The sequence below is a fragment of the Pistacia vera genome, unplaced genomic scaffold (assembly GCF_008641045.1).
Source record: "Pistacia vera cultivar Batoury unplaced genomic scaffold, PisVer_v2 Contig782, whole genome shotgun sequence".
In the NCBI taxonomy this organism is placed as follows: domain Eukaryota; kingdom Viridiplantae; phylum Streptophyta; class Magnoliopsida; order Sapindales; family Anacardiaceae; genus Pistacia; species Pistacia vera.
The window spans coordinates 171,620-243,708 of NW_022196648.1; the positions used below are offsets into that span (position 1 = coordinate 171,620).

Below are 72,089 nucleotides of genomic sequence, written 5' to 3' on the forward strand. Positions count from 1 at the left end.
TTTTACCAAGAGCCTAGTGTTGACATCACCCGGGGATAACAAGATGGATGAGAGTGCCGAAGTTGGCCCTCATGTACTTAAGTGTAGTGGGAGGGTTGAGACTTTGAATTCTTATTTGGATAGTGACTTAGTCTTGAAGTCCTTACGTGATTCTTATTCTCTGTTCATATACAATATGAACATGAATGAGAAGACTCTCCCTAAGCTTCTATCTGAGACTACAGAGCAGGACATTAAAGGGTCGAAACTAGTGTTTCTAGTCGATGTTAGCACTGGTGAAAGGAAGGGTAAAGGCAAGGATAAGGTTGAAGCTAAATCGAAGCCCAAACCCAAGTCCCCACTGAGAAGTGTTAGCAAGGAAATGAAGGTAGTCTACTTCTATTATGGTGAGCCTGGCCATTGGAAGAGACATTGCAAGACCTTCCTAGTAAAAGAGAAAAAGAATGATGTTGCATCTTCTTCTAAAGTTAAGTTCATGATTGAGATAAAGTTATCTCTTAGCACAACTTAGGTCATTGACACTGGATGTGCATCTTTACTAATGTGCAGGGACTACAGTAGGGTAGATCACTTAGTTGAGGGGAGGTAGACCTACACATTTGGAACGGGCCAAAGTTGCTACTCTAGTTGTAGGTGTTTATCAGTTATCTTTGCCTTCAGGCCTTATCTTAGAACTTATGGATTGTTATTATGTTCCTTCCATTTCTAAGAATATTATTTCGGTGTCCACCTGGGATTGTTTTGGATATCATTTTGATATATCTAATGGATTGTTGTCTTTTAGTTTGAATGATATTTATTATGGAAATGCTAGCTTACTGTTAGTGTATGCCCTAGGAACCAATCGTGTTGTCGGTTTAAGGACATTATATCTTGTAAATGTATTATGAATAAAAGAAAGTGTTCTTATTTCACATGTTGATTTACTGCTTCATTTATATGATAATTAATATTGCATGTGAAATGTCCAGATGACACAGATCTTTAGAAGATCAGATCATCGAAGAATTATCTACGCAAGTAATGTTAATTGGGCAATAACATTGCATAGTAGGCATACTGAATGTCTCCATTGAATATCATGTGATGGTATTAGTGTGGGTGATTATAAGAGGTATGTCACTAAGACATTAGCATGGATAAACGGTTAGTGAACTATTTATCGAAAACGACCGATTACGATGAATCACATGGACGTGGTCAATGATGCATCATAGGATCATGCTAGTGTACTACTGATCCTTAGACTTTAGACATCACGGTTGAATTCAACATAGGATGCATATGGTTCATATGGTGTATAAGCACGAGACTAGTCATGTCTTATGTAATAAGCTAGTTTTGTCATATGTTATTCATGTGCGAGGACAAGTGATGGTCAAGATAGGATCCGTTAACTCAAAATAGTCCAATCTCGAGTTTCCAGACAAATGTCAATAAACATTGGAAAAAGGAAATCTTTGGCCAGTGTATAATGAATGTCAGATTAAAAGTAGTTTCATGTTGACGAGTTCCATTGTATCGATTGACAATTCGATTAAAGATTAAGTTAAGGGTTTTGACATACCATGAACCATTCTTAATTGGGATTAGATGACGGAGGGATTTTACTACACGATACGTACGATCAGAAAAAGGTTCATTGGAGTTTACACTTCATTGTGGTTTAGGGGTTATGGAACATTGCTAGACGTCTACCATAATCGGTGGGAGTTTCGATTATAAAGAGTTATAATGAAACATATATTGGGCCCATGGCTAGATCACAGTGAACCAAAATGGTCACACATAATACCAAGCTCAAGAAGAGAGAGTAATACATATCATTGATCGGATTAATGATGTTCGGACGTAAACAGTTGCATCCGAAATAGTGTATTGGTGAGAAATGATTATCCATGGATAGCTACCACTAACCAAGGGTAATAAGGATTTATTAAATATTATTATTGAATTGGATTCAATGATGGGGACAAAAGTGGATTGGTTTTATTCTAAAAAGTTAGAATAATTAATAGGATTAAAATTAGGCTAATTATGAATTAACCATAAAACCAAGGACTTGACATAAATGCTCTTTTCCAAGATTAATTTTAAATTGTTTGAGGACTTCCCAAGACAATTTAAAATTACATTTTGTGCCCATGGTATATAAACCAAGTGTTATACCATTTTCAAAGAATTGAATCAACTGAAACAAAATCACTCTCTCATTTTCTCTCTCACTCTTTCAGCTCTCTCTTCCTTGACTTGTGTGGATCACATTTTGAGGTTCTTCAAGTTCACTTGAAGAACTAAGATTCCAAGAAAGAAGATTCAAGTGTTGAATAGTAAAGGAGTAGGTAATATTCCATCCTTACCTTAAAATTTTTGGGGCTTATGTGTTGTGTTTGTGTTCTACCTTGCATCCATCATCTTGTTCATCCGTTTTACACCATTTACATGTCCAAAATGCATGAATCCCAACAGTTACATGATGGTTTATATGTTCTAGATATGGATAAAGGGATATTCAATCTTGAAACTCAGAAAGCCAAGAATGGTGATCTTAACCAAACATTCCTTTGACATTGTAGGTTAGGTCATGTTAATCAAACTCACATAGCAAAACTCCATAAGGGTGGAGTCTTGGACCCATTTAATTTTCGATCATATGAGGTATGCGATTGGAAAGCCTATTCAAAAAGCTACAATGTTTATGTTGCTGACTTCACCAAATTCTGAAGATGTTAGACTCGTTGGACAGGAAGAACGATCTCCGCAGCGACCGTTTCTGTCGCTGCAGTGATGGAAAGCAGGCATGTATAGGTTGTGTAAAGCCTAGTCCAAATTTGGCTTGTTTTAGTCATTAATTAGTTTTAAAGGGAGATTGGAAGGATAGAGAAACTAGAGAAAGAAGAGAAGCCACAATTAGGAAGATCAAAGCATCCATTCTTGGAGATAAAAATAAAAGAACAAACTAAACCTAATATTAAAACTAAACTAATTAAAATAACAAGGAAAAACAAAAACAAAAATCAAATTAGAAACAAAATAGCTCGTATTGATATTGGTAAAACAAATTAGTAATTCCCCGGCAACGGCGCCAAAAAATTGATAGGGGTTCCACAAGCATACGGAATCATGCAAGTAATATAGTTTGAGTAAACCAATGTCGAACCCTAGAGAATTACTAGTTATCAAGTATTAAAATAAACTATCTTGTTACTATTTGATTAACCAAAATTCTATAGGATGAAATAATTAAAACAAACAATTCTAAAACTAAAAACTAACAAAAACAAATCACAAATCAAACAGAAAAGTTGGTTGTAAAACAATATGACTAAATCTAGGGCATCGATTTCATACCAATTTACTCTTATTTATTAACAATTAATGCTAACAATGTTAAGCTTTTTCTACAGGCCAAACTCCCTAGAATTCCAATAACTTTCTCTTGAACATTTACTGGATTAACCCTTTATTACTAACCCAAGATATCTTTAAATTGGATTTAAGTCTTAAGAGATCATTAAGCTCTATGGAGTTTACCAAAGCCTCACAGATCACGGCAAACTATCTCTAGCGTTTGCTCAATCTATGATTTTATTACATTATTAGACTAACTAGATTTCATCTCTCAATCTCAACCTAGTCCATTAAATCAATCAACTCTCAGGCCTAAAAGCATTGAAGCATTAAGAACCATAGTAATACTTAGAAAAGATATGCTTAACAAATATTAACAAAAATCCATCAATACATATTCATAAATTGGGCTACATCTTAGCCTAAAAACTTTATTTAGTTCATAATTGAATGAAAAGAAACAACTATTGTAAAAATAATAAACATGAGATAAAGAAAAGAGTAAAAGAAAACTCCTCTAATTGATGATCCAAAACTCCAAAAATGGATGCTTTGATCTTCCCAATTGCAACTCCTCTTCTTTCTTTAGTTTTTCTCTCTTTAAAAACTAACTAAAGACATTTATTTATAGTGCTAGGGTTTGTGGATCGAATAGGGAAAAGTCTAATTCAACTAGAATGTGAAATTCGGACCAGGCTTTACACAGCCCATGCAGGCTTGATCTCTATCGCTGCAGTGACAGAATTGGTCGCTGCAGCAATCATTTTTCCCATCCAATTAGTCTGATATCTTTAGAATGTGATGAAATAATAAACACAAAATTTGTATTTCTATGAATAAGCTTTCCAACGCCACAAGAATCGTCTAATTCTGAGGTCTACAGCTCAAGTTATTATCAAAACATTGAAGCATGTTCATCCTTGAAGAAATTTCAGGATCCAATTCCCATCTTCACACCATAACTTTCGCGTTTCAACTCCAATTCTTGCACCGTTCATTCCTACTCGTCACAAATTCCATCAACATCATTCTTCATCATTCAAATATCCTTTTTAACCATTTTCAACCTGAAAACATTCAAAACAGCCCCATGATCCCATAAAAGATATATATTTATGAAATAATTAACTCAAATTCCATAATTTAAACTAATTTTCCCACAAAAAATCTTAATAAATCACTAAATAATCATGTATTTTCAAGATCCTATCACGATTCATGTCTTGTAGGCAAGATGACCAAGTCACCTTTCACTGGGAACAATGAAAGATCTACATAACTGTTAGAGGTCATTCATGGTGATGTATGTGGTCTTATGATAGTTCAGCCAAGAGGAGGGTATTCTTACTTCATCACATTTACTTATGATATCAGTAAATATGATTATATATATTTGATGACATATAAATCTGAATCATTTGACAAGTTCAAAAAGTTTAGGAATGAGGTACAAAACAGGCTCGGAAAGAGTATTAAAGGCCTTCGGTCAGACCAATGAGTTGAATACTTAAGCTTGGAATTTGGTGGATACCTTAAGGAATGTGGGATAGTATCACAACTCACACCTCCTTATACGCCACAACACAATGGTGTATTGGAAAGGAGGAATCGAACTTTAGTTGATATGGTTTGTTCAATGATGAGTTTGGCTGATCTACCTGTAGCATTCTGGGGCTATGCCCTAGAGACTACGATTCACACACTGAACCGTGTTCCATCAAAATCAATGGATAAGACTCCATATAAACTATGGAATGGGGTGAAAGCCTAATTTGTCTTATTTAAGAGTTTGGGGTTGTACGGCTTATGTCAAGAAATTAATGTCAAAAAAGCTTGCCCCAAAATCTGACAAATGTATCTTTGTGGGATATCCTAAGGAAACCATAGGATACTATTTCTACCGGCCAGAAGAGCAAAAGGTTTTTGTAGCTTGATCTAGGGTATTTTTGGAAAAGGAATTTCTCCAAAATAGTACAGGAGGTAGAAAGGTCAAACTTGGTGAAGTTCCAACTCCACAAGATATGGCTGATGAGGAACAGGCAGATGTACCACCAAAAATAGAGGAACATCAGGAGGAGGTCACTTTATAGATTGTGGAAGAAAGTGAGCCAACTTAGACACGAGAGCTATGTAGGTCTAGTAGAGTACGTCGTCAGCCCGAGGGGTATGTTTTTCTTATGACTTAGCACGACGACGTACTGGTTTATCAGGATGATGAACCTCAAACCTACGGTGATGCTGCATCGGATCCAGACTCCACTAAATGGTTTGAGGCCATGAAATTTGAAATGGACTCCATGTACTAGAACTGAGTATGGACACTGGAAGGGGTGCATAAGAGTTGAGCCAAGCCGAGTAATGGTTGGCTCAAGCTTGGCTTGTTAAGGTTGGGAGCCTACTCGAGCTCGAGCTCAACTCGTATAATAAATTGCCTGGCTCGAGCTTGGCTCGAAAATTGATGAGCTGAGTTAAGCCAAATTCAAGCCAAGCTCGGTTAAAACACAGTTGCTTCACAAAACAGGTTGTTGTCTTTTGTTAACTCAGCCAAAATATCAAACACTTGGACTACAATTCTACAAATCAACAAAATAAAAGAAATAAAACTTCAATTTAATCATTTTCACCAAAATCATAGAATTCAAACTGGGAAAATTAGTTAACCACTTGATCCCAAGGAAACCTTCATCCCAAAAACAACATTCAAAGCATTAATGAAGCTTTAAATTCAACAAACCTTTATATAAAAAAACAGCATCCAAAGCAAAACACAAGGTGTAAATTTAACAATCCTTTATCCAAAAACAACATCCAAAGCAAAACACAAAATACAAGCAAAGATTAAGCATATGGAATTAAGTCCATGGGAAACAAAAAGCATCATATACGAGTACTATGTTCTTCTGCCGAATCATATCAACAAGCAACAAGACCAGCAACCTCTCTTCTCTTGCATCCACCTAACCCACGAACTTTCTCTTCTCTTGCATCAACAACAAGACCAGTAGCTAAAGATATTGCAGTTCGATTTGGCTACCAAATAGAAAAAAAAAAAATGAGAACCATTTGGCAGAAGCAAACCAAACAATTTATAGCCATTAACTTTCTTTCCCAAACACACCCACACACCCCGTCGGCAATCCGTCTCTTCACTCACCAGACTCCAACTCATTTCTGAGAAACAACAAACAAAAATTAATTATGCAGCTCGTGAAAGAAAAAGGTGGCAAAAATTGGCATTTCTATGGGTTGTTAATAGTCACGGGTATGCATTGGGTTGGTTTTCTAATGAGAATTAATTAGTCAAATGAGGTAACAGCTTCTACAATTGTTGTTTATGAAGGCAGCATGTGAACTCTTATACATAAACGATATATATGACAAAGGGTGCTCAACTTGCTCTATATACTTTAATGGTTTAACTCATTTCTCACAAAAAAGTATAACATTTACTATCACTAACCAGTCAAGATTCCACCAAACTTCATAGGATCGGAAGCTGAAACTGCTCATTAAACAACAAAAAGGAAAACAAATTGTTTTAGTTTGAATAATGTTAATAAATGACCAAATTAATACATAATTTTAATAAATTGGACTATAGATGTATGAAACTTACTTTGTAACTTTTCTTGACTTCATAGAGATTACGACACCAATCACCACCACAGAGTAGCACTTGAATGGTATCGGGAGACAACGATGATTGATAAGTGTCAATAACTAAACTCCCAGCACTGAAAATTACCTCTGAAGCAATCGTGATGAGTAGAATGGCAAGTATTTCACGAGCCATTGTAGATAGAATACGATAGTTCATTTGATTTACCTTCCACCACTTAACGCATCAAATGAGGTATCATCCTCGTCCTATAACAAACACCTCTCTTCTAGATAACGATCTAACTCAGATTTCTCATGTTACACCATTTGAGTTGTCCTAACAAACTAAGTGAACCGTGAACTAGTACGTTAAGGGTGTTATACATTCTCCCGTTGAACTTTACTGATTTCCACAAGTGGTTCACTGTTGGAAGATTGACTTTTCGCTGCATATTCCTCATAATCTGATACAAGGTAGCTCGCACTTCATCAATTTTGTCTTGTGCTTCTTCATTAGGAAACAATTATGGGTAAGCAAATTGCACCAGCCTCATTTTCATGCTCGAATCCAATACAATTGCAATTACCATTAAGAAATTGCATTCCCCCCAATATACTTGTCGAACTTTTCTTTCATCTTTCCCACTATTGACCGAATGAAATCATCATCATCAGAGCACTTTTCATCTAGCAACTCTTTTATGTCACAAATTTCTTGCAAAAATAAGTTAGAAGTGGGATACTCACTCCCCAATATGACATTAGTTGCCAAGTTGAAGGTTTCCAAAATGTCACACACTTTCTCTAGTTTTTCCCAATCTTTATTTATTGGGGCACAAGTAAAGTTATTATCCAATTGAACTAACATTGGAAACATCTCTCTATACTAAATTGCAAGTGCTAACATCTTATAAGTAGAATTCCACCTCGTTTTGCAATCAAGTATAAGTTTACACTTGGCAACTGCAATATCTAAACAATCTCTGAAAACATAAATATTCTGGTCTCTGATTGCTTGACATACAAAATATAGCCACGTATGTCTTGAATGATGGGCTTAATTTGGGAAAGCCCATCCTGAACCATGAGATTCAATATGTGTGTCGTGCACCGCACATGAAACAACCTCTCACCACAAATTAGATTCTTGTTTCTTCCTAAATTCTCCCTCAAAATCTTGATTGTCGTGTCATTACTTGAAGCATTGTTTACCGAGATCCTGAACACCTTATTCTCAATTCCCCATTCTATGAGACACTTATGAATAGCAGCAACAACTCAACACCAAGTCGAGGAGGAGGTATACAAACAAAATTGAGCACAAACTTCTGCAACTTCCAATCATTTTCAATAAAATATCTGGTAAGAACCATGTACTCAAGCTTCTAATTAGAAGAATTCCATAGATCAGTTGTCAAACTAATCTTGTTAATACTTTTAAGCAAATTAACCAACTTCTTCTTTTGTATCTGATACATAGTCACACAATGTTGTTTCAAAGTAGTACGCATTATCTTCTCCCATTGTGGCAAAGCACATCTTTGCATCATGTTTAAACCCTCCTCTTCTACAATTGTAAATGGATGCTTATGCATGTGCACCCAATTAGCAGCTAGTTCCCGCATCTTGCTCATATCAAACTTGGCATCTGAAAATTCAAGTGCAGATTGCATTGAAACTTCATCTGTTGAACCGGTTGGCCAAAAAACAACTATGTTTGCCTCTAACTAGCTATTCACTTCAAACATGATTTCAAATGTCTTGCAAATTGAGTTGTGCTCTTGGTCTCCGCTATTGCGAGCTTTGCCTTATAATGAATACACTCTCCCTTTGTAGAACCATCTGGTAGAACTACCTCTTTAAATTTATTCCAAACCGCTGATGTCTTTGGTCTCTTTTTCCTCTAAAAATGATTAACTTGCTCCTCGTCAGTATGAGGGTAAAAGCATCAAGTGTTGAGTCTAGGTTAGGTTTGGTTTGGATGTCTGTGGGTATCATTGGTAGAAACCCTCACGAGACTACAACTCGTCCAGCTATGACTCCCTAGGGATTTAAAGCTTGTTGCATACGCTAAATGCAACCGTGACAATCTACGAAAGTGATTTAGGATAGTTTAGATATAGGTTTTAGTTTGTTTAATTTTGTTTTTATTTTCAAGCAAAAAGACTTTCTTTTATCACTTAGCTTGCTAGGGGATAACAAGAAGCTGGTTGGGGGTTGTGATAAGAGCTTGAAATAAATGTTTAGTTAGTGATTTATTAAGATTATTCGTGGGAAGATTAGTTTAAATTGCAAAATTTGAGTTAATTATTTCATAAATATCTGCCCTTCCTCCTCACGTCTTCATCTCTCTCTCCTCCTCCTTTCTTCATCTTCTTCATCGTCGATTTGGCCTCTAGTCGAATCGCATCTGGCTAGTGCGATTATGGTTGAATTGCATCTAGTTGGTGTGATTTTGGCCAAATCGCATATGGCTAGTGTGATTCCGACCGAATCTAATTCCGATTGCACTGCTTTGGGCCTAGGAAGCGAAAGGACTGGGCTCAACTGCCTCTCCTCTACATTGATTTTTCTCCTTGCCTGTTTCGTATGTGCTTTGCGTTGCCATAATCACATATGGCCGAGTGTGATTCGACTAGAATCACATCAAGAATTTTTTATTTTTTATTCTTTATGATTTGTATTTTGTGTTGTGTGATTAAATTGTTTAATCGATTATTGATTTTGGGTTTAAGTATTTGAAATTTGTGGTGGTTTGTCATGGTTGTGATGGCTCTATGTGGTGGTTCTAGTGGTGGGTTTGGAGTTGATGGAGGTCTATTGCGATTTTGGCATAGCCGAACCCAGCTGGATGTGATTTCGGCCAAATCGCACCTAGCAAGATGTGATTCCGACCAAATGAGATATGGGATCTAGATTCAAAGAGTAAAGTGTATTTTTGTCTTTATAATGACTATCAATGTTAATTAATAGATTTCACTAATAGATATTAATGGTGGATGGGAAACTATCTAACAAATCTTAACAATCAGTGGGTAATTGTCATTTTGAAACTTTTCAGGTGGGAATATGTCATGAGAACTTAGTTTGGGTGGACACATGACGTTCACCCATATAAATATCAATAAAGATTGGCTTATAACCTAATCTTCTAAACTCTCTCTCACAACCTTTATGTGGTAGTTCCAGTTTTTGCAATGAATTTTAAATTTTAGGAAATTCATCAACAAAAATTGGGAGCTCTACCTAAGAGTTATGAAATAAAGTTTATCAGATTAGGTTGTAAGTGTAGTATTGTGCGGCCATGACCTCCCATCATTTAGGCATACAATGATGCTGAGTCACTAACATTAAACTTTAACAAAATATTTTAATTAAAAGATCCCAAAATATTAAATTGAATATAATCCATCAAAAGTGATTGATCCAACGATCCAAAATTGGTTTCACAACTTATTGTAAGGCAAAGTAGCTCTCCAAATATTAATGACATGAACATTAAAGCCAAAAAGATCCCAAAAATACACAGCTCTATTGACAAGCAAAAATTCAAAAACAAAGAGAGAGTGAGTTGAACTGAGTCAAGCTGAACTCGGTCATGTATCCATCCAAGCAGCAGGTGAGTCTCAACTCATTCCACGCTTTTTAATTTCAACACTCTGTTTGCTTGCCGAATTCCCAATTCCATTTTCCATACTCGCCCTTTCATTGCTCTTTTCTTTTTCTTTTTTTATCTCCCATTTTCCCGCATTTTCTCGGCATCCAAACATTTAGGGTTTCTCTTGCATGTTGGGTTTGTTCGTCCTGTATAGTCACCTACAGGTTTATGTGCTGTAAATTAAGGTTTGCGTAGAATCTAATTGTGCTATCTAGTGAAAATTTCTGTTGGGTCCTAGTTTTAAAGCGAAGTTCTTTTAGCGAATTCTGGAGAGTGGAGACTTCTGGTTTATGAAAAAATAGATTAATTGTGTTTGTGTGAAATAGATTTGATATACTGCATGTATTAAGAAGAAAATAGAGATTCAGTGTTGGAGTTTTTTTAACTGCACAGAACAAGCTAGAGTATTGTTTAATCTGGGCATTTGCTTTTTCTGAAACCCACAACATTTAAAATAAATAAATAAAGAAGAGTACTGGATATGTAAAATGCTTGGAATTTTTTTTTTTTTTTTTTTTTTTTTAAATTACAAATACAAATAAAGCCCCGGAACCCTGTTGTGGGCGAGATTTGATTCCAAGGTCTCTTTACAACCCATGGAGTTTAACCTGCTAACTAACTTAATTGTTGGCTAGAATTGCTGTTGGAAGTTGTTTTATGATGTCCAAGAAACTGGGAAGTTACAAGTTTTTATAATAATTGTCAGATGTTGATAATCACTCTGCTTGGACGTTAATGCTTAAATGCAAATGTTCTTGCTATTTGCGGCGATCCTTTTTTTGTTCTTGCTCATGAATGTTGCATGGTCAAGTTCCTGAATTATTATGTCAAGCGTGTTAGTCCTTTCAGTGAGAAATTGAGGTTTTGGTGATGTAAAGTTACTTTAATGAGTTTTCTTTTAAATTTTCTTTTGTGATGCTTCTATGTAAGTCTAGCTAGTGAAGGATGTAAAAAGCTTTTTTGATGTGAAATACATTTTTGCGAATATTGTAAATCTTGGAAGTTTTTACCTTTCTATACCAATGCTAGTAGCAAATAATTTTAAGCTAAAAAAATACAAATATAATTTTGACAATCCCAATTTTTATTATAATTTATGATGTTGAAAATATCACTTTTATTTTTTTTCATCCTTGAAGTCTTGGTAGTACTGAGAAGTGGTAGCATCTTTTTGTTTGGATGTAGACAAGCTATTCCCTGATTGCAAAGCGAAGATTTGTTTTTTAAAGTTGATATAGTTCTCTTTTGGAAGAGGGCATCTTTGAATGCTTCATGCATTATTGCAAACTAATGTTGAAATATAATAAAACAGGAACTACCAAGCCTGTTATATTTTCCTGTTTTCTGGTTTTCTTCTTGTTGCTTTGTTTTGGAAGGAAAACATGTGGCAGAGTCTAGGAGAAAGTCAAATCCTGTGCATGTACCAGTAATTTCCATCTGTAATGTTTTTGCTGTAAATTGATGTTTGCAAAGCCATGATTGTCCCTCTCATTTGCAGCTGTCAATTCAAACAAATGCTTTGTCTATTCAAGATTCATCAGCATTAGTGCAAGTGGATCAAAAGGAAACTTCTGTAGTTGGAATGCAAAATGGAGGAAATCCAGAAGCAGAAGCTATCTTTTACAATTCACAGGTTGTTTGGAAAAAAAAATTTCTTGGAAGTAGTTTAAAATTTTATCTTACTTTCTTTCTAAAAGAAAAAGCATATTTTGTTTTATACTTTTGACTAAGGATATAGCTAGATGCATTATATTTTAGTATGTTCAAAGTTTATGTTGTGTATGTTTTCTTAATAATATGTCCAATTTTGAAACAGAATGATCAAATGACATATGCTTTGCTCTATCCTAATCTTTGTAGAGACTTCAAGATGATCTACGAACGCTGGGCCTGAAAATCAAGCTGCATGAGGACCACATAAAACTTTTGAAGTCCCAAAGCAACAAGTTAGATGACTCTATACTTGAATCACAAGGTATATATATTCTTTTAATCCAGTACATGAATCAATGTATATCAACTCCATCTTGAAATTTGCAGAAGAAAATGTCAAGGCAAATAGTTCGTACGATAAACCCTGCAATCTAGCAGCTTAATCAAATGGATGGTGCCCAGATTCACAAGAATAGATATGACAATTTGGATAGGGTTTTGGTTGACGTACTATAACCATTGTATTGTATAACATTTAGCTTTCTATTGTAACTTGCACTTTAGCCACTAGATCAAGCACTTGCCACCAGGGAATGGTTGTTAGTGATCAAAAAAAATTCTTGCAATGGCACCCTTAAATGTAACAAATATATCATGTAGTGTTTTATTGAAAATCTAGATGGTAAACTTAGTCACACAGTTTATGCATCAAAAAAGGGAAGGCAAAAGGGATTCTGGATTTCAGGTGAAAGCTGTTTTACTTGGAGAAAATCTCATTGACTTCAAATTTTGAAGTATTTTGAGGTTTTGACTCGTTTTAGTTTTGTATGGCACACTTTGATCTTCGTTTTTGTATTTGTTTTTTTCTGATAAGCTTTCTGTCAGTTATTCTTGGCAAGTATCATTCTTCAAGTGGACCTAAGACTGAGAATGAGGACCATTTCAACCTTCAAAGTGAGGAGGAAACAACAGGGCAGATTCTCCAGCATGAAAAATCTGCTGCAGGCGTTTTTTGTAAGCTGAAAACACGTCATGGCTCTCAGGCATCACATCTTCAATCAACCAAGGATGTTCTTGGTATTGTTGCTTCACTTGGCAAAGTTGAGGATGAAAATCTTAGCAGGTTGATTGATCATGTATTCTATCTTTTTCTTCATCTTTCTCTGGTGATGTTGTGCTTTTTGTATTGGCTTGTTTCTGGTTGCTTTTTCTTGTTTATAATTAACTGATTTTATTTTTTTCCATCAATAAGGACCTTTTTAAAATTTTGCGATGGCCAAGCATTTGTTGTATTACATGATTTTCTACAGACAAATATATAATCCATTGAATTTGTTGCCAGTAGATTCATCCTTAAAGCTTGCATGCTGTTGTAGTGTTGTCTGCTCCTGAGTGGTGAGTGAGGTTATGTTGTACATTGTTGCAAAGACGGTTAATGGTTAGAATTAATGTTTAATTTCTAGCTTTTGTATTGCCGGAAAGTGTGACAAAGCTAAATGTTTTCACTGATACCCCATGCTTGACATTTTTTTCATCTTCTTTGGAGTGCAGGCTTTTCTCTGAGTACTTAGGAATGGACACTATGTTGGCAATTGTTTGCAAGACTTATGAAGGTGTTAAGGCTCTAGAAACATACGATAAAGAAGGCTGCATTATTAAAAGTTCTGGTCTTCATGGGCTTGGTGCTTCAATTGGGAGGACTATACATGATCGGTTTCTTGTCATATGTCTTGAAAACTTGAGGCATCAATTCGACTTCTGCTTTCCTTTATTATATAGACTTGTATTGCAGACATTCTAAATTTTTTTCTTTCTCCAGACCTTTTGCTGGTGAGTTTGTAGCTGATGATCCACAAAGGAGGCTTGATATTCTAAAGCCAAGATTGCCTAATGGGGAGTCTCCGCCTGGCTTTCTTGGCTTCGCAGTGAATATGATTGATGTGGAAAGCAAAAACTTATTTTGTGTAACTGCTAGTGGGTATGGCCTTAGAGAGACTCTATTTTATAATCTTTTTTCACGTCTGCAAGTATATAGAACAAGGGCCGAAATGTTACTTGCTCTTCCCTTAATAAGTGATGGAGCTCTTTCTTTGGATGGTGGAATCATCAGAAGCACTGGTGTCTTCTACCTTGGCAATCGGTAAGAAAGTCTGCCCCCATAACTGGGTTGGCAGATTTTTTTTTTTTTTATTCGGTGTTCTTCAGAATCCATTTTTTTTATCTTCTTTAGTACTTCCTATTAAGTTCTCTTAGATGCTGATTTTTATTTTGCGATGCTATTGCCTTTGGAGATGACAATCCTGCTCAATTTTGATGGACTATCAATTAAGCTTAACAATTGTCGTGGCATCAGCTATTGGACTGATGGACACACTTCCATTCCTCTTAAAAGTCTATATGTTAACTTGTGATTGTGACACATCTACATCCTTTGCTAGTATATTAATTATGAATCCCAGGATTTTTCAGTGATATCATTTTTTTTTTACCATGAAACAGAATTGGCCTGTATAACAGAAACGTTGTATTGTTAAAAGGACCAGCTTCCAATTGATTTTGATTAAAAAAAAAAAAAAATAGTTTCTGTTTGTTCATGAAAATAGCATTTGCAGTGTTATATACTTAATTTTCTATTAGCTTACTATAATAAGCTGATGAATCATGATTACCAGTTTTGTGATTTTTCCCTTTTGCCTTAATATGCTGTCATACTCTACTGAAAAGATTCAAACCTTTGTGCATGTTAATGCATTGACATAGCATCCAAAAAATTTGGTACTACTGTGGTTAATTTTGTTGACTAATAACAAGTGGGATTTTATTTGCCGTCATATTCTTGTTTCTGAAATTTGGACATATCTGATCTTAGGCAAGATATAGATGTGAGATTTGCAAAATCCTGTGGGATGTTAAACAAACCTGATTACTATGCTGCAACTGAGAAGCAGATCCAGGAGATGAAATGGAAAAAAGAAAATTTGATGGATGATTTGAAGAGAGAAACTTCACTATGGAAGGCTGCAAAAGATAGTTTTGAAAGAAAGAAGGAACAGTTGCTCAAGTTTTTGGCGGATAGCGCAGCCTATGCAAGCCAGGTAATATGCTTATTTTATTTATTTATATATTTTAATAAAGGAAACAAGAAGAATTGCATTAAAACTAAAAGAAGATAAAAAAAATGGACAAGCTAAACACAAAAAGGTGTAGCCTTCCGCATAGACCTTAGAGGGGTCATTCACTATGCTTATTTAATTTATAGTCTAACAAAGACTTATTTTGTAACTTAAATGGCCAATATCCAGGTTGGAAACAATTTGCTGATATATCTATCTTATTCCTGTTAAACTTTGTGAGCTAATTCATGATTGCAAGTAGCTCTCTCAATCACTTTATTGTTAGGCATTATTTTTCTAACAATCATCGTTTTTCTTTTTATATATTGTTCATAATCCCTCTCTTCAATTTTGTCTGCCATTTTTTCTTTTATTGTTTCCTAATCTGCTTTTCAAGAGAGTTTAATCCCATGGGTAAAGATTTAATGTAAAAGTGTTTAATCCCATGGGTAAAGATTTAATGTAAAAGTGTTTTTCTTCTGAAGCTTTTTGGCTCTACCAGTTCAGAAGCTCTTTATTTGTCCTCTGAAATTCAGATTCAAATGATCTGTTTTAAAATTTATGTTAGTTGGTCAACTCCTGTGACATTGAGGTTACTTTGTCAGTGGTGCTGCGACAAACTGCAAAAGTCTGCAAGGGCTTAGGAAACAAGGTTGGAGGATAGAGCTTGGCAGGCCAGGCAAAAAAAAAAAAATTGCTACGCAAGCAAGCCTTAAAATAATATTCTTACCAGGCTACCCACTTATTTTTAACAAACAGCCTTTTTTCACTGTCAACTTCCTTTTTATGTCTCATTTTTCATTATAAACTCTTGAAACTCTCACAAACTTTCACTACTATTTCTTAAACTTTCTGTAATTTTCTTTCCAATTCTTTTTCCCTTAATTCCAATTAATTATATTTCTATCCATCAAGTTTCTATTCGCAATTCATCTCAACTATCTCCTTAAACTCTAAATCTCTTGTATCATGTATATTTGGGTTGAATTTAATCTTTGCTTATCTTAAATATATTCGTAATTGGTTTAATAGTTTGATTTGATTTTATGTCAGGTTTGAATATCTTGTTATATTGTACTGTAGAACACAATTTTTTGAGTAACCTAGGTAGATGTACTCAATTCATACTTGAGCATTTTATTGAAAGCAAATAGAAAGAAAGCACAGAAAAAAAGAGACAAGAAAGAAAGTCTGCTCTTGACATTTCGATTAGTTGTTTTTATCTTGCTCTGCCTGTGAGTAAATTCTAATTGTTTTTTTTTTTTTTTTTCTAAATAAATGGTGTAAACAGATGCAGGCTGCGCAAGGAAAGTTTACGCCGCGATGATTTTGACAACAAACAAAGTCTACTCTTTAGCAACATAAAAATGGGGTAATCTTTCAGATTTACTGTGAAGTTGAAATTTTTAATTAGATCATTGTACTCAATACTCATTGTATAGCGATGGGCAGAGTTTTGTCCCTAACCGAGCAAGATTGAGTAATGGCTTTTCTGGGATTCAAGTTGTGAAATGGGATTTAGGTGTTTTAGGTTTTGGTTGGCCTTCAGAATTTATGTAGGAAAACTACTACAATTCATGATTGTCCAATGATGGCAAATGTGCACTGAGGAAAAACCAAGAAATGAATTTTCAATTTTCTTTAATGGATGCACATTTTAGTTATTTTGTACAGTGAATGAAGGCTGTTTTAGTGTTGCAGTATTTGCCCTTTTCATGTACTCTGAAGTTTTAATCAAAAGAGGGGCTTGCTTTTTTTTTTTTTTTTTTTTAATTATTTCTGAACTTGGAAAATCATGTTTTATGGCTTAAAATGTTACACTTCTATATGTTGTCAGTTATATTTTATCAGAAAATAATGTTTATTTTAAGGTAAAGTTCATGGGGTCAGCAAACTTAGCCTAATGAATACAGATCACAGTTTCTAGTAAACAAATATATATGATGGGATAATTGTACTCAAGAATTATTCTTTGAATATATTCCTGCGTTTGGCACACTATTTTTACGAAATCTTATTCTACCATCATATCCTAAAAAATGAAAAATGCATTTTTTTTAATATTCTTTAAAATCTAGTTGTGTTCTATTCAACTCAAAACATTAATAATTACTTTTTTCAATAAAAGTTTTAAAATTAACAAAAATACCTCCACTCACCCAAGACACTATCATTCGCCAAAAGCCAGCGTTGATTGCTAACGTCATAATGACGCATGACCGATTGAATCTGGTTGGTGGTGTATCGATCTGTCTATTTCTGAAAACGGAAGATTTGGATTTGGCTGTTGACAACAGTCATATCTTGGCCGTCAACGACTATCCGATCTATGGTCGTAGATTTGGCCATTTTCAGCCAGATCCACTATAAAATGCTAGATCGACGCACAATCAGTTAGATCCAGTCAGTCATGTGCCATCCTTGTGGCTTTTCAATCACCATCTAGTGGTGGTGGCCAGCTGTCGGCAATAGTTGGGTGGGTGGGGGTGTTTTTGTCAATTTATAAACTTGTATTATGATAGTATTTAGTTAAATTAACAAACCTAAGGGATTAAAAATAATCTAAATATTTTCCAAAAATGTACTAAAAACATTTTTAGAATCCTATCATATTTTCCAAAAATCTTATTCATAATAGAATGCTATTCTAAAAAACTAAACAAACATAATTTTTTGTTACATTTAGGGTACGTTTGATTTAGGAAATGTTGTATTATTGGGAATGTTATATTTGTGGAAAGATGAATTACTTTGAAGATTACTAGAAAAGTTTAGGGAAATGTGTTTTGTTATATTGGAATAAATTGGTAGGTATGTTATATTTATATATTTGGTTAGAAGAAATAAATTGGTGGGTATGTTATATAGATTACTGAATTGCCCTTCTGTTTTAATATTATTATTATGTTATTATAATATTATTATTTTAGATTCTTTTAACCCCCTTCATTTGTTAATTTAGCTAAACACCCCCACAATAAAGGTTTAAAAATTAACTAAAGCACCCCAACCACCCAAGAGGACAGCCGGTCATCACCATCGGACGGCAACCAAAAGTCGTTGAAACAGTGCAAGACCGGCTAGATCTGGCCAGTCGTGCATCGATATAGCCATTTTCTGCTAGATCAACAGTGAATCTGGTTGGAAACGGCTAGATCTACGACTAGATCTATCTAATCGTCGTTAACGGTCAGATCTTGACGACTACCAAAATCTAACAGTCAACAGCCAAATCTCTGGCCATAGATCTGGCCAGAAACGGCCAGATCGACGCACGACTGGTCGATTGTGCACCATTTCGGCCACGTCGATCAACAGTGGTTGCTAGAGGGCTGTGGTGGTCTTGGGTGGCCTGAATTTGTTTTAAATGCAAGGCATTATTGTCCAAAAACTTAATGAATTATGGGTAAAATTGTAATGGTAGGTTTATATAAATTAATTTCAAAATAAGGGCATTATTGTCCAAAAATTTTATTAATAAGGGGTAAAATTGTGACAAAATTAATATTATCAACTAATCTTAAAATACTTAAGAAAATGGAGGTAATCAAATTATCACATATATAGGCTCCGTTTGGTTCACAATTTTGTGTTTTTAGGAAAAGTTTTTTGAAAAAAGTTAAAAAAAAGTTGAATTGGGTGGGTATTACGATGTAGGATTTACAAATTAATAAAATACCCCCTATGTTTGTTTTTTTACAAAACACCCCTTATAATAAAACATTAAAAGTTAATAAAAACACCCCCAATCCACCCTCAAATACGGACAGCTGGCCACCACCGCCGGAGGGTGGCCGGAGTCGCCATAACAAAAATATTAAAAATATTTAGGGGTATTTAATTGAATTAACAAATTTAGGGGGTTTAAAAAATGTTGAATAAAATTGAATAATATTGTGAGTTTTTTGGTATTTTACTGTTTAACTTTTTTGGGAATACTAAAAGTAGTATTCCAAAAATCCAACCAAACGAAGCCATAACCAACAGTGATTACTATTGGTTTTGAAAGATTACCGGAATCTTATATTTCTTGACAACCAAACGTGGTAATCTAAGTTAATGTTTTGAAAACATGACCAAGCCTTGACCCGGTCAAGGGCTCGATTCACGGTTTAACCGGTCTGACCAACATTTCTTGTGCTCCAAAAAGTTTGAAATCTTGCAAAAACACCCCTAAAAATACGTTTCAGTCCCTGCATGTTTGAAATCTAACAAATACACCATGCAATCTATTTGGGTTTTGACTTTTTTCAACCAAATTCTAGCTGATTCCGACGGCCAAAATTCAATCCGACACTACCACTTGAACCATCATCCTCCACTCTAGAAAACCCCTCTAACCACGAAACTTAGTAACCCCCTGTTCGCCGACCATGACTCATGAACACTGCCGCGATTGTGTTGATTTTGGAGTAAAAAAATCAATTCAATACCACCACTTGAACCACCGACATTTACTCTACAAAACCATCTAACCTCGACACTTGGTAGCTCCCCGTTCATCGGTTGTGACTCACATATTAGGTTGATTTTTCCGACCAAATTTTGATCGATTTTAGGATCCAAAATTCAATCCGACACTACCCCTTAAACCACTAACCTTCACTCTACAAAACCTCTCTAACCTCGACACTTAGTAGCCCCTTAATCATCGGCGATAAGATATAGGGATTTGGGTGAACAATGAAATTAGAAATTTGGACCGGAAAGGATGTCGGTTGACGGTCCAACCAGTCCAATCGACTGATCTGGTCTGATTTTCAAAACATTGATCTAAGTAATATAAAATGACATTTCTTCAATAATGGGGGATAACCCCCAACCAAACGCCTCCTTATAGGTAAAACTATAATAATAATATCCTTAATATACTTTGGTGGGTGTTTATAAACCCTAAGGACACATGTTTAGGTGGGGTATTAATATTATCATGGGTTATTTATTTCAAAAATTAACATAAAAACATTTAACTCCCGAAACGGGTTTTTTTTTATATACCTTTGTGGATTGTTTAATGTAAAGTATAACAAAACCTTATGAAAACCATTAAAAGTTCCCTTTATAAATCCCTTTCTAAATTATGAAAAATCCCCCCATGAAGGGGGGTTTTTCATGGGGCGATTTTTCCATAGTTATAAGAGAGATCTTAATAATTTACCATTTAAACTTAGAAAACTATAAAATAAAATTTATTTTTTAATGGATTTTATACAATGACTAAAGTTTGTCAGTTGGCTATTTTTGTGGGCTTGAGTTTGGTGTCTTTTGTCTATGAATTTCTGAAACAAATATTGAGTAAACTACTTTTTTCCACCCAAGGTTTGCCTTAATATAACACTTTTTCACCCAAAATGTTTCAAAATGCTACTTTTCCACCTAAAATTTATATTTCGTTTACTATCTAGAATACGCTTTCCGATTTGGTGGCCAACGGAGAGAAAACTTAGTCCAGACTATTAAAGATTTTGAATAGGGGATGCCAGTGAATCTTTTGGTGGTAACATGTTTGATTTTAATAGTCAAAATTGGTCGAAATCTGACTTAGGAGGGATGATTGTGCGTTATACAAATTGCTCAATTGTTGGCAATTGACGAGACTGGTGGGAGCAAGATTTAAGGGGTTTTGGTAAGTGGTGATCGGGAAAGAGAATGGAGATGGTGTGGGGTCGTAAAAATGCAAGAATTGTTTGACGATTAGTTTGAATATAAACTTTGAATGAGAAAATGATATTTTGAAACTTTTTAGGTAGAAAAAGGTCATTAAGGCAAACCTTGGATGGGAAAAAGTCGTTTACTCACAAATATTCCTTAATTGATTAATAAAAGGGTAAATAATTAATTATTTCTAATTCTTTTTCCAAGATTGGTTGAAAATTAAATTAAAAGAAAAAAAATAATAATAATTCAAATGTGGCTATTTTAGTAAAAACCCTAAACCCCTCTTATTTGCCGTACCACTTTTAACCACCTTCAACTCAACAACTAGAGCGCGTTTCAGAAATCTCCACTGATCTGGATCTCCATACTTTTGTAAGTCTAATTACGTGTAGCATTTATCGTTTCATTTTATAAATTATTTTTTCTTCTAATTTTTTGGAGAATCTAACGGATAATTAGGCTGATGTTGCCTCAAGTTCGAACTTCCTTCTTGTGCAAATTGAGAATTTTAGGGATTTGTGTTTTAGTTTCATTATGAATATGAACTTGAGTGATTGCAGCCGATGAACTTTGTGGTTGTTATTAGATTGTATAATTTGGATTTATAGCCATTAGAAACACTGTTCGTTATTGATTTAGATGCAAAGTTAACACTTGTGTTACAAGTGTTTGATGTAATGTCTGATAGAGTTACAAGAGTTAGTTTGGTTTTGTGTGATGATTATAAGATTCTTGAAGCTTCTGAATTTATGTGAAAAATATTAATTTTCTTGATTTTAGTGATGTATAAACTCATGCATTCTGTTCAGCTTTTCGAACTATTTATATTGGGGATAAAATGTAGTCAAAGTCTTATTTACGTTGCTTATTCACTGTTTAACATCTAGGTGTGGATTTGAATGTGAGATGGAGCAATCTAAGCACTTGTTTACAGGTTTCAGAGTTTCAAAGTACCCAATTTTTGTCCTTTAAGTTTTGCACGGCTCGAAATTCTCACCATTGATGTATTTTCAAATTACCAAGCACTAAATGCTTAATAGTTCATAATATGTGCAAGTGCTCTCATAAAACAAATGTCCTAGTGCCTATTATTTTAGTGAAAATGTTTTTTTAATGCATCAATAAGAAGTTGTTTCCCGTGAAATGCCAACAAGGAACGTAGCTCATCTGTGACCAGTGTCATTGGTATCTGGCTGTTGATATAGTTTATTAGTGCATATTGTTGCTACTGCATATGGTGATATATGTTTTGCTTTTAACTAACGAACAGGCCCTGGGTAAATATTTGAAGTTGAGTGAAATAGTTTTAAACTGCAGAGAACTTTTATTTACAACTAAAGGTCCTCATCAACATTCTGATAACTTGGCCTTTTTGTATCACTGATGTTTGTTTTGCTCTCTCTGAATTCTCAATGTCTTTCTTAAGACATAGAGTTAATTGAAATTTCAGGATAACTCCGACTTTGACAATTTATAGCACTATTGTTTTTTAATGAATGTTATGGTGGAGTATGTGTTGTTTGGACTGTGGGAGACATAAATGAGAATTAATGTTCTGTGGCATTTGTTTCTGGACTGAGTCAAGCCTAGTGATTACAAGGTCTCCAGGAATGGTTTTTACACTCTTGCGGAGAATTTCTTTTAATTTTTTTGGTTTACAGAGGATTTTTATGCTTTCCATCAGTAATTTTTCCCTTAAAAGTTTTTTTCTAAACAATAACAATTATGTTAAATGGACTAACCCATGTTTTTCCTCTCCTGTGGACAATAGGTTAGTAAGTTAATGGCAGGCAAAGCAGCAAGTTCTGCGGCAAAGGCAATTGGGGAGTATCAGTATCCTTGGCGTGAGAAATTGGCAAAATACAAAGATGAATTATCCAAGGGTGTGTGGGGTTACTGGCACCTAGGAGCATGGAAGCCACTTGGCATTAGTGCTCGTCGTAGAGCTAGACTTCGCAAGGAAGTTCTCGTGGCAGGGGAAAATTGGCCATATGATCCAGAGAGGAAAGAGATGAAAACCAAGAGGAAGGGACACAAAGTCGACAGGATAGCTGCAGAGAAACGAGAAAAAACCGCCAAGTTGATGGAGAAAATGCCGGAAATGTTGTTTGACTACAAGAAGCGCCGGTGGGAGAAGAAAATGAAGGAAGAGGAAAAAGCCAAAGAAGATAAAGCCAAAGAAGATAAGTAAAATTTCAATTGTTGGGTTGTTATTCCATTTCGATGAAATGTTGCTTCTGATGTGCTTTATGATCACTGAGTAATTTCGCATAATGTGCTGATGATTTTTCTTTCCATTCTTGCTTGGTTTAATTGGCATAAAATACTGGAAATGAGCTAAAGAACATTATAAGTAGACAAGAAATTTTAGCCTTCGTTACTCCTTGAAATTTGTATTCTTCAATAGATGTATGCAAATCTCTGACCTTATTTTCAAAATGTTACAAATTTATCATATTTTATATTAGGATTTGTGGTGGCTATATGCTTGATATATATGTTTAAATTGTGGGTAAATCCTTGTAAAAAAAAAAAAAAAATGTAAAGTAATTATTTTGGGATTTATGAAAATTTATATCCAAAAGGTTATTGTATTAAATTGGTTAATAAATCAATGGGCCTAATTGCCTCATATTAGTGACCATTAAATCTTCTAAATCTATCATGTTATATGTACCAAAGACTGAACTTCTATTTTCAAAGTATAAATAAAAAAAAGAAAAAGGTACTTCACAACAACATATAAACCATGGTATAATGTAATAGTTTTATCAAAGTGATGGGGTATTTTCGATTGGAGACTTTTTTCTTCATAAACTTACAAAAATGTACATGAGTTTAAAATATACTAAAAAGCCTAAAAAAGATAGCTAATTTGTGTTAAATTTTGCATAATATAAATAAAATACGTAAATGTGACTCTTGGGTGTATTACTCAAGAGGTCTTGATTTTGAGTCTCTGTTTGGGTACTAGTAAGGGTAGTCATTAGAGTTTTTATCCGGTCGATAGTTTAAGGTCTTAAGAGATTAGTTGAGATATGTGTAAGTTGGTTTGGATATCCTGGTCATAAAAAAAAAAAAATAATAATAATAATAATAATTAAGGGAAATATTATGAATACATTGTTGGATATTTTTCCTTCAATTTGATATTAATTTACTTTTTTCTTTTTTCTTTTTTCTTTTTTCTTTTTTAAGATTTTTCAATCTAAGTTTCAAGTGTCCCAATCATTTTCAGAAAGTATTAATATTCTTATGATAATTTTAAGGAGTTTTCTGATAATTTCAAGAGTATTAAATACTTTTTTGAAAAAATTCATTTCTAAATTTTATTGATGAGTGTACTTAAAAGTTAAAAGTATCTAAAAGCTGTTATATATTAACATTACATTAGATTATAATAATTATATTAAAAAAAANTTTTTTTTTTTTTTTTCATACTTTTGCGGAACCCTTGGGGAGTTTGATATTTCATCATCTCTCAAGGGGGTGAGTAACAAAAACCTTAATTTTGATTGTTAGATTTCATAGTTGAAGGAAGGTAAACAATGATTTTACCAAATCTGAGGGAAGATTATTGATTAAATCTTATATCTCAGGGGTCTTGCTAATATTTTCGAAACTTTAAGAGGGGTACGAGAGATAAAAACTCTTTATTAAATTTTGATTAAAGTCATTGTCATCACATTATTATAACTTTTAATTTTTTTTAATTTTTTTATCATGTCAATTGTCAAGCTCTAGGCAGGATCTTACAAATGTAATCGAGAGAAAATCTTGGTGACAATACTTCACCATTTTATAGTGAACAAAGAAAAGTATAAAGGGATTGTCATTAGATTGCTTTTTTGATTTTATTTTTCATTTGTCAACATTTTTATTTCTCCATGAATTGACCTTTCTATTATTGATACACCGAATTGACACAACAAATAAAATTGACCAATTGATGTCTCTTGTATGTTTTTTTTTTCTTTTTTTTACTTATTTGATTAACTTTTGGCAGATCTTTGCTTGGATTTACTATCATCATTAGTGTATAATTAACTACAAATTAAGTCAATTTCATTGTATCGTGATAACCCAATTGAAAGACAAATTAAGGAATAAATTTAACCTATAAAAGCTTAATTTAACCACACATATAGAGCAAAAATAACTACCAGAATCTTCCAATTTGACATATGGTTGAACTACCAAGCAAAAAGAGAAGTTGTGTAAAATAATTTATTTGCCGTTTGTGGGTTTGGTTAAATCATGGACAGATTAGTGTAATATTGATTTAATTTATTGTTATAATATGATTACAATTATATGATAATGTTATAGAAGATGACACATTATGTTATGCCTGAAAAGTTAGGGTTGACGTGGACTCTCGTCAACAAGAGTCAATCAGGGATTAAGAAGGTTTTGTGCCGTCCAAGTGCTGTCATGTCGTGCAGTAACGCAAGTGGCATGGTTCTTATCAGTGTAATAGGTGAGTATCAAGCTTGTGAGTGGTTAGGAATTAGCCACATGCCCAAGCACTGCGCAATTTGAAGATATTTCTCGTGTAGACCACCAATGGGACGCAAAGAAGGATTTACATGGCACTTACCCACTTGCAAGACTTGTAATCATTACCTTAGACTCTCCCACTATAAATAGAGGATACCCCTCTCATTTGCGGGATTGGCTAATCTTAGTCAAAAATAGCTTACACATTCTCTCTCTCTTTGTATTCTCTCTAGATTATAACTTAGCTCACTGCACGCGACCTGATCTTACCCATCTATTAATACAATAGCAATGGAAGTAGGATTCGCTTTTGAGTATCCGAACCACTTTAAATATCGTTTCTTATTCACTGCATTATTTCATTTCTCTTTATCACATCTAATTTCTAAGTCTGCTTAGCACTTTGCACATGCGAGTCATTGGTGTCAAAATCAAGTATCAACAGTTTGACACTAGTAGGAGGGCCTAATTTAGTATCCGCTCTTCATTAGAAATCTCTGACTAATCAGTCCTCCCAATCAACAAATGGCTCGCGGTTTTGAACCTGAGTGAACCGACTATGACAATGAGGAAATCCCCTAGGTACAAGAAGACATTTCTCCCAAAGTGCCACAAGTCTAACAGAGTATCGTGGCGGATATTCCTTCAAGCTCGCGACTCAACCCATCCATCATGAGTTACTTGGAGAGGTTCAATAATACTCTCCAAATGGTTAGCCAAAAGCTAGACCGTTTGGATCGGGTCATGCCACCAAAATCCAATAAGGCGGTGCCACCGCCAAAAACGCTTGTAGGTCACGTGAAAGCATAGAAAAGGGCGAAAGCCCATACCGTGCACTACAGCGCGTCAAAGAAAGGGAAAGCAAGTGGCAAACAACGGACTGGAGGGCTCCTAGAGACCAGCAAACATCGGTCGCACCACAAATATAATACATGTGGCACTACGACTCGGCGACATGTCATAGCATGAGCTGTCCCGTGCCACGTCGCATGGGCACTCCCACAAAAGTGCAAGGCGGGGAGATTCCCAATATTGTCGAAATGACGACCTCGACCGTAGTCATGCAGGGAATTCCTGTCATCCGTGGGTCGGTTCGGACCACCGTGTAGATCGAAAAAATTTCCCAAATCACTCAATGCCATCACACGGCTCCAGCCACATGTGTCAAGGTTTGCCAGAGCTTCCAACCGAGTGTAGGAATAGCTTGATTTACGGTCTTTCCTCAACCGCAATTGTGAGAGTCGAACCCACGTTACAGAAAGTGATTCCCAGGCAGCTCCGCTGCCTCAGATTGAGGAACTATAGCGAGCGTTGGATCAACTTAAGACTCAGCAAAATGAGCATGGGAAGGTCGTAGAGGCGTCTCCCTTTTCTCCAACAATGTTAGTTGCTCCTTTCCTATCGAGATTCAAAATGCTTGACATGCGAGCATTCGATGGGAATTCAGACCCACAAGATCACTTGTACGAGTTTAACGATCTCATAAAACTCCACCAAGTCTCCGACTTAGCAAAATGTCGTTGCTTGGCAGTAACTCTAACTGCCCATGCCAAGCGTTGGTTTAGGTCGCTTCCCAGGGGATCAGTCAGGTCATGGCCTCAAATGAGCTCGTCATTCTTGAGACACTTCCAGGCCAACATGAAGTTCTCAATGTCGTTTAGCTATCTGAGCAACATACGGTAGGAGAGGGACGAATCCCTCCAATCTTACATAGACATATTCCACAAGGAACTCCACAAAGTGGCTCATGCTCCCGAAGAGTCCGCTCGGACTCTCATTATCGTGGGAGTTTGCCCGCAGACATATTTATGGAAGAAACTACAATCAGAGGACGATGTTTCCCTCACTCGCTTCTATAACCACACCGAAAGATACCTTCGAATTGAAAATTCTATGGCCGCTCTTAATCGCCATGACTTCGGTCCCTCGAGCAGTGCTCCCAACCTGGGGGAGAATAGGAGGACTGATCGCAGATGGGCTAATAACGATCAACAGAAAGGAAAGAAGCAGTGGTTTGAGCCCAAGAAATCTTATGTCTTGGTTCCTCGTCGCGGTCGCGACAAGAATCAATACACTCCTCTGAACGCCTCGATATCAACCATTCTGGATAAATCAAAGGAGGCCAGCTTGCTCAGAGAGCTAGAGCCCATAAAGAATCCCCCCTCAGCCAGAAACAATAAAAAGTATTGTCGCTATCATAGGGATAATGGGTATCATACCGATGAGTGTCGAGCTCTCAAGCAGGCAATCAAAGACCTCATCAAATAAGGGCACTTCAAAGAATATTTAATGGTTCAACTCCCATTCGGGAGAAGGATCAAGAGGAACCAAGGAAGGAGCGTCGTGGTCGCAAAGGACTCTATTGTGTGGGAATCATCTTCGGAGGACCACATCTCGCGGGGAATTCTTGAGGTGCTTAGGAGAGGTATGCTCGGGAAGCCTGCCATGACCTGGTAAGTGCAATGAGCACGGTGCCGCAACCCGCTAATGTTCATAGAGAGGAGGAGATCACCTTCTTTGGGAAAGATGTGATGCGATTGCATCATCCCCATAAGGATGCTCTCGTCATCGTACTTGAAATAGGCCGGTGCGAAGTCCACAGGATGTTTGTGGACAATGGGAGCATCATGAATATCCTATTTCTGCAAGCATTCGAGAAAATGCAATTGGATAAGGCAGACCTGAAGCCTGCCTCCATCCCTCTTTATGGTTTCACCGAGGTTCATCTAATTCCCAAGGGAATGATCTCCCTTCCAGTCATGTCGGGAGAAACCGATGAAATGACCAAAATAACAGAATTTTTGGTAGTAGATTGTCCATCTTTCTTCAATGGAATTTTGGGACGACCTCTACTGAGAAACTTCAAGGCAGTCACCTCCATCTACCATTTGAAAATGAAGTTCTCCACCCCAACGAGGATATGGGAAGTAATCGAATCTCAACGTGAATCTCACGACTGCTATATAAGAGCAGTATAGATGGCGTGCAAGGGAAGAGGAATACTAGTTAGCATCCCCAAACAGGCAATGGCGATCAGTAGGATCGAGCCATAGCCCAGCCCTGTTAAGGATAACATGGATCCTTGCATCCAAGAATGCCCTCATAGTGGGCTGGTCAAGGATTTATCTAAGGTGTCAGTCGACCAAAATGAGCCGACCCGAGTGTTGAGAATCGGAAGTAATCTCAACCCCCAGCTCATCCAAGACGTGACAAGTTTCCTTAGAGAAAATGTCGACGTGTTCGCATGGACTCATGCTGACATGATCAGGATCAGCCCAAATGTCATATGTCATGCGCTGAATATTGACAGTGCGGTCAAGTCGGTTCGCCAAAAGAGAAGAGCAGTAGACCCTAAACGACATGCTGCCTTGAAAGTTGAGGTAGATAAGCTTCTTTTGAACGGGTCCATCCAAAAGGCACTCTACCCGAGTTGGGTTGCAAACCCAGTCTTGGTAAAGAAGCCTAGAGGTAAGTGGTGAACCTGTATTGACTTCATCGACCTTAATAAAGCATGTCCGAAGGATAGCTTCCCCTTGCCAAGAATAGACCAACTCGTCGATGCCACCTCCGGATACTAGCTGCTAAGTTTTATGGATGCTTACTCGGGATATAATCAGATTCCAATATACACGTCGGACGAAGAGCATTCATCGTTTGTTACAGATCGGAGATTGTATTGTTACAAGGTTATGCTCTTCGCCTTAAAAAATGCTGGGATGACTTACCAGCGCCTGGTTAACCGAATAATTTTTGAACAAATCGAAAAATCGATGGAAGTCTATGTTGATGACATGTTGGTCAAATCGCATGTCGCTTTAGATCACATAGCGCATCTCGCTGAGATGTTCAACGTACTCCGAAGGTACAAAATGAAGCTCAATCCTCTCAAGTACTCATTTGGAGTATCCTTGAAAAAATTCATAAGGTACGTGGTTAACCATAGGGGGATAGAAATCAACCCCGAGCAGATCCAAGCTCTCCTTGATATGAAAAGTCTGACTAACCAAAAACAGGTTCAAAGTCTCAATGAGAGAATAGTGGCTCTTAGTCGCTTCATATCAAGGGCAACAGATCGCTACTTGCCATTTTTTAACATACTCAAGGCCAACAAAAAGTTTAAATGGACTCCGGACTACAAGCAGACTTTTCAGAGTATAAAAGAGCACCTCAGAAAGCTATCTCTCTTGTCCAAGCCTCTCCCCGAGGAAATTCTACTTCTGTACCTGTCCGTCTCTCTATATGCATTCAGTACAACTTTCATTCGGGAGGAAAGCAAAGTCCAATGGCCGGTATACTATGCCAGCAAGCGACTGTTGGACGTCAAAATGCGGTATTCAGAAATAGAGCGATTAGCTTATGCCTTGCTGATCGCCTCCAAAAAACTGCGACCCTACTTCCATGCCTACACAATTCATGTCTTGACCAACTATTTGCTCAAGCAAGTCTTTCAGAAGCTAGAGGCTTCGGGTAAGTTACTCAAATGGGCAATGGAACTGAGTCAGTTTGATCTATATTATAGACCAAAAGCAACCATTAAAGGGCAGGTTGTTGCCGATTTCATTTCAGAGTTCTCATGCCAACCGAATCAGGAATCTGAGCAATAAGCCAACAAAGTCACCCAGAAAACTGTTCAAAACTTATCAACCTAGAGCCTTATGTCGATGTCTCCTCAAACATGAAAAGAGCTGGGCAGGCCTTCTCCTCCCTAGTCACGAAGGGACTCACATCCATGGAATTCTTTGATTCGAGTTCCAAGCTACAAACAACAAGGCTGAATACGAAGCGTTGCTCGCTGGTCTGCGATTGGTAAAGGAAATGGGGTCAAGCGTGATTAATATTCACAGCGATTCCTAACCGGTTGTCAACCAGATCTTGGGAGAATATCAAGCCAAGGAAGAAAACATGATCAGTTATCTGAAGAAAGCTAAGACCGCACTCGAGTCTTTCAAGCACTTCACGATCAGACAGATTCCTAGGGACAGTAATTCTGTCGTAGATACCTTGGCAAGAATAGCCTTGTCACTACACTCAAATGAGCTGAAAAGTATTCATGTTCAATATATAGAGACTCCTAGTATCAGCTTACCTGAGCAGGCCATGGCTACAACAGAGTCGATTTTCTGGATGACTCCAATCATTCAGTATCTCTGAGATGGGACTTTGCCTAATGACAAAATTAAGGCCAAAGTCCTATGCACTAGAGCTGCTTATTACACACTTATAGGAGATCAATTGTACGAACAAGGGTTTAGTGCCCTCTCCTCCGATGTGTAATCGATAAGTAAGCAGACTATATCATGAGGGAGATACATGAAGAGATCTGTGGTAATCACATTGCCGCGCGATCCCTCACCAACAAAATTATCCACTAAGGATACTACTGGCCCCTACTTCAAGAAGACACTTTCAACTTTGTAAGAAAGTGTGACAAGTGTCAACGGTTCGTGAATATACTGCGAGCTCCTTTCCACCAGTTGATAACCATGACCAACCCTTAGTCATTCTCCATGTGGAGAATCAATCTTATTGGGCTCATGCTAGCCGGAAAGGGAGGAGTTAAGTACAATGTGGTCGCGGTGGATTACTTCACCAAATGGGCCGAGGCTGAACCTTTGGCCGCAATTACTACCAAGAAACTCAAAGACTTCGTCTTCAAAAATATAGTGTGCCGCTACGGAATTCCTCATACGCTCATCTCTGATAATGGGAAACAGTTCGACAATGAGGAATTCAAGCATTTTTGCGATGAGTTGGGGATCCATAAAAAGTTCGTCTCAGTCGTAAGATCGCAAGCCAATGGTCAGGTTGAAGCTATCAACAAGACCATTAAGCACACTTTGAAGGCTAAGCTTGGCGCTGCCAAGAGTAATTGAGTCGACGACCTCCCAGAAGTTCTATAGGCGTATAGAATAACTTCAAGAACCTCTACTTCAGAAATGCACTTCTCACTAGCGTATAGCTGTGAGGCTATGATCCTAGTGGAAGTAGGGACTGATTCGCTTCAGAGAGACCTATTCAATAAAATAGACAATAAAGCACTTCCACGTGCAAGTCTAGACTTAGTTGAAGAACACCGCAGCAAGACTCGGTTAAGGATAGCATTCTACTAGCAGCACGCAAAAAGGTTCTTTGATTCTAAGGTCAGGAGAAGAGACTTTCAGGTCGGCAACTTAGTTCTGAAAGAAGTCCTTCTCGGCATAAGGGAACCAAGCACGGGGGTATTGGGACCAAACTGGGAAGGCCCATACCGCATCGCCAAGGTGATACAGCCAGGAACGTATCACCTCAAAAGACTTAACGGTTCTAAAGTACCGCGAGCTTGGAATGTTGAGCATTTTCACCCCTATTATTAGTAATTTCCAACTCGCTCTTAATTTTTAATCTCCTTGTAAACTTTGTAAATAAGATCGCTCTTAAGCAAATTATCTTGTATGATCTTGTTCGTGGCGATGTTTTTACAAAGCTTTCTGTTCGCATACGTAACATTAATCTTGTGGAGTATGCAAAATTATAAGTGCTATCACAAATGGCTAGAAATATATTTCTTTTATTTATGTAATAGAGATCAATACAGATAAAATTAGGATATGCAGAAATAAGATTGAAGGCAAGGTTGTGCAGAAGCAGGAAAAAGCGATCACTGCTGTCCACCTCTAAACCCTGAGGGTGCGACCTCGGTATCCCTCGATTGGTCGCCGACCATCCGACCAATTGTTAGGTCCTCTAGGACATATTCCTCGGCCTGATCACCCCGTGGAGGAGGCTCTTGTTCCTCATCCCCCATGTCATCATTAGCATCCGCCATGGAAGTGAGAATGTCCTGGTACTCGATTGATAGGTCGGAAAGGTCCATCCTCAGGTTCCTTGGCCGCAGGCTATAAATGGCTTGGATTGCCCAATTGGCGACCTTCCTCTTAATTTCCAGGCTTTGCTGCTTCATCTGATCAGTTAATGAAGTGACTCGCCCCTAGGAGAATTTGAGATTCTCCTCTAGTGCTCTTTTTTGCTTATTGGTGTTTTCCCACAACTGAGCTCTTTCTTCCTTTGCCTTCTTGGCCCGTTTGGAGTTTGCTTGTAGCACCTGCTCTTTCTTGCCACACTTTTTGGTGAGTTTGGCCACTGTCCTCTAGAGCTCTTTGATCTCTTCTCCTTACTTCTCGAACTCAGCCTTCTGGAACTCTACTATACGAAGGGCAGAGTTCCTTTCTACCAGGTACTAGTTTGCCCAGATGTGATATACCTTTGCCTCCGCATCCACAGCCGCTAAGTCCTACTTCAGCTTTGCATTTTCTTCCCTCAGCTTGTGGAGCCCCCTAGCAGAGTCTAGGTCGATATTCTGTTGGGCCAAGTACAGAGCGAGCAGGGACTGCATGGGAAAGAAAACAAGGGTTAAACTCCATTGTTGTAAAAAAAATAAAGGACATGAAAAATAACCGATATTGGGAAACCCTCGATGAGGACGAGCTACCTTACTTGGCTTTGCAGCTGCAGCACTGTAGTGATCAGGTCTATAGGTTGGGAGGCCACAAACTCTTCAAAAGCTGTAGCAAGTTGGCACTCTAGTAGGGTGTACACCATTGGCTGCAAATGTTCCGGAAGTTGTCCCATGGAGTCTAACACGGGTGTGTCGGACCCTACAGGAGTTGGCACCTTGCCAACTAGATCTTTGCCCGCTCTCCTTCGGGGGACCGCGACCTCCCCTTGTCCCCTGCTCGAGCGCTCCGAGACTATTGTAATGCTAGGCACGGGCTTCGAGGTCACCCCCGAGCGAGAGGCCTGGTAAAGCTGCGACCTCCCGAGCTGCACCCTCGTTCCCTCTGGCTCAGACTCTGATTCCTCAGCTCGCAGCTGCTTCCTCTTCCTGGTTTTTTGGCCCATGGTTTTTTGCTTAAGGGCGCAAGCAACTGCGGGCCAGAAAGTTTCCCCTGGTTAGTCTGTGGGTGTTCGCGCTCCCGCCTGTGTGCCTCTAACAGTGGGATCACCAAGGATCGCCTCGGCTGGGTCAGTTGGGGTGACTAGGGAAAAACAACCCCTCTGGCCCTTGTCAACGGTCTTGGGACTTTGGGTGACATGGTCGCTGCATGAAAGTATTTTTAGTGAAAAAGGTCACTACATGCAAAAGAAAGAACTTTTAAAAGTACACGGACACTTACAAACGAAGGGTTCTAGAGACGCTTCAGAATTGAAGAAACCATACTTCCTTAGGTTAGCGGTTGTCACGGGCAGTCTCGCGTCGTAACTCTGCTCAGGAAGATTACCGAATGCTACTATTCAGTTGAAATCAGTTAAAGCCAACAACCTGGTTGTCTTGTTTCTTGCAAAAGGACAGAGAAGTTCGTCAGAAAGCAAAAACTAAAGGAAAATAAAAAATTCGCAAAGTAGAAGAGGGGAAAACCTACTCAGTTCCCTAAATTGGTAGACGCCATCATATTGAAAAAAGAAAAATTTGCTTTCGTAGGCCCCGACATTATTAGGGTAACCAAATATGCCTCCCTCGATCGTAGATCACTTTGAGAGGTAGAAAGAGTCTTTGTCCTTGCTCTTTTTCAGATAATAGTAGCATGCAAGCTCCAGCGCAATCAATTGGCCAAGGCCATTCTCACCACATGTGATATACATAGAGCTGGGCAAGGGACCGGTCCCTTGTGGGCCCAAGCCTGGGCCCGGGACCGGTCCCAGGCCCATGAGAAAAACCAGGACCAAAACCAAGCCTTCGGCCTGGTCCCATGGGCCTTGGACAATTTCATTTTCCCCTTTCTATTTTTTTATATTTTGGGGGCAAAACAAAATTTTATAGGGGGTTTTTAGTATTTTTTAGGGGTAAAATTTATAAATTTTATAAATTTTTTAGACCTGGAAGATTTTTTTTTTATAAATTTTATAAAATTTCATTTTAGCCCTCGTAATTTATATCTATTTAAAATTAACAGGGGGTTTTATGTAATTTGGCAGGGGACTACATTGAAAAAATACAAATTTTTTGGGCCCAGGCATGGGACCGGTCCCAGGCCCGGGCCTTGGAGGAGGGCCCTCCTCCTTAGGCCTGGTCCCGTTTTGGGACCAGGCCTCCTAGGTCCGGTCCTCTCAAGGACCAGTCCTAGGACCGGGTTTTAGAGCTGGGCTTTTGGGCCCGGTTCCAAATGCCCAGCTTTAGATATACATAGTCATAGCTATCATATATGCATTAGGTGTTAGCTACAGTGGTGCGACATCAAAATGATCGAGGATCGACCTAATAATGGGGTGGAAAGGAATCAGCGCCCTGCATTTGAAAATCGTCTCAGAGATCGCTGTCATTCCCTCTGTGGGGTTTCGAGCTGTATATGTTCTATGCTGGTAGACGTCCACGTTAAGTGCATATTAGTCCATTGCCTTTTGTATTTCATCTCAAGTGGCTACTAACAGGATCTCCTACACGGGACCCGTCGGGGTGTCCTGTACCTGCGAGCTTGTCCCTTCGGTTGTTCTAGTCGCTGAGGCATCCATTGCTCCTGTGATCTCAAAAAGGGGAGACACGCAAAGATTATTCAGTCTTCGTATAGTATTCCTACGACGACGTGGAAGAACAAAAGAACCCTAATGTACCTTCCTTAAACCCTAGAAAAACCTTAAAAAACCCTTGGGGACCACCCCCAAGGATTCGTGCCCTAAATACTTACTATTTATGAAAGAAAAAGTCTTCTCCTCACAACTACCTATAAACACGCACCTCAAAGGTTTACCAAACAGTTCACACCCACCATTATCGTCAAGACAAGCTATCTACAAAGCATAAAAGAAAAGTAAAGGAGAAATCCTCTTTACCTCTTGGCTGCGGAAACGGACTTCCTGCTGTAAACAAAAGGTGCGCACCAACTAGAAAATGAGGAGACTGGACTCGTGAGAGCTTTGTTCTTTCTCTGAAAATATGAGTTTTGTGACAATGCTTGAGGCGAGCCTTGGGTTTTATAGGGGGAGGAAGCGATGATTGATTTTCCCTAAGTTAAGCGATGCTTGGGCGGAATACATTTTTCGCCATTGATTACGACTACGTGTCATCAATCTGTGAGAAGGAGTAACTGCCACGCTTTGAGAACATCAATCGACGCTTCCCTCCATTGGAATAACCAAGCGACGACTCGATTACCTCCTCCACATTAAATGTGCCCTCATCTGCATTTAATGCCTTGAAAGGGAATGTCGTTTCAGCATGGCTTGCATTTAATCAGCATAGCTGGCACTTATGGCGCACTAAACACATCTGTCAGAATAAAGATTATTTTATTGAACGGATTGGCTGTCAAGCACAACGGATAACATCTGAAAAGGTCGTTTGGACAGAACACTCTTCGCCGCGTATTGATTATGAGACAATGCAATTCTTTGTCTTTGGTAAAGATATGCTCAGTATTATCAGGTCGCAGACCGCAGATGGGATGTGAAGCACATCGGTACGGCAATGAGTAGGGTCTGATCCAGGTCGTCGACTTTGTGGAAGAAGACCATCTCAGGTCGCTCGTAGAGGCATGTGCTATGACCTCCTTGCAGCTCGGTCAGCTCAACCAAGCATCATTCAGAACAGGTCAAGTCGTGGCATAATTATGAAGTTCTCAAGGTTCAATCCTTAAACCTTAAAAACTAGGGGACTTCTGTTATGCCTGAAAAGTTAGGCTGACGTGGACTCTCGTCAATAAGAGCTAATCAAGGGTCAGGAAGGTTTTATGTCGTCCAAGCGCTGCCACGTCGTGCAGTAACGCAAGTGGCATGGTTCTTGTCAGTGTAGTAGGTGAGTGCCAGGCTTGTGAGTCGTTAGGAATTAGCCACCTGCCCAAGCCCTGCGTAATTTGAGGATATTTCTCGTGCAGACCACCAATGGGACGCAAAGAAGGATTTGCATGGCACCTACCCACTTACAGACTTGTAATCATTACCTTGGACTCTCCCACTATAAATAAAGGATACCCCTCTCATTTGCGAGATTGACTAATCTTAGTAAAAAAATAGCTTGCACATTCTCTCTCTCTTTGTATTCTCTCAAGATTATAACTTAGCTCGCTGCACGTGATCTGATCTTACCCATCTATTAATACAATAGCAGTGAGCGTAGGATTCGCTTTTGAGCATCCAAACCACTTTAAATATCGTTTCTTATTCACTACATCATTTCATTTCTCTTTATCACGTGTGATTTTTAAGTCCGTTTATTACTTTGCACATGCGAGTTGTTGGTGTCAAAATCAAGCATCAACACATTACTTGCGGAGAGAAATTTGGTTATAATGTAATATTATTTGTTATTATCAATGACCATCTTTTTTCGAGGAAAGTAAAATTGCACAAGGGAAACTGGTGCTAAAAAGCTAATAGTTTAGGCTTAGTTCCCATTAAAAGAAAATATTTTGGTAATTCTAAAAGTGAAATCGACTTTCGGAATCACATTTCTTTCAAATTAAAAAAAGTTTTGTGTAAATTTATAGATTTTTTTTTTTTTTTTTTCAGAACAAAGAAAGAAAGATAACCTAAATGTTCTTAATCTACCATCTTATAAACTTCACTTTTATATATTATTTATGGTTTGACAAAAATAATGTGAAGTGCTTCTCCAAAAAGGTTGGTGAGACTTTTTTTTTTTTAAATAAAAGAGTGGAGAAAGTAGAGGTATATAATTAGACAACATCATGATTATAAAAGTTGTAATCCAACCGAGTAGATATTTTTTTATTTTACACTCAATTTGTACGAATTTGCTTTTGAGTTTTACGTAGGTGTGTTTTACCCAAAACACGTTTACTTAGTTATATGGACTCTAAGCTTATAAACTGACCAAATCTTCATTCGTTAGAAATGTGAAATGTGACATCGGTGATTAGTTGAAGATTCAGACACCTCAAAGACAGTAAAACAAAGAGAAAATAAAGAGTTGTTGAGACATTGCAATAAATTAACATGATATATATGTTAATTTGGACCCAAAAAAAAAAATAATAATAATAATAAATAAATAAATAAAATTTAGGTCAAGAAAATTCAGATAATTCACAGGCTAAACTTTTTGACCTAAAAGTTTCAATTGTATAGTCTTAATAAACAACTACTTCCTCCAAGATTTCAAAGTTTGACACCATATGTCAATTGATCTGATCTTTATCTTCATATATATATATATATATATATATATATATATGTTTTGCTTATTAAAAGTTAATGATTCAATCGAGGAATTTTTTTTTGAATATTCAAGTTGAAATATCAAATAATAATACCAATAGATTAATAATGTTAGATTAATAATGTTGAAAGCTAAAGGACTTATAAAGATAAAAGCATATCAAAATCTAAGCATGAGAAGAGTATATTATTATATTATCTAAAGTCCAACCTTGTTGGAATATTATTTTGAAACATATAACATGGCAACAATTTATATAATAATCATGTTAGGTTTGAAGCTTTTGAATATGTATGTTAAATTATTTGTTTTCCAATGAGAAGATTTTCACAAAATAATTTGCATATATAAATTGTTTAGAAGATAATAATATTTTTCTCATGTAACAACTTAGATATTATGTTATCTTGATCAGCTAACAGTTTGGTTTGAATCGAGTAGATACTGTTGTATTTTTTGGTTCTGTTTCAAATCATTCAGCCTTTAGAATTTACTTTGTATTGTCAAAAATTTATTTTAGATTTCTCATAAACATAAACGTTCTTATTGTCTAAACAATCCAAGATTTTGGTCAAGACTTTTTTTTTCCAATAGTAATATGAGACTTTTCTTATTATGAGCGATAATCTCTCTGCACCATCAAATTACACAACTGTACTCCAATATCGCTTTTAAAGCCAAATCAAACTGAGTAGATACTGCTTCTGAATATATATACTTATTAAAGATAACCCATAACTTACATTTTTTTTTCTATTAATTATCTGAGGAGAGCGTTTAGATCATATAATATTTTATTATAGGGTGAAGATTCTTGAGCGGAATTGAAAAGAAGAATAAAAAACAATAAAATATTGAAAGAAGAGTTTAGAGCTGGAAAACGAGCTGAAGAAAATGAGTGGAATTCTATTAACTGAATCTTCGTTAATAATAAAAGCTGAAACAGCAGTCTCTTATATGGAGATTGAAGCATATTACAAAACGCTGCGTTTAAGCACTACTTGCAAACTTTGCAAAACACACCGTAAGCACTACTTACAAACTTTACAAAAACAACCTTACTAACTCTTATACCTAATATTCCCCCTTAAACTAAAGTGCCTAGACACTTGTCAAACTACCTTGCTTAACCATCCTTGTACTTAATATTTCCCCATAAACCAAAGTATCTTAGTGATCTTGGTCCAAGCTTGACTGGTGCATCCTTATATTCTATACCTCCAGAGTACATTTACACATGGTTCTAGAATAAGCACTTGCTCAAATTAATACACAGTCAGTGAATGCTCCAGCAACATTTATCAATAGCACAGATACCAGAAACAATATTATATTAACGGAAAAAAAGATCACCATAAAGATTACTAGCAATGTTTAGAAAATGTGTTTGGTTAGTTCGAATAAATTGGTGAATAATATGTTTGGTTGGGAGGATAAATAGGTGGGTATGTTATATAGATTATTAAATTGCCCTCCTTTTTAAACATTAATATAATAGTATTTTTTATTATTATTTTTTAAATCATTCTTTTAATCCCCTACATTTAAAATTTTGCTAAAACAACAGAAAGCCACCACTATCGACTGCCGTCGACAGACAACGAAATGGTGCACGACTGACTGTGTATGGTCGATCGTGTGCTGGCAAAGCCGAAAATGGCCATAGATCACAAATCCATGGTTGAAAAACAACTAGATCTATGGCCATTTCACGGCCAAAGATGTGGCCGTGAAATGGCCACAAATATGACTGTGAAAAGGTCATACATGTGGTCATTTCATGGCCACGTAAAACAACCATAGAAACGCCAAATCTGGTCGTTTTCAGCAGATCCATGGCTAGAAAAGGCCTTAACGACACACAACCGACCAAATCTCTCCTGTTGTGCACCATTACGGCGACTGACGCAGACTGTCAACAGTGGTCTTGGGTGGCTAGGGGTATTTTGTTAACTTTTAAACTTTTTGTGGTTAAGGTGTCCAAAATGGTTTTTAATTAAGGGCAAAATGGATAGAAAAATCATATTACTCCGGTAATGTTTTAATAACACCCCCAGCAAGGTAATAAGATTACCCCTCACATTATCAACTGTAATCTCTATTTGCAATAAAGATTACTATAATATTTTATTACTTGCAAACCAAACATCAGAATCTTACAAAATAAACGAAGATTACCCCCATTGTCTTATATACCCCTGATCCAAACAGCCCTAAGATGTAACATTATTTTACAAAATTTCAAAAATACTATGCACCAAATTTTGTTTCACACCATAACCTTAAACCCATGAAAACATGCCAAAGCATGTGTCATCATTGGGTATGGAAGACTTTTTTGCAATCTAATATTGGCCTTTTCTATAAAAAAAAAATAAAAAAAATAAAAGAATCCTCTCAAGTCTTGAATCTTCACCCATGCTACTACATTGGGGAGGGTCTCTAGAGTCTAAACATAATACCAAATTTTTATCCATAATTAGGCTTAGTGGAAGGTGTTTTGGGGGACAAAAAGTCGCACAAATTCCACCTTGTTGGGTCCCTTTGCTTTGAATTTTCATGCCTTTTGTATTATTTCAATTAATTTAAAATTCTTGTTGTATCCCTCCTTTTCCTTTCTTTTCTTTTATTACCAACCGAAAGAGATTCATTTCCTTTTCTCTCCAACCGCCAAAAAACTATTCATATATAACCATAGGTTGAGGAAAAAAGTCTATGGACTATGGCACAATCAACATATCATGTCAATACAATAGTACATGATTGAGAAACTATATATTAGTTATTCTCTTTTGCGAACATCCTGATTTTCTTTTCATAAATTGTGAATTCGCAATTCTGCCATCAAGATGTGTTAAAATAAAAAAAAATGTAACATATATTCTTGATGCAAGAAATTTGGTTAAAATTTTATCTTTCAAAACATTCCTGTTGTGAGGAGATTTTACCTAAAATTTTTCAAGTAATTCATATGGAGACAAATCTTCGGTCTAGCGAGTATTTCAAATCACACATAAACTTAACGTATATACATGTTATATATAATTCTTTTATCATTTATTTTAATAATCGACATAATAACTCATAATATTTTAAGATTCTTTCTCTTTCTGTGTATTATTAAATGAGCAAATAAATGACGCGGGAAACATTTGTAACTTGAAACTTCTTGTCAGAATCATTGTACCACCAAAAAGCTAAGTGGAAAATCTGGCTACAAAAGTCCCTTGGTTTTGACTATAAACACTTAATTAAGTTGGTCCTAAATGGTGGATCAATGTAGATTTATTCTCTTTAATCGAAAACATATAATGATTTTTTCACCTAATTTACCTGCCTATTAGATTCTTGTTGGTTTCTCAATAGGCAGCAAGAAATGTAGTTGTTTCATTTACCCACTTAACTCATTGTGTCTTGAATGTTGGTAAAGTTGTATTCTTACATGTGGCTTTAAAATTTTGAAGAAATTTCCAAATAAATAAATAAAATACTACGATTCCATTTACTCTTTTGCTAAATGACTAAACAATTATGTGGTTTTGTTTTTTTAATTTCTAATGTGTTCTTAATCATAACTTTATTAGATTCTTGATTGACTTTAGGTTGCATATGTAAATATATATATTGGAAGCTTATATATATTCAGGATTATCATTGATGGGTTAGAGAAAAAAAAAAAAAAAAAAAAAAAACCAACTAGGAAACATGTGAAATTCAAAGGAAATTATGTTAGTGAGCCAATTTTTCATTCATCTTATTCTTTTCGACATTGGCGATCACATAAAAATCATTATATATATACGCAATATTTTGATTTAAATAGTGTGAAAAATCTTTTTCGAGATCACAGATAAATAAATGAGAATTAAAATATTGATTTGATAACATTATCAATAATAAGTGATTGCTGTTGATGGATCGTTTATATTCATACACCCTTTGCAGGATAGTTTAATCTTAAGTGCACCAGAATTTTTTGGAAATTATTAAAACTCCTTTATAGTTAGAGCAAACAACTGTTCCTACCTAAGGTTTAGCGAAATCCTGAATTCATACCTCATGTTGTATTTATTCTATATTCACACACTTAAACTAACACTATTTATAAATTTTGATTTCTAACTTATGCTATTACCATCCTACCCTTCACTTTACCTTTTATTCCCCCTTCCCCCCCAACAAAAAAAACACATCCACCATCACCATTCAGCGGCCGCCACCACCCAGCTACTGGCGTTTTTAGCCTTGTTCCGACTAGTTTTTCACCCAAAATCACCTCCAACCTCTTCCTTATAAGTTTGCGTCACAACATCTACCTTCTCCAACAGTGGTTGTAGTAAACTCCTATTAAGAAAATTAAATGTATGATACAACATTCACTGATAGTTTACTATAGTGAATTTTCGCGTTGCTAAGANTATATACGAGGCGGGATGGGGGAAAGGCATCACCCACCCCCGCCCCATCCCCGAGGACGGGGATTAAAACGCCCCCCACCCCCGAGGACGGGGATTAAAACGCCCCCCACCCCCGCCTCTATCCCCTAAAAAACCGGGGCTTCCCCGCCCTATATGGGGTGGGGAGGGACGGGTCCCCAGAATTCTGGGGAACATTGCCATGCTTACATTTTAAATCAGAATTTTAAGATATAAGGAGAGCATGCCAAATTATAATATTATTAAAGTTATATTACAGTATTAGATCTGTAATATTTAAATTCAGGGTTTTATTTCGTTTATTTCCTTGTAGGATTGTTTGATATAAACATACTCAAAACTTTTTCGTAAACCATAAAAAATCTCCCTCTGCTTATTAAATACCCCCTTAAATTATTATAAATCCCCCTGTTTCAAGTGGATTTTTAATAATTATAAGAGCAAACAAAATATTCTACTCGAGGTTTGGCAAAATCTTGAGTTCATATCCTAGTTGTATTTATTCCAAATTTACACCCTTAAACTAACACTGTTAATTAATTTTTAATTATGACTTAGTATTACCATCATATCCTTCACTTTTTATTTCCCCTCGACACAGCCACCATCACCGTTACCATCCAGCCAGCACCACCAACCAGACGCTGACGTTTTCAGCCTTGTTTTGGCTGGTTTTTCACCCAAAATCCTCCAAACCCCTTCACTGTTGCACTCTCCCATCATCAGAAAATGGCCTCCTTGGCGTTGCGTTTTCTTTCTTATTTGTGACCAAATTCCGGCTGATTCCCTTATTGAAAAGTCACCCCAAAGCCACCAATCAAATCCTTTCATCGCCTTTACAAAACCCTCATCGGTTGTTGTCACTCACTGTTTGTTGCCCAAGTTCCATTCCCATCGCCATGCGACAACTTTTTTTGTGCCCTTTTCCACCGTTTTCACCCCTTTTTTCTACCTTTTTGACCCCCCATCCTCCTGTTTGTTGCTTTGTTGTGGTTGTTGTGCATTCTTTGGGCACCGGTTATTATCCACTAGCCCATAATCTCCATTCAAAGTCACGCCCACCAGTTGTTTGAGGAAATTCCTCAACCAGCTGCCCAGCCAAGCACACGCCATTTTTCGATGATGGGAGGGTGCAACAATGAAGGGTTTTGGTGTAGGGGTTATACTCACGCAACCAATGTCGAGAAACACATAAAATGTCTTGAATATGACAATCGGAAATTCGTCAGGACATGATTGTCGAGGGCAATGTGTCCCAACGAGATTAGTGTATGGTTCCTCTATGCCAACGCGTCCTACGTCAGCCATGAGTAGATTTGATGGAAAGTAGTATTTCATTATAAATAGATGATTTTGTAAAGTTGATCACTCCAATTTTAAATAGTCTCTTTGACTCATAAATTGAATTAGTCCAAGTCTATATCTATTAGACTTAAATATGAATGTTGGGAAATTTCTCTACTTTGGATTGGTGAGCGGTGAAGTGAAAAATACACAAGAAAATAGTAGATTTGATGGGAAGACTTTAACACAAAATTCAACTGGTTGTTAAATCATTGAAACACATTCATTGACAAACTGCAATAGACCCCATAATTGACTGAAATTATAATAATTGGTTCCATTATCTCTAAGATCTTCATCTTCTTAATTTCTAAAACCTCATTATGAATTAGTTTTGCCATTGGGACCAGACTAATTAGCTTTTTCAATTTTCATCTTTTCAAATTTTTTTTTTTTTTTTTTCTGCCACTTGATCTTTATTTTTGATCTTTTGGAGAAATTGAAGTAAAAATATTATAAGAAAATTACTCTAATTGACTTGACTCAGGAGGCATGAATATGAAAGGCCAAATTAAACAAGAGAAATTACAATTAATGGAATTAGAATAGGTCTTAATTTCACTGTTCATTTCTAGGCATAACGTGTTTACAATTTTCTAAGATAAACTTTTGTTCAACCAACCGCCACTGGCAGTCTAATTCTAAGAGTAAAGGAGAATTTAATAGGATTTTCTAAGTTTGAGTCTTCTTGATGGTAAAAGAGTAAGACAAAAATCTAATATAGACTCTTAAGTTTGAGTCTCACGACCCCCAATGGAGGTGATCATTGGAGCTCTTATCCGACTTATAGGTTAAAGATCTTTGAGGATTAGTTGACGTGCACGCAAACTGGTCCGGACACCCCTGATCATTAAAAAAAAAAAAAATTTGTTCAACCCTCTTAATTAAGTTTGACAATTGACATAATTATAGTAATAGACATGACTCTAAAAGAGTGTCCATGTTCATACGTTAGAATTTTCAATTTTTTTACAAATGTCTTTAAGAAAATGTTTAATGCTAATTATTGGAATTTTAACTAAATTTTCTAAGGGAGACCAATGAAATTTTTATCTAAAAGATCAATTAATTTTCATTGAGTTGTCATCAAGGTAATATTAAATCTCTTTCATATGTTAAATTCTTTGTAATAAAACTATTTAGGTCTAGGATGGCCTCGTTACACTTTGACCTCCCAAATGCAATTTTCTGATTTCGTCACTGGATGATAACGTTAAATTTTAGAATTATTCAAACAAACCGAATTAATTGACTTTAGAGTTTTTTTCGTTCTGATCAAAACCACACGTTAACATATAAATTTGGTGGTATTAATAACGTTCTAAAGCATATGTTTCATTCAAGTATATTTCAAGACCAAACCACGTTCTACAAGACATGAAAATTAAGATTGCGTATGACTAAATCAAGGTCACATGCATGCTCTTGTACTAATATTGTTTATTCCAAAATAAAACGTGTTACAAACAAGAAAGAAAAACGTTAGGGACACTCCACGAACGCGATTAGGGATGACAATAAATCGGAGTCTTAGATGAATCGAATCTATATTCTATAAACAAAACAAAATATTCAATCAATGACAATNATGTTAGTCCTCCATGGAAGTTCTTGCTATTAGAAGTAATTACATTGCTATTGCAGGCAAATCTTTGGATAATACTTTTTAGCTATGTTGGCAATTACTTCTGGACCCACTATTTCTTCACAGTTTTGGGAGCTTCATATACGTTCCCATCATGGAAGATGAATAATGTAAGCCACTTACAAACATTACCCATATACATAAAACCTCAAATATGTATAGTCCTTCTATTGGTTTTTTATGCCAGTTTATTGATATTTGCTATTCTCTGTAGGTACCACACACGACTTTCCTTCTCACCCATGTCTGCTTTTTATTTTACCATGTTGCATCGAACTTAACACTTCGCAGAATACGGCATTCTGTTGCTGACTTGCCAGATAAAATTCGGTGGGCTGTGGAGGCTGGATGGATTTTGGCTCTTGCTTATTTCATTGCATACCTAGAGACTTTAGCCATTTCTAATGTATGTGCTAACATCGTTCTTTGTTTGTCATTTCTTTTTGGCCCCTTTGTTAACAAAACGATAGACCTTCGGAATTCTCTATGGCAACATATCAGTAGGGTGCCTTCAATAAATTAGAATGGTGCAGTTTATTTTTCTGATGATTTATGCTTCTCTCTTATTGTCTAGTGCACTCCTTAGTCTTATCAGAAGAATTTGGATATAATGAATTTTCTGATACTTCATAGATGATTCACCTTAATATTATAACTGAACCACTTAAATGAAATTAATAAAATCAAGCTATGGAATTGAATATTGTGTTTTCTGGGCTTTTTGGATTGATAAATATTTAAGTCTGCTGGATTGAATATTTCTCTTCTAAGTTTTTCTGGTAGTTTCCCCTACATTTCAAAGTTCTGTTGCGTGATTGCTAAGTATAGTGTTTAATTTGAGATGTTCCTACTAGAACTAACTTCCTTGGCCCTAATATTTCAATAAGGCCTTGTCTCTAATAGTTTGCTTGGAATATATGCAGTTCCCTTATTACGAGTTTGTGGACCGTGCATCCATGTATAAAGTTGGGTCTTTGTTTTATGCCATCTACTTCATTGTAAGCTTCCCAATGTTTCTAAGGTGAGAACCCAATCCAACTGGTTAATTTTGACTTTGTTTGTTTAGAAGAATATAGGACCATATTGAAATTCATAAGTTGCAGTGGTTAATGTTGTAATTATCTCGATTATGCTTTCTAGGCTCTAGCACTGTACTTATGCAATTAAGGGTATAATGTGACTCATGCGACGTTTTTGGGTGTGACCACTTTTATCATCTATCAATACTTTTCTTATTTTCTTGATGAGATTTCTCTCGTATGGTCAGAATTGATGAGAAACCCAGTGATCTTTGGGACTTACCCCGAGTTGCGGTAGATGCTCTGGGTGCGGCAATGCTGGTGACAATAATACTTGATTTGTGGCGAATCTTTCTTGGACCAATTGTTCCTCTGCCAGAAGCAAAGCAATGTCTTCAACCAGGGCTTCCATGGTTTCCAGGACAAACCAATCAAACTTGAAGTATGCTCGTGAAGACTGGAGGTTTTCACTCACTCATGGTCCCTCTTGATGATTGCTTGTACTTAAATCTTTTTGACTTCTACGTTTCTGAATATTGATTGGAGGTGTTACTTTCTTGATAGTTGTTGTAGTGAAGTGGTCTGATTGAGTATTTGCTCTCATGCGTTTTGATTGGTGATTAGTGTTAGTATCTCAACAAATTAAGAAAATCCTAGATTAGTATAAACTAAAGCTCTAATGGCGGTTTCCTTTTCGAACTAAACTAAAGTAAATTAGAGAAGAGTAATTGTGGAGACAATCTTTACTGTGTTTACAGTTTGGAAGCATCTTTCTAGGTTTTGTGATTTTCAACTGTAATAGGACTGAGGGTGTCTTTTAAATGATAAAATGTGTTGCATTATATATATTTAAAATTATTTGATTGAAATAGAAATATAAATTATTATTATTATTTTTTGGGTTTTGAAAGAGAGTTAAAAAGGTGTACAATACTTAAGAATTATTTCATATATGAAGAAAGTGGTTTTCAAAGTTAAAATGAACATAAAAATATTGCTAAAAAGAAATAATTTATTTATTTATTTATTGGGGGTGTCTATGCCAGTTTACGAGTATCTTGATTAGTCCTCCAACCTTGAACACGACTTCTGAAACAGGGCAAGTCTTACGGTCCGTGGCCAACAATATTAACAATTATTTTTATGATTCGAACTTAAGAGCACAAGGAGAGCAAATCTTTAAGCCTTAAATCTTTATCACTCGGTCTGTTGATTAAAAAAAAAAAAATTATTTAAAAATATTAAAAATTAAATTAAGGTTTTATAAAATTATGATAATCATAAATAAGTGGTAGCACAATTGATATGCATTTTATTTAATAGATTTTTCCTTTGAGAAAAGGAAGAAATAAATTTATTTATTTGTTTATCAATCATAATTCAAATATTTTTCACACGTGTGGGATGATGTCGGCTTTTTAGACACGTGCGTGTGTTTATCTAATACCCAGTTACCCACTGCTGGAAAATGATAAGAAAGAACGAAAGATATTTAATTTCTCAACCTCTCATAAATATCCCCTTCACTCTCTCCGTTTCCCGCTCCAACCTCAATCACTCAACCATCTCTAAAACATAAACCCTACCCAAACGAATTCAAATTTCTAGGGTTTTATTTCACAATTTTGATTCTTAACACATGCAGTTAGGTTTATTAGGGAGTTTCTCTTTCTCTTATTCACTCTACTTGGCTTCTTGTACGCCAGCTAAAGTACAGCCAGTAATGGCGGCTACTAGTGCTCTTTCCCTTACTCCCTACACTTTCTCCTGCAATCCAAGGCATAGAAAACGTTCAATTTTTTGCTCTATTGGCTCTCCTAACACTATAGGTATGAATATGAAATTTGGCAGTTCCATTATTCTTCACTTGGAGGAAGAATTTCCAAAGAATATGTATCGTGATGATTCCTTTCTTAATCACTTATATAATTGCTTTCTTTGGTTTTTTTTTTTCTTTTAAATATAATGAAAGCAGAAAAAAAATGTATTTATCTTGTTCTGTTTTTTAATGATTTATGTTCTGGTTTGGTTGCTGGGAAAATGAGGAAAAGACAATAAAATAAAGAATTTTGAAGCTTTACCGCCAGCAAAAACTGAAAACATTCGGAATTGAATTTGAAGGTTGAAATTATTGAGAAAAATAATTATTACTAGTATGGTAGGGTCCCTTGTATTTGTAGTTCATAAATCTTTGGGACTGCACTTTTTGATAAATCTTCAGTTTAGTTGTATGCTTATCACTGCGCATGTTGCCTACGTTTGCTTTATTAAAAACCTGCTTTTTTATTTATTATTTCTATCATCATTGTATAAAAAATTTTGTGGTAGTATAATAAAAAAATAAATTTGATGGTTGTTAATCTGTTTGGCCTCATTCCAGGTACACATGGATCTAAAGTTCCAAGTAAAAGATCAGGAAGAACTGAAGGGGCTAGAAAAAGTATGGAAGATTCTGTTCAACGCAAGATGGAACAGTTTTATGAAGGGTCTAATGGCCCACCGCTCCGTGTTCTTCCAATTGGTGGTCTTGGTGAAATTGGGATGAACTGCATGCTTGTGGGGAACTATGATCGCTATATTCTAATTGATGCAGGTGTCATGTTTCCAGAGTAAGTATTTAGCCACAGTTTGTACTCCAAAGGGATTGTATCTTATCCCAGGATACTGCCAATTGGAGAGAATAACTTTGTTTGGTGGTTTCTTTCCCCAAAACTAGTTCTACTGGGAGTATAGTTAGTTGCTTCTTGAAGATTTTTTTTTTTTAAGTTTTCAATTGTTAATATATATTGACCAGGACTGGTGAATATATCAACTAGATCTAAGAACCTCTAAATGATTGCATTAGTGAAGAGGAAACGATTGATAATTGTTATTGACCTTTTGCAGTACGCTTATAAAAATCAGGTTCTCCCTTTTTCTTTTCATATGTTGATTTTTTTCTGTGTGTTTGATATGCATTCAGCTATGATGAGCTTGGCGTCCAAAAGATTATACCTGATACCACATTTATCAAAAGATGGAGCCACAAAATTGAAGCAGTTATCATAACTCATGGCCATGAAGATCACATTGGTGCGTTGCCCTGGGTAAAGTTTCCTACTACTTGAACAAATGATTGGAAACTGGCAGGTTGATGCCAGCGTTTTTAGTTTGAGATCTTTAAGCTTGTTTAGGGGGTGAGGGGTTAGGAAAGAAAGATTTCAATTAAGTTAATTGAACTTGCTACAGGTAGTTGCATTTTCCACTTTGGTGTTTGTTCAAGGAAAAAGGAATTGAAAATTATATAACTTGTTGTTCAAAAACATGTATTAGCCCAAATTGTTTAGCTTCTAGCTCTTTTTATCTATTTCCAGTTTAAAATTTTCATGAAATTTCTTGAAATGCCTCAATTTTTATTTGCAGCTGGGATTCTTTGTGATGATGTAGTTGAACAGGGAATTGTCCTCTTAAAAATACATGCAAAGTATCTGTGTTGAACATCTTTTATAAACCCTAGCATTCTCCGTTCTTGATGCATGCCTCAATGTTTTCTGGTAACTATAAAAAAAAGTATTTTGTTTCTGTTAAGAGAGCAAAATAATCTTTCTGAATGATAAAATGTCAATATGCCAGACCATAGCAACTTGTAAACCTATTATTATTATTTCTATTTTAATAAGAGACTGAAAAGTATTTGTTGATAACGAAGAAGAAAATACAATTGTGTACCCAACGTCCACCTGAATATGATGTCATCAGTTCATTGTAGGATAAGAATCAAAATGGGTACCAATCACTAGGACTAAGTACAGTGCACTAGTTTGGAGTTTAGTAATTTTACTTCATTCTGATCTAGGTTTTTCTATGGAAACCATGAATGTTGATGTGACATTTCCATGGAGATGTATAGGAGCCATAGAAGTATATATGGCCAAGCTGCATTATTTGATTTAGATTACTGAATTATTACAAAGTACTTGTCATGATGGTTTAATTAAATTTCTCTCATTTATTTCGATTGTTACAAAATTTAAATAATTTTCATTGCTTACTGAACAGGTGATCCCAGCTTTGGATTCACATACACCGATATATGCATCTTCATTCACAATGGAGGTACTTGTCATGTTTATTACATATATGCACACATATTCATGTGTTCATAGATAGATGCTCCATAAACACATCCACTCCTCACTTCACGAACTTGCTATGTCTCAGCCAATAATGTTTCTTCTATAGGCAACAAAAAAGTTACCTTGTAAATTCATATTAATTTTGATGTGAAGAATCAAAGTCTATTACAAGTAACTGTCTGGCTTGGGTAGCTCTTGAGACTCTTTCTTTCTTTACTATTATATATTAAATATTTCTGTACTTATACCAAAACCCCTGTATCTCCATTTGTTTGATCATGATGCCTTTCTGTTTCGTTCTTTATTTCAATATTTTGATTGTCTATCATGATTTGGACTAGTTAAACCTCTTGTCTTAACAGCTTATCAGAAAGCGTTTGAAGGAGAATGGGATTTTTGTTCCATCTAGACTTAAAGTGTTTAAAACAAGGAGAAGATTTACGGCCGGCCCATTTGAAATAGAGCCTATCAGAGTGACACATTCTATTCCTGATTGTTGTGGATTAGTTCTTCGCTGTGCTGATGGTACAATTCTTCATACTGGGGATTGGAAGGTAAGTTTATCTAATCTTCTCATTTTCTTACCTACTATTAGTACAAGTCTCACACTTACAAGAATTTCGCTTTCAACAGATTGATGAATCACCATTGGATGGGAAAGTTTTTGACCGTGAAGCTTTAGAGCAACTCTCGAAAGAAGGAGTGACACTGGTAAGCCTCCTAGATTCATGTTCTAGATATTTATGTTGACACAAGCAAAGTTGCTCTGGTTTTGGGGGAGAGACAGCTGATCTTCGGTTCTTTAGGAAACATAAATTATGTTATCTGTTTGTTTATGATGCAAAAGTAGATCGAAGATGTAATTAGTGAAAATTTTGGGTAAAGATAGTTTTGTATGGTCAACATCCTCTTGGCAAAAGATTTTCACCAAAATCTTGTAGGATAAGTTTTTCTTTAAATCATTGGCTATTATTAAAAATCATTCTATTCAGGATCCATTTATGATCTTTCTTGAGCAAAACATGTCTTGAATTAAATGTTTGTGGCTGGGACTGGCTTCCAATGCCTTGATTCTCTTAATTTTACTCTTTGTGCCCTTAAGAGGTTACTTTATACTTGGCCTTGTTCTTCTCTTTTCAATAAATTCTGTCATATTGAAACAAAGATGTCACATGTTTTTGCCTATATGGGTATATATCTATGCATTGTGTATTTATAACTTCATGATGAAGATGAGCAAACTTGACATTTAATATCCAACTTCTTTCAGATGATGAGTGATTCAACAAATGTACTGTCACCTGGAAGGACAACTAGTGAAAGTGTTGTAAGGGATGCATTAATGAAGCATATTTCAGCTGCTAAAGGAAGGGTTATTACTACCCAGTTTGCATCAAATATACACCGCCTTGGAAGTGTTAAATCTGCTGCTGATTTAACTGGTAGAAAGCTAGTATTTGTTGGCATGTCCCTTAGGACATATCTGGATGCTGCTTGGAAGGATGGAAAGGCACCAATTGATCCGTCAACTCTGGTAACAATATTTTGAATTCTGCTTGTCCTTTGCCTATATTTTAAGGAAACCTTCAGATAGCTTCATATTTGTTCTGTTATCTGGTTGAGAGACTGCTTTTACCCATACACTATATATGTTGTTGGGCAAAATTTAGCTTAATTTCAGTTCAACTGAATCTTAAAGCTCTTCCTCAGTGGGTTAATATGTGAATAATTCTTCACCTTTTTACTCCTACAGGGCCATATCCTCACTTAACTCATATGTGTTAGTTTTATTTTTTGGCTCCTCCTGCTTCCTTATTTCCATTCTTTGGTCTTTTGGTTGGACCATACTACCTAAATCTACTTATGTTTTCCTCTTCTCAGTTAGTGTGATTTGTAGTTTCTCATTTGCGTATAACTAACTGTCTTGGTGCTGCTAATTGATTGAGATGGATATTTATGTATATTAGCATGCAGTAGCCTGTAGCTTTTGTTATAATCCTTTTCTCACTGAGATATTAGATCATCCACTCCAAATACCCCTCTGCCTTCTATCTCACTCTTCTCACTTTGGCCTTCTGCCTCTTATCCAACATGTCTTTTGTATGCAAAGCATTGGCTGCCTTATGCTCAATACCTCTTATATGATCTCTAGAGATCCAACTGGTAGGATTAGCTAGAACCCTCCATTTTGCCTGTCTTCTTGATTTTGCTTATTTCTTGATCAGACAATGCTGCAAAAACACAAGTTTATCACACTGACTATGGTCAGGACTCCCTTTCATCTGCTTAGGCATTATATGCTGTGTCTTTTAGTATGCTTGTAGATTCTCAGGACAATTCTTTTGAAAACTAAAGTCTGGATCTGTCTTCCATAGACTTTCTAGATAAAAAGTGATTCCTTTTTCCGTGTGCTATTTCTCTGGCATATCTATCCGTATTGGTCAATATTAATCATAATTAAGAATTCTAATCTATGTGATGGCATATTCCCGTCTTGCTTCTATTGAGAAATATATTAGTTTTATGATATCATCTACTCTTGGCCTGTCTTGATATTATATAGGTGAAAGTGGAAGATATTGATAGCTTTGCTCCGAAAGATTTGCTGATTGTTACAACTGGTTCACAAGTAAGTTAATCTTGATTACTATAGTGCTGCTTTGTTGCATGCATTACTGTCTTTATTATTGGGCTATCTTGTTGGCATGTAACCGTGCTTGCTATTGTGTCAGGCAGAACCACGTGCTGCCCTCAATCTTGCGTCCTATGGAGGAAGTCATTCCCTTAAACTGACCAAGGAAGATATTATTTTGTATTCAGCTAAGGTAAAAGATGTTGTGGTAAATATTTATTTCAATTTAACTGGATACATGTTGATGAATTAAAATCAAATGATCAAACATCATATTCTGATTGCTAATGTTTTAGCTTGTTGTGACCTGCCCCTCTATAGGCTTCATTTTGTAACTTTCATAAAATAGCTTTCAACAAGTTCTTGTTCGGGTTAAGTATTATTTAACTTTCATCTTTTCCATTGATGATTACTGCAATTGATTTACTGGAAGCAATGTGTTTTCTTGAAGTTGTCCAAGGTTCTGTTGCCTGATGTTTGGGAGTATTGCTGTTTTAAGGATTATAAACAGTTTCTTGCCGCAATCTATTAGATTTTGAGACTTTTTGGTTGGTTGTATTATTATCTTCAGGTGATCCCTGGTAATGAATCTCGTGTAATGAAAATGCTAAATCGCATATCCGAGATTGGATCAACTATAGTAATGGGTCGGAATGAAGGGCTACATACATCTGGCCATGGTTATCGTGGTGAACTTGTGAGATTTCGTATTCATTTTGTATAGTTTTTTTTCTTATTATAGTTTATTTTCTTTTTCTCATGTAATCAAACTATTTAGAATGATATGAATAGTAATTGTTTATAGTACGATTCTAATCATGCAATTTCTATTTGAAGGAGGAAGTTCTTAAAATAGTAAAGCCACAACATTTTTTACCCATACATGGAGAACTGTTGTTTCTAAAAGAGCATGAACTCCTTGGGAGATCAACTGGCATTCGACATAGTACAGTGAGTCCATGTTTCCTTTTCATGTGATATGATTTTGGCGATTTCATATAATAACTGAGAATTTGTATTACATCCTTGTATGTTTTGTCAATTGGTTATTTAGTGCATTTCAATGGGTCTTCTTGTCCCTTAACCAAATATTTGTAACAATGTGACAAAAAATCTGTTCTGTCTAATTGCATTGGTACATGATTCACTTACAAGGATATATATACTGTGATTTTCTTTTGACATTTTCATGTGAAATGTTCAAAATGGCAAATATGTTACTAAAGTATGGTACCTGAAATGTAATTCATGCAATCATATCAGGTTATAAAGAATGGAGAGATGCTTGGTGTTTCTCACTTGAGGAATAGAAGAGTACTTTCTAACGGTTTTATTTCTCTTGGGAAGGAGAATTTGCAGGTAAGTAGCTATTTGAAGTTTCATTGTCTATTATGAGATAGTAACTGGCAAAACTACTTATAACTTTTTTATTTTATGTTGCAGTTGATGTATAGTGATGGTGATAAAGCATTTGGCACATCTACCGAACTCTGCATTGATGAGAGACTAAGAATTGCTACAGATGGTGTTATTGTGGTCAGGTAGATCTTTTAATCTTTAAATAATTACACATCTTTGTTGTATGTAAAATTCATCTTGACAATGCTCCACTGCAGCATGGAAGTTTTACGTCCTCAAGAGAGTCTAAATGAATATAGCTTGAAAGGAAAAATAAGACTTACTACACGTTGCCTGTGGCTTGACAAAGGGAAGCTTTTAGATGCAATGTACAAAGCTGCCCATGCTGCACTTTCAAGCTGCCCTGTTAGGTGTCCTTTAGCTCACATGGAAAAAACTGTCTCTGAGGTGTTGAGGAAGATGGTGAGGAAGTACAGTGGTAAAAGACCTGAAGTCATTGCCATTGCTGTAGAAAATCCAACTGGAGTTATCTCAGACGAGCTCAATGCAAGGCTATCTGGCAATTCTCAGTTGGTTTTGGTCTCCCACATTGAGAAAAGTGGTTGATGCTCCAAAAGAAGTCCTTTCAATAATTCAAGCAGAAGGGCGGCAATGCACAGCACCAAAATTTTGAAGGTTTCTATACATTTCTTTCTCTGTGTTAATGTGTGTGCATGTTGAAGAAATATTTCTGCATCTGCATGTCTGTTTGTCTCTTGTTTACGGTTGGGGGTTGTCACCACACCACAAATCAGATGAAGAGATAAAAAGCAATCCTTCCCCATTCCCTTTTAGGGAGAAATACTAGATTTTTACCAGTTATTACATTAAAATACCCCTCAGGAGTGCCTGTCATGGTTGACCGTAAGTGTTTATTACTGAATCACTGAGAAACATAGGGGACAGAAAACTGCTTGGTATTAAACTTGGTTTGATGAGATGTGAGGAGATGAGTAGACAGCTTTCTATCTGTGCTTTACTGCTGATAAAATTTCAAAATTGCATATTGCCCAATGTTAGAAACCCTAAAGGCCACATGAAACAAGTGAGATAATATAGATAGCAATGACAGATGATTGAATTGCTTCTTGGGAGATCATTGCAGTTAGGGAAGCAGGGAGGCATCTTCAGGAAACATATGGGGGTGCCCGTCATTAATTTCGGCAGAAATTAGCTAGAGAATTTGTGTTCTGGTTCAAAAAGTTCATTTCACATCAGTACTTTTTCATGGTTTTCAAAATTAAACTATTTTTTGGGCTGTTATAAGTATTTTAGCAAATTTGTAGGCATGGTCTATAGGATTGTTTAATATTAGTGACACTGATTGGAGATTCAGATCTTCTGTTGTTATTTCATTTTTAATTGCGAGTCCTTTTTCGTGCCCATTGATACAATTCATGATTTCGTGCTGAAACCAACATTAATAGAATAATGGAAGTTAAGATCTGCCAGAGTATGAAAGAACTAAAATGAATGAAGCCTAAATGAAACCAACTTTGTTGGTGCTACATGTGAAGAGAAAGAACTGCCCTTGCAGTGAGAATGTTTAATTTTCATGCATGTCTTGTAGAAATTCATTGGTCACTTTCTGGTTACGTGGATATTTTCAATGTGCACGAATTTCAGGGATTTCTTTTTGGCCTATGACTATTCCAATACACCTTTGGGCTGATAAATTATTTGCATAAGATTTTTATTTGAAGCAAATGTTTTAATTGTATGTCCTTTTCCATCGTTATTCATTCTTGCAGCGAATCGTAGTGAATTTGAAGATCTACTTCCAGAGGAAAACACCACTATTTCAAGTTCCAACTTTATTGAAAGACTTCCTTCTGATTCCGAGAATTCAGATGATTTCTGGAAACCATTCACCACATCATCTTCACCAATTGACAATTTGGTAAAAGAAGATGGTTTGGTTCCACAAGAGGAGCAGATATTAAGTCTTGAAAAAGATGATTCTGAAGGCAGTGAAGATGAATCCTCAGAGAAGCGAAGTTCCCAGCGGAAGTCTTCCAAGACGATGAAACGGAACAAATGGAAACCTGAGGAGGTGAAGAAACTCATTAAAATGCGTGGGGAATTGCGTAGTAGATTTCAAGTTGTGAAGGGGAGAATGGCTCTCTGGAAAGAAATATCAACACATTTAATGAATGAGGGGTTTAATCGCACACCTGGCCAGTGCAAATCCCTATGGGCATCTCTGCTACAGAAATACGAGGTTCGTTCCTTCAGTGCATGTGTATGTGTGTGATAGTATTCTGGGCTTTTTTATGCCCTCTATTATTCTTGTAGTACCTTGCTTGAGTGAATATCCAATGCATCTCGAATTTATCATTTAACCTATTCATTTATTTGAAAACAGGAAAGCAAGAGTGAGAAGAAAAGCCAAAAGAGTTGGCCATTCTTTGAAGACATGAATAAAATTTTATCAGACTCTGAGCTGATGACAACAGAATGATTGAAGATGGAGGATAAGAACAATGTGTACTGAATTATTTATCTTAAAAGTTTGGCTTGGCCACATTGTTTGTATCACAGGTTCAGCTTGTAGAAGCAGTGTAGTAAAGTTGGAAGAATGATAAAGGAGAAATGGATTTGTTTCAAAATTCAAAGCCAGAGAGGCCTGCCTGTGAATTGGGTAACCCTCCCCATATACACGCAATGACAGACGAGGTTGATTAAGTTTTGTAGTTATAGAACCTTTATGTAAATTGGTTTCTCTCTCTATCCTATTTATTTATTATTATTAATTTTTCTTTTTAGTCCTTAAATAGTTAAATCTCCAAATTTCTTCTACCAAATTTTGACAAAGAGACTCTCGCCATCACTTGGTAGTAGGGATGTAAAAAAGCCCGCCGGGGTATGTAAAAGAAATCTTGTAAAATTATTATAGGCCTTATATAAAATTACAACAGCCCCTGAAAAGTTTTCAAAAGCCCCTTCAAATCAGTGTTTTAAAACTCGGCTTGGCTGGCCGATTGAACCGTTCAATTGGGACTTGGGGCTTTCACCTAGTTGGGTTGCCCATTTATTTATTTATTTATCGAAAACCTTAGAAATCTGGATGATGATTGGTGAATAATTGAAGGTTGACATGTTAGGATTTTTTAAGAAAAAGTGTCGGTGAGTGGAATGGTGGCGACAGAGGTGATTTCCAATGAGTGAATCGATTGGAAATCGAAAAAAAATTGGTGGCAACAACAGATTGATTTTGCTGGCAATAGCATAGCGAACGGGGATGGGGTGAGATGGGATTTGGTCAAGAGGTTGAGGGGAGTATTTTTGTGGTGATGGGGAGGGGTTGTCGATGCTAGCAGTGGTGAGATCTGGCTTGGAATGTTAACGTCGACGTTAGTGAGATCTGGTCAAAATAGAACTTATTTCAACCAGATCTTGGGTCGATTTTATGGGGAATAGAGATGATTGGGATTGCATTTGGCGTGTCGTCACCACCAACCAGTCGATCGCCAATTTGTATTTGGGGTGTGTTTGTTAAATTTCAAACCTGTAAGGATTTAATTGTTATTTTTAGGGGTGTATTTGTTAAATTTTAAACTCGTTGAGACTCGGTTTGGCCTGACCCGACAAAGTCAACTTTGTCGAGTTTCACCTTAGGTTGGTTATTAAAACATTGCTTCAAATTACAGCTATCTCTATAATATAAAATTAATTACAGTAAAATATCTCTATATTGATAATGACAGGGTCAAATTAATTTATTACTATCAGGAGATTATAACTTAATAAATGTGTAGTTACAAAAATTACTATTTTAATTTATTATTTTATAATTCACGTTTTAGTAGTATGTATTAAGATTTCAATTTATTGTTTTAGTAGTATTAAATTTTCTTGTTTACTTTTAATATTACTTGTTTTTTTTTAATCTTATAATTCATGTTATAGATAAATATTTTATTTCTCTTAAACCTTTAATATGACATAGTATATATATATATATTTTTTTTTTGCAATATACAGATATTTATGTATTACTTTGCAGAGATAACTTTCTTAAAATGAGATTAGAAAAATTATAACTTATTACAATGTGGAATTTATTCTTATTTATAACTATTCTAAGTTAAGAATAAAATTTTTTATGACTACATAAAGGTTATTCTTATATATAATATCACTATAGAGAGGTTTTACTGCACTTACTTCATGTCCTATCTATTAGGTAAAATTTTAGAAAATCTTTGTCTTCGTATCAACCCAACCCCGATGAGTTAAAAATGGAGGAGGAAAACTAGAAAAGTGTGAAAAATAAAAGAAAATAACATTTATGATGAATTTTAACAATAGTCTTTATAAATGTTTTTATTTTTTCTTGAATTATGATTTTGAAATTTATATATATTTTTAACTGACAAAAAGTGGTTAAGGACTTATTATATGCAATTGTTGCACAAGAGTGGCAAGCTGCATCCTAATCATCCTTTAGTCCTATCATATCATCCAACCAAGCTTTTATGTTGTTAGTAGATTAAGAATAACAGATATCCTAATTCAATCCCAAAATCATATCAAAAGTCATTATTGTAGTCGTATTTTCACTTAAACAAACTACAATAAAGGTCACAACATAATTACCTCATTTTTGTCAATCAAAAGCACATACCACCGTCCTCTTCAATTCCAATAGAAATAATGAATGAAGAGAGAAATATTTTCGTAAGAGAGTTGAGAGGAGAGTTTTTCATCAATGAAAAACTCTTGTATGCCTGCTGTAAAATAGTGGTAACTGCCAACGTAATAATATAATTGGGTGGGTCCCATCATGGGTGTCCCACCCATATCTAATATCTCTCACTCACACATGACGAGACTATTTCTTTTTGTGCTTCTTCAAGGTTTATACTTTAGTAAATATGTCGTGTGACCATCCATACATCGAGAGCACATCAATCATATATCTATTAGGAATATATAACTTCTTGAATTGTGAAACTTGTGTTGTATATTGTATGCAATATCCTAGATTACTTATCACATCTTTTTCTAACAATCTCATTTATAATAAACATTTGTTGTACTCATAATTATCTTTTATCCTTACATAAAAGAACAAAACATAATTGGTTAAACAATGAATACACATGATTATAGTGTGATAATCCAAAAAATTGTAATCTTCCTCTTTCTTGATTCTTACAACTTTCATTTGATTTGTTTTTCCAGAAATGTCCCAACAAATTGAATCTATCTTAATCTTTTGGCAACACTCTAAGATAACAATCATTAAATAAGGTTTTCAAGAACCAGAATAGAGTAATAAGGGTACTCTATGAGATTTTATTCTTATAATCTTAGGGTCTCACAATGTTAAAGTTGAGATTTTGACTTTCATTATCCTTTTGGTCAATATTTTTGCACATGTAATATGAATAACATGCTACAACATTTCCTTCTTTCCCATGGAGTGCATGTCTCTTTTTTCTTGTAAATGCCATACAAATTTTAGTTCAGACATATCTAATGTCTAACTTGAGTTCACTTTACATACTTTTAATTCATCAGAACTCTAATTGTTGTGTCGTTTGAAACAACTACTAGCAAGTGCACTAGTCTCAAGTAATATAGTGTAACAAAATACAAGTTATCATACCCAAGGGATTGCGTAAACAAGTACTAAAACGTTAATTAGTCTTAACTTTATCTAGATAATCAGAACTTAGAATGGTGATCTTTAAAACTAAAAATATTAAAAGTTGAAATATTAGAATTAAACAATTGCAGTAAAACTAAACTTAAGAATTTAATGAGAGAAAATGACTAAGACTTCAGGCTCACCTATAACTTCTTTACACCCCTCAATTTACTCTGGTCAATGAATTTATTTAATTAATGTGACGACGAGATTTCTTAGATTAACCAATATTCTTTCTTAAGCAATATTAATTATACTTCTATCTCACAACCTAGATATCTCTATATAGATTTAATGAAATAGAGGAGCATTAAGCTTTATGAAATCCTATAGCTTTCAGCACAAGTTAATCCCGCCTATGACTATTGCATGTATCAATTCATATATCTCTATATCCAATTAATCCATGGCCTATATTACTAGAGCACTCATGTGATGTCTCCTCTCGGTCTCAATCACACAAAACAATTCTATCAGAAATTGATCAGGTTCCTAATAACATTAAACACATAATATAAGCTCATCATTAGAAAAATAATTCACTGACCATAGAGTATAAGATTGATCACAGATCCATAAATAGACTAACCCTAGTCTTAGCCTGAGAAAATTAGTTCATAATAAAAGAAATAAGAGCAGAATTCAAGAAATAAATCATATTGAAAAAGTAAAGACAAACTCTGTAATGAATTTTGTTCTTGATTCTCTTTATTCTTTTGTTACACAATAATCTCTCTCCAAGAATAGGCAAAATTTGGCCTCCCAAGAAGTAATCTTAATCACACTTGAATACCCAAAAGAGTCCTAAACAAACAAGGAAAGGAAAAAAAAACCCTAAAAGTGTCCGACACGGCCCTAGCTGTGTCCAAATATATGTCACCACGGCCTAGGCCATGGTGCTTCCTGTCCTCAATATTTTATCCTCATTCCACCACCATGGCCATGGTGAACCACCAAGGCAAGGCCATGGCCTTCAAAATTGTCAGCTATCTCAATTTTTTCAAGCTTTGAATCACAATTTCATTCCAGTGCTCCAATCTACTCAATTAACACCTAAAAATCACAAAAATTTCTCCCAATCAATAGCTGACCATTCACATCTCAAACTTACCAAAAACTAACATCAAAACAAAGAAAACAAATGAGAAGTTAACTAGAAGACTATAAAAACAAACCTAAAAACACTAAATTTATGCAACTTATCACTAATTTGGCAATTAAACAGATATAGTAATACATTTTGATAATTTATCACTAATTGTCATACTTCATTATGACATTATTTTTATTCTGTTTTAGGCGACTTTAAATATTTTAAGTTTTGCTCTCTATTATCACCTAGATAATAAGCTTAAAATTGTCTCATCTCCATTCCCACAAATTAATAGAGGTGATTGCCGGTTTGAGAAGACCAATCTTTTAACTGTTCGACATGCTCTTCAAAATAAATAAATATATATATATGCTCCATAATAAACGAAATTGAGCATTGACAATATTGTTATTTAATATTGATAAGATCAATGTGAACATTTTTGGGAAATCTCAAAGTATGAGTACATTCAACATCAACGTAAGCCTAGAGATCTGATATGTCTATTAAATGTATCCCTTAGTATAGGTTTGTAAATGAATTCGCAACCATGTCATGTGTAGATATGTACTTCATGTTCACCTCTTTTTGTGCCAACAAATCTCACACAAAATTGTATTTTATATCTATTTGTTTTGTTTTACCATGATATTTGGGATCCTTAGTGTATGCTATTACTACTTGATAGTCACAGTTTACTCTCACTGGTTCAATAGCAACATTAATTATTCCCAGATATTCATAAACCATCTCAACCAAACAGGCTTCTTGCACTGTAGCTGAAAATGCTACAAACTCAGCCTCCATTTTTGATAAGGCTATACATGATTGTTTCTTACTGCTCTAAGATATAGCCTTGCCATTTAGTAAGAAAACATATCCGGAAGTAGATTTTCTTTCATCTAAATCTCCTCCCCAATCAGCATCGATATAGCCTTTGAAGTGTAAATTATTTCCTTGATAACATAATGAGTAATTAGCTATTTTCTTTAGATATCTTAAGATTCTCTGCACTGCTTTCCAATGTGCTTGTCTTAGGTTGAATTGATATCTGCTTACCAACCCAACAACAAAACAGATTTCGGGTCTTGTGCACATCATGACATACATGAGACTTCCAACAACACTTGTGTAAGGAACATTCTTTATTTGTTCATTTTCTTATGGAGTCTTTGGACATAATTTACGATTCAAAGTCTCACCTTTCGCAATAAGGTTGTCTATGAGTTTATAATCTTGCATATGAAATTGTTCAAGAATTTTCTTAATGTATGACACTTATGAAAGAGATACTAATTCCCTTGAAATCTTGACTCCAAGGATATATGCAGCTTCACCCATATCTTTCATCTCAAAATGATATGATAACCATCCTTTGATTTCATTCACAAATCTGTTATCATTTCCAGCTATAAGTATATCATCAACATATAATGATAATATAACAAATTTGTTATTGGATCTCTTTATATATACACAATGATCTTCATTTATCATTTTGAAATCATACAACATTATCGTATTATGAAATCGAATATACCACTGTCTTGAGGACTGCTTGGGCCTATAAATCGACTTTAAAAATCTACACACTTTATGTTCTTGGCCTTCTTTAATAAAACCTATTGGTTGTTCCATATAGATCTCTTCTTGTAATTCTATATTGAGAAAAGCAATCTTTCATATATATCTCTTCTTGTAATTCTATATTGAAAAAAACAATCTTTACATCCATTTGATGCAATTCAAGATCCATGTTAGCAACTATAGCTAGAATAATTCGGATTGAGATAAACCGCACAATAGGTGAAAATTTATGTTCATAATATATTCCTTCTTGTTGTGTATAACCTCTTCGGGACTAAACAAGTTTTGTATCTTTTAATACTTCCATCAGCTTTTACGCTTGATTTTGAGAACCATTTATTCCTAATGGCTTTATGTCCTTTTGGTAAATCAACCAATTCCCATACTTGGTTTGATTTCATAACTCTATTTCTTCTTCCATTGCTTTCATCCATTTTTCCTTAGAAGGGCATTTGAGAGCCTCATTTACATTCCTTAGCTCGTCTTCATCTTGTGGAGTAACTAGAAAAACTTTCCCTTCAATCTCAAATCGTCGATGTAGAACTTGTATCTTGTTTGATCAACGCATTGGAGATTGATTGGTGTTACTCCTATTTGGACTAGCTATCATAGTCGGATCATCTGTGGGGAATGATTGAGGATTTGAAACTAATTCATCAACTTCCATATCTCTCCCACTGGGATGTAGTGTAACCAACTGGTTTTCAATAGCAGAATTGCCTTGGTCTTGTGTTTCACCTGGAAACAAATCTTGACCCATCTTGCCCTTCTTAGGAAAATCAGTTTCTAAAAACGTGACATCTCGTGATTCAAACTCATTGATGTTACCACTTTCTTGTTCTCCTATGAAGACGTATCCTTTGGAATGTTCTAAGTATCTTATAAAGATACATTTCTTCTCCCTTGGACCTACTTTTCCATATTTATGGGAAGGCTCGTGAACATAAGCAGCAAATCCCCACAGTTTTAGGAGACTCAAATCGGGTTTCCGATTTGTCCATAACTCATATGGTGTAGTAGTATTAGATTTGAAGGGTACTCGGTTGAGTATGTATGTGGTAATCAATAAGACATCACCCTAAAAGGAGATGTTCAAATTTGCTTGTGCCATTATAAACCTCTCCATTTCAAGTAGGGTTTTGTTTCTTCTTTGTGCAACACTATTTTGTTGCAGAGTTCTTGGAATAGTTAATTGACATTCTATTACCATTTCATTACAAAAATTTCTGAATTGTTCAAAATATTCACGACCTCGATCGGTTCGTAGAACTTTTATCTTTTTATCTAATTGATTCTCAACTAAATTTTTAAACTTCTTAAAGCATTCTAAAACTTATATTTATGAGAGATCAAAAAGACATAACCATATTGGGTGAAATCATCTATAAATGTGATGAAATAAACAGTCTCATGTCTAGCCCTCACATTCATTGGACCACATCTGTCAGAATAAATTAATTGCAATGAAACTTAAGCTCTTATCGCTTTTCCAAATGGTTTTCTTGCTATTTTTCCAGCTAGGCAATGTTCACAAGTAGAAAAGTCTATTTTTGTTAAGTTTCCTAACAATCCTTCTCTTGCTAGCAGTGGTGGATCCAACCACTTTTTGGGTGGGCCAATTTTTTTTTTTAATATTAATATGTAAATTTATATATTTTGGCCCACCCTAACAAAAATATTAATGGACAAAAATAATAATGTATAATAAATTTTTATTTTGGCCCACCCTAAAATAAATTCCTGGATCCGCTACTGCTTGCTAGTGTATTCATTTGTTGTTGGCCAATATGGCCAAGCCTTGCATGCACTACATTCACATCATCATTATTAGAAGATGTAATGAAGAAAAAACAAGCATAATTCTAATCAATATTTCGTATGATAAAACCATCAGAAATATAACCACAACCATAATAATTTTTGTCCAAAAATAAATGAACATCAGTACTTGAAAAGTTTAAATTAAAACCTATTTAATAAGTTCTAACACATAAATCAAATTTTGATGAATATCGAGTGCATATAACACGTCATGTAGGTATAGGATTTGACCTCCACGCATAATTAATTTGCATGTGCCAATCCTCTTAACTTCCACTCTAGAATTGTTACCTATATATATCCACTTTGTTTCCTGTGGTATTTGTCGAAACTCTATGAAAACACTCCTATCTTTCGCTGTATGGTTTGTGGCTGCTGAATCTACAGTCCACAAAGGATGAGATTCAGTTAGAAAGAACAGAACTAGAAACATTTATAGAACTTGTGCAAACAAGTAATTTACCTTTTTCAGCTCACTACAATTGCGAGCAAATGTCCATTGTTTCCACAGTTATAACATTTCACTTTTGCCATGTTTTTCTTTTTGGTAGGATGCTTTCCTTTTCATGTTTATAAAACTTTCTTTTCTTTTCTTGAGCCTTATCATTATTGCCTTTTCTTTGGGATTCACTTTGGAATTTACATTTAAATCTCTTCCCATCATGTGAACTAGAACTAGTCATATACACATCAGTATTTGTCTTACTAGAATTAAGGCAATCTTCTCCCAGTTCCAATGTCATGTGGCATTTTCTAAATTTTTTTATGCCCTCATTATAGGTAAGGTGTATCTTCATGTGTTCCTAATTTTGAGGCAATGATCTTATGACAACTTGAACCTATTGTTCATCAATTAAGACATAACCTACATCTCTCAACTCATTAATCATGTTTGACAAGTGCCTTAAGTGTACTCTCATAGTATGCTCAGGCTTTTTCTTATATATGTCAAACTTGATTGTAAATGATTAGAGTTTGGTAATGGACGTACCTCCAAACTTTGTTGTAAGGGCGGACCACATGTCCTTTGCTAATTCATATTCCCGGTACTTTTTTAAGAGATCATTTTTTATGTTGCTCAACAAACTGTTTCGAGCAATGGAATTCTTTTTCTTCCACGTCATAAGCTACATGGTCTCTTCTATGTTGAGCCGTGTCTCCTTTTTCAAGATCTTCCATAGTCGTGGTAAGAGCTTTAAGAGCCTCTTGTTCTTCCAAGACATATTGGATTTTCATGCTCCATATCTCATAATTTTCGCCATTAAATTTTTCTCCTTTATTAAGTTCGACGACAATGTTCTTAGATGCAAATGTCATTTCTAAAAAAAATGTAAAAATTGGATAATGTATTTTATTTAATGCTCGAAACATACATATTTTTCCTTAATTAATTATATCAATAATAATTGTATATTAGATTTGGAATCAAAAGTTAACTATGTCAACAATCATCATCCAAAATTCTAATCTCCAACTATCATAGATTAAATTAATTGCAATTTTGAAATAACATAAATGCATAATAATATAAATATAATCCAACATAAGTTCACATAGAGCAAAAATAATATTCAAATTTTTATAAAAAAATAAAACTGATTTCATTGCAGAAATAGAATTCAACATGTATTGACATTAAAAACAAACAAATGTCCAAAAAAAATTTAAATGTAATGCCACACCCCACAAACTAGGAAAGATCTAAGAAGCTTTATTCTAAGGCCGTTATCTAACTTGTAAGCTATCATAGGCAAGGGAACTCCTAATTTCTTGTGATGTCCTTTACGAGTTGAGACTCCAAAAGATGCACCAGTTGCTTTCTGGCACCCTAATCTATGTACTCCTTGATGTATTTGTTGACTAAACGTTTATAACTTTTATTAGCATCTTTAGGGTTTTGATCTTCCAGCTTGTTCCAAACCAAATGAAGGAGACCAACGAGACTAAGGTAATTAAGAGTCTCTCTGAGGACATTGTATTTCATCTCATCTCTAATTAATCCCCTTGCTAGACAATTTCCTGCATTTTTTCATTCACATGAATGAAATGATTCACTAGTTGCACCAATTCATCCTCTAATTATGTTCTTTATCCTTTCCTTCTGAGTGGGTGTTTTAGTAGCCCTCAGACATCTATAACTTAGCACTTTTTCTATAACAAAGACAAAAAAAGAAAAAAAAAATCTATTCATTTATTAAATAAAGGTTAACTATATTTGACAAATAATATATTAACACGTATTTATAGCTCAAAAACTAAAAATTTACCCACAATATCATACCAAGTATGAATTCTATTATTTTAGAAAAGGAAAATGGCACTTTAAGAACCTTCCACGTGCTACTAGCAGCAGCCATGCGCTAGTAGAAGCAGCCACGCGTTGTTAGCGATTTGTCATACGCCACTAGCAACTTGCGAAGTGTTGACATGCGCCACTAGCAACTTGCGAAGTGTTGACATGCGCCGGATCCTCAAATCGCCTTGACTTGGGGTCAGGTTGACCCGTTTTCCCTTTTACCGGGTTAGCTTGACCCGGTCTGTCTCTGTTGACCATTAACCAGGTTTGACTGGTCGGGTCGGATTCTCGGGTTAACTTGACCTGTTTGACTCTATTATAGATGGGGCTTGGTCGCTTGGACTAATATATTATGGATTAGTCATAATACAAAAAAATGTAGCCCAATGGTTAGTTTGTTGGGCTTCCAGGCATGAGACTTGGATTCAAGTCTCAACAACCACATATTTTTTTAACTATGGTATAAAGAAAATGCAGTACAGACTTAAATAAAAAAAAATGTATAATCGGTTATATTACAAACAAAAAAATTGCCCATATGGTTTAGGGTCAATTATAGGCCTTAAAAAGGCATGGGTTTGTGTCATGGGTTATCCTCCTTAATTTTTTTTAAATGTTATTTAAAAAAAAAATGACATGCCGTTTTAGGACCCAAATAAAAACGACATGTCAGTTGCTCATGGGCATCTTCAACCTTCAGCTAGGTCTGCAACTTGATACCCGACCTGGAAAATGACCCATTACGAACCTGAAACTTTAAAGAACCATATCTTAGCCATTTTAACTCCATCTTTGTGATTCAAAAACCATTCTCTTCATAATTTCATAAAGAATTTAATATTTTAATTAGTTTTACCAGAAAACAATTTCACAGACATTAAAAACAAAATTTCAGAAGTGAACACTAATAATAAATAACATTCAGCATATTTCATTATATTAACACTAAACATAAAAAAAAAAATATGAACCATGCTCTGATACCATTGTTAGTAAATTAAAAATAACAGATATCATAATTCAATCCCAAGATCATATTAAGAGTCATTATTGCAATCACATTTTCATTTAAACAAACTGCAATAAAGTTTACAGCATAAATACCTCATTTTTGTCAATCAAAAGCATAGACCACCGTCTTTTTGAATTCCAATAAGAATAATGAATGAAGAGAGAAATATTTTTGTAAGAGAGTTGAGATCTCATATACATGAGGTTGTTGCCTTCAAGGCAACTGTTGCAAGATAATGGTAACTACCACAATGCAATAATGTAATTGGGTGGATCCCATCATGGGTGTGCCACCCATATCTAATAGTTCCCATCCACAAATGTTAAAAATATAGCTCAATTTTATTTAGTAATTAGGCATGTCAAAATTACTGATGGGTTTGGGGCTCCAAGGAGTCTTACCCTAACGGAATTGGATTTATGTGGTAAAAATTAAACTAATAAACTAATTGAACATATAAGTTAACGAGTCTCATTTGCAATGTTTTCAACGTTATGTTTCTTTAATTATAATTTTATTTAGTGTTATTTGAAATTCTAGAAATTAATTGGAGAGGAATAGAAGACAAAGGTATATTAAGAATGTGAATACATATATAACTTCAATTAATGAAATTTATGTACATGGGGCTTATAAAGATTTTTGGTAAGGTTCAAATAAAATTACTCTTAGCAAATATAAATGAAAAAAAAAAAGGTGATTTTCGAACCCCATCTATATGATTATTAGCTCCCAATATATAGATAAAAATGTTGTTTTACCTTTACAACAAATGGGGTTCCCGAATCACTTTTCATATATTTTTCTTAACATCTTCCGTGCAATCAAGTTGATGAACAAAATTTTATCTCGCAAGTGAATGAATCACTATGGTAGTATAGTAAGCAAATACGAGAGTTGTATCCACAGAAATTTGTAAAGTTTTCCAATTAAATCTAATTATGCAATGCCCTAAAAGAATGAAATAAAGAGTAAACAACATGTTCCCACCCATGGTTTCGTGGATCTATAAGTTCCCATCCTTGGTTTCATAAATTCCAGATTCTCACACTTAAATTAACACTGTTAGGGTCTGAAACAGTATAAAATATGTTATTACCAAACTACCCTTTAACTTTTACTTTTGATTGTGGTGGCTAAATATTAGAAACCTTCCTAGAAGATGGAAGCTTGGCCATCACACCCCTACGAGCTAGGCAAACCCCAACCACCACAATCGGCACCATAGTTCGGCCAAAGCCACGAGCAGCGGCATGAAGGAGACTAGGAGCGGAACCCCTCACCCTTGCTTGACCGACACCCACCAGGGTGACTAGATTACGTAATTTCGGTGACTTTTCCTCTCACCCACTGCTGCTCCTAGGCCATTTCTAGCGAATTCCAACATCACCAAGCTCCCCCATCACCACCATCAGAACCCCCACACCACAATCACCAAAACCCCTCACACTCCTACCCTGATGTACCCACAAATCGTTGGTCAACAGCCCCTGCAATCTCGCATGATTCTTCAAGTTTACGACCAGATTCTAGATAGTTTTGACACCGAAAATACCCCATTTCAGAACTATTTGAACCCCCATCCTCTGCTCAACAAAACCCATACCTCCACTATCACCCCAACACCACCCCCCCCCCCCCCCCCCCCCCCCCCCCCCCCCCCCCCCCCCCCCCCCCCCCCCCAAACTGCTCGTTTGCCGTCTACGAGCTACCAAGTCGCGTTTCTGTCGTAAGGGTGTGATCGTCATATTTCAAACTTAAGATGTGGAAGGTGCTTGTGAGAGAAATTTGAGATGTGGAGGGTTATTTTGAAATTTTAATTTTTATTTCAAATTTAATGATAGTGTAAATGACCAATTTACCCTTTAACCATTAAATTAAACCATTTTCTGTTAATTTAAGGGTGAAAATTTGGAATTTATGAAACTAGGGGTGGGAACTTCAGATTCGCCAAACCTTGGGTGGGAACACGTCATTTACTCTAAATTAAAAATAGGCTAATGAAATTACTAATATTAACTAAATATTTTGAGAAAAGTTCGATTTTAAAAACAAGTAATTTAAACTGCAAGAAATTAATAAAAGCTTTTGAGATTGATTTTATTAACAGTGGAAACACTAGGCATCCGATTTCATTATAACATTCCAGTCCTATGTCATTAGTTAACTTAATGAAAAGTCTAAATTTAATTTCTAGGGTTCGTTCTTTTGTTATTATGATTATCCGTTAGGTGTTTGGTTGTAACCAAGTATTCTTAACCATCAACATAATCATGACGTCTAGTTAAAAAAAAAGGAAAAAAAAAAAAAAAAAAAAAGGTAACCAATTAAGAACAAGAACATAAATTAAGAACCAAAAATCATTTTAGCATGGCATTTGCATCGACAACAATTCTTTCATTCAAAAGAGCTATTTCAAGGTTAAGCATGTGATGTCTACTACCTTGTCTCAAGCAATCAATTAATTCATATTAAAGATGGTCAATCAATAACACAAAATTAAAGATTGACTTAAGCATAAAGAATGAAACTGGAAACACTGAATTGATAAAACAGTAGAACCAACTAAGACATAAAATCTTCATGTTATGTTACATTGGATCCCTAGTAAGGAATTCAGTTACTCGTAATCCCCATAATATCAGTCATCATATTCATGGAAATCTGAAAATACAAGTTTGAAGAAAAGATGGAGAAAACCCTTAAAGGATCCTTTTGTACCTGCTCCTAGGATACCTCTCACACAATGGTTTGCTTCCAATTCCTCGTTTCCCTGAATTGTTCTCCACTTTACATAGGCGTGCCAAAATTAGGGTCTAAGAAAAAGTGCTTTTTCTCCTCTACAAATCCAGCCCAATAGAGAACTCCTAATGCCTTAGGACTTCTCTTTCGTTATCCAAACTAAACTACGGTTGTCCAACTTAAAATTGAATCAAAACAAGATTTAGGTGTCCCCTAGCCACCCAAACTGTCCAAGAACCGTCCAATAGCATCCCTAACAAAATTAGGGACGGGTGATGCAAAATCATAAAACTTTGCCTAGAATTCCTCAACTGACTGTCAGATACTAAAACTAGAAAATCTTCCTCTAGAAAACTGAAAATAACGAACAGTAAAATTCTCCGTAAACTGAACTTTCAGAGTTTTTTAAGCATGTTTGGCACAACTCCTAGTTCGTCCAAAGGAATTAATAGCAGCCTCGTGAAGTTGGAATTTTTTTGGGCATTCCTTCTTGACAACTGCTGCTGGAAATTTGTTAAAATGTTTCTTGAATTAATTTCTTACCAACAGTCAACATCACACAATTAGCTCCAAAGCTATTTCTAGGGTCTATTACCTACAAAACACTTACTACACACATCAAACGCCCAATTTTACGAGAAAACGCAGCATAAATCGTAAGAAGTAATGCATAAATAAGGTATAAATATGGTGTTATCACAAATGCAGCTAAATACTCATGAAAGAAAGATGAAACACCAGCAAAAGCAAGGATCAAATATGTCAATGCATTTTATATGTCAAAAAGCAAGTCAGTGTTTATACATTTCAGTGAAATTGTTTTAGTCATTTGGGTGACTGAATTCTCCTTTCACTCAATTCGCTTTCCCTCTAAATTATCTTTGCTCTGCTCCTTTTTCTTATTAAACAACGCACTTGTTGTGAATTAATATGTCAATGCATTTTATATGTCAAATAAAGTTAATTTTGTTGAGCGATAATTTTAGAATATTATTTAACATTTAAAAATAATTTGTAAAATAAGAATATTTATAAAAATGGAATTTTGAATTAAGTTATAATTTAGAAATTACGTAAAACTATGTAGTTTTAATGTAGCTTATTTAACATTTTGGAAAACATTTAACATAGGTTCAAAATAGGTATTTCCCTTTTAAAATATTAAATAAAACTGTTTTAATAAATGTGGGGATGATAATGCAGTTTTAGAAAATATTGGGAACCTTTTGGGTTCAGAGCAAAAATATAGGATAATTACAAATTCGTCCCTACGAAAATAATATAAATTGAAGGAATGTCAATGTAAATAAAAGAATATGGACGTCCTTTAAAAGTGAATTTCAAAATACAAACAGAAATTCGACATCGTAAACTAAAATTGTCGAATTTCGAAAAAGAGAGAATTTTATAAGATGATTTATCTGGAATAAAAGTTTGAATTTTTGAATCGTAGCTTTAGAGGATTTTAAGGAATTTTAAAAATATAAAAATTCTAGGAAATCAGATTTTTGAAAGATGTAATTCTCTGAAAGACTTCTCTTGGGTTTTTGTGGTTACTAAAAGTGAAATGTTCAACTAAGGTCCCCTAAGTGGGCCCAATTCAAAGAGATCT

At 35.5% G+C, this 72,089-nt stretch overlaps 4 protein-coding genes across 4 annotated transcripts; all 4 read left to right on the forward strand.

Moving 5' to 3' along the window:
* Nucleotides 1–10,549: 10,549 nt before the first annotated feature.
* LOC116116761 (protein DEFECTIVE IN MERISTEM SILENCING 3-like) lies at nucleotides 10,550–17,048 on the forward strand. The gene is made up of 8 exons (XM_031402806.1): nucleotides 10,550–10,570; nucleotides 12,108–12,242; nucleotides 12,470–12,584; nucleotides 13,148–13,385; nucleotides 13,814–14,005; nucleotides 14,082–14,402; nucleotides 15,132–15,357; nucleotides 16,667–17,048. Exons 1-8 carry the CDS (start codon nucleotides 10,550–10,552, stop codon nucleotides 16,700–16,702), a joined length of 1,284 nt encoding a protein of 427 aa, XP_031258666.1. The 3' UTR covers nucleotides 16,703–17,048.
* Nucleotides 17,049–21,348: 4,300 nt separating this feature from the next.
* On the forward strand, nucleotides 21,349–23,423 carry LOC116116771. Its single transcript, XM_031402819.1, has 2 exons — nucleotides 21,349–21,405; nucleotides 22,805–23,423. Exon 2 carries the CDS (start codon nucleotides 22,817–22,819, stop codon nucleotides 23,222–23,224), a length of 408 nt encoding a protein of 135 aa, XP_031258679.1. The 5' UTR covers nucleotides 21,349–21,405; nucleotides 22,805–22,816; the 3' UTR covers nucleotides 23,225–23,423.
* An 11,348-nt stretch (nucleotides 23,424–34,771) lies between these two features.
* On the forward strand, nucleotides 34,772–46,863 carry LOC116116762 (cycloeucalenol cycloisomerase-like). The gene is made up of 5 exons (XM_031402807.1): nucleotides 34,772–34,852; nucleotides 45,070–45,216; nucleotides 45,321–45,512; nucleotides 46,030–46,127; nucleotides 46,374–46,863. The coding sequence occupies exons 1-5, from the start codon at nucleotides 34,772–34,774 to the stop codon at nucleotides 46,564–46,566; spliced, it is 711 nt and encodes a 236-aa protein (XP_031258667.1). The 3' UTR covers nucleotides 46,567–46,863.
* Nucleotides 46,864–47,615: 752 nt separating this feature from the next.
* Nucleotides 47,616–57,005, forward strand: LOC116116773 (ribonuclease J-like). Its single transcript, XM_031402821.1, has 17 exons — nucleotides 47,616–47,954; nucleotides 48,506–48,734; nucleotides 49,088–49,211; nucleotides 50,164–50,220; nucleotides 50,603–50,794; nucleotides 50,874–50,951; nucleotides 51,511–51,774; nucleotides 52,804–52,869; nucleotides 52,973–53,065; nucleotides 53,444–53,569; nucleotides 53,710–53,823; nucleotides 54,136–54,231; nucleotides 54,316–54,413; nucleotides 54,489–54,832; nucleotides 55,790–55,814; nucleotides 56,032–56,491; nucleotides 56,636–57,005. The coding sequence occupies exons 1-17, from the start codon at nucleotides 47,765–47,767 to the stop codon at nucleotides 56,729–56,731; spliced, it is 2,652 nt and encodes an 883-aa protein (XP_031258681.1). The 5' UTR covers nucleotides 47,616–47,764; the 3' UTR covers nucleotides 56,732–57,005.
* Nucleotides 57,006–72,089: the final 15,084 nt, after the last annotated feature.

What these genes read in the sequence shown, in the direction of transcription:
- LOC116116773 (XM_031402821.1), top strand. Translation starts at nt 47,765, where the DNA reads ATGCAGTTAGGTTTATTAGGGAGTTTCTCTTTCTCTTATTCACTCTAC. An exon ending in GCAGGTGTCATGTTTCCAGA is followed by an intron (nt 48,735 to 49,087) that starts GTAAGTATTTAG and finishes ATATGCATTCAG; the next exon opens with CTATGATGAGCTTGGCGTCC. An exon ending in CGAAAGAAGGAGTGACACTG is followed by an intron (nt 50,952 to 51,510) that starts GTAAGCCTCCTA and finishes AACTTCTTTCAG; the next exon opens with ATGATGAGTGATTCAACAAA.
- LOC116116761 (XM_031402806.1), top strand. Translation starts at nt 10,550, where the DNA reads ATGTATCCATCCAAGCAGCAG. An exon ending in CTATCTTTTACAATTCACAG is followed by an intron (nt 12,243 to 12,469) that starts GTTGTTTGGAAA and finishes TAATCTTTGTAG; the next exon opens with AGACTTCAAGATGATCTACG. An exon ending in GTCTTCTACCTTGGCAATCG is followed by an intron (nt 14,403 to 15,131) that starts GTAAGAAAGTCT and finishes ATCTGATCTTAG; the next exon opens with GCAAGATATAGATGTGAGAT.
- LOC116116762 (XM_031402807.1), top strand. Translation starts at nt 34,772, where the DNA reads ATGGGGTGGAAAGGAATCAGCGCCCTGCATTTGAAAATCGTCTCAGAG. An exon ending in CCTCTGTGGGGTTTCGAGCT is followed by an intron (nt 34,853 to 45,069) that starts GTATATGTTCTA and finishes CCTCCATGGAAG; the next exon opens with TTCTTGCTATTAGAAGTAAT. An exon ending in CATCATGGAAGATGAATAAT is followed by an intron (nt 45,217 to 45,320) that starts GTAAGCCACTTA and finishes TATTCTCTGTAG; the next exon opens with GTACCACACACGACTTTCCT.
- LOC116116771 (XM_031402819.1), top strand. Translation starts at nt 22,817, where the DNA reads ATGGCAGGCAAAGCAGCAAGTTCTGCGGCAAAGGCAATTGGGGAGTAT.